The 72,089-nt window shown below is 32.9% G+C and overlaps 1 pseudogene; it reads right to left on the bottom strand.

The window, feature by feature from the left end:
- Positions 1-15,209: 15,209 nt before the first annotated feature.
- Positions 15,210-68,916, bottom strand: LOC120223704 (annotated as a pseudogene).
- Between the last annotated feature and the right edge of the window lie 3,173 nt (positions 68,917-72,089).

The raw sequence follows: 72,089 nt of genomic DNA, 5'->3' as shown, positions 1-72,089 counted from the left end.
CTATCCAAGAAGCAATGATTTTTTTTTAATGGTACTAGTATCCTTCTTATTTTCAAAAGAAGTAACATTAGAGTCATCCTTGATATCACAGCTGTCACCAAATTCAGACCTCCTTCCATGTAACTTATTTTGAAGATATCAACTATCCTTATTCCTTGATATTACTTGTCTAAATTACTATCATCCCTCAGACCACCTCAATTACCTATTAACTGGTTTTACTCCATCTTCTCTGCATTCCCTCTAAATATAGTCACCTATATATCCAATTAGTCTTTTAAAACATATTGCTTATGCCATCCCAGATTAAAATGAGCAAGAAAAGTCAATTGTTCTTAAGATGGAGTCCTAAACAACCTACCCTCCTTCTCCTTCACTTATGTAGCACTGTCTGTCCATACTATCCAGGTACTCTGATTTCCTTCACAGTATAAAAATTACTATATCTCTTCCATGCCCCTCCTAGAGCTTTGTCATTTTACCTTCTGGAAGGTTCTCATGTGAAGTTTATTTATTCAACAAATATATGGTAAAATTCTAATATATGTCTGAGACTATGCTGTAAGCTGAAGATCTTACTGTAAACAAACAAGCCATGAACCTTTCACAGAAAGCCTAATATACTGACAGGGAGTCCTGAAATAATAGTTCAGTATAAATATATTGATATAATATATGATTGATATAATAAATGATATAACTGAAGACAGGTCAGGAAAGCTGTCAATGATAATAATAATAATTGACATTGCATGTGATGGTGGAAAACTTGACATGAGAGATTTCCAGTAGATATTAATGCAAAAAATTTGAATTTTGCAGGGAGAAAAGGGCCAGATGTTTCATCATAAATGCACAGAGCTATGAGATTCTGCTAGCAAGTGTCTTCAGGGCACATGGGACTTCCTCTGATTACATGGGACTCTGGACTCTTGCTATGGCAGTCTTTAGGAAGATATTTTCTTAAAGGCAGGGATCCCTCTGGAGTTCAAAATAACGAGATGTGACTAATGAAAAAAAAAACTTAGGAAAACATAGATAGATAAAATCATTGATAACTGTAGATAGATAGGAAGAAACTGATAAAAATAAGTGATAAAATGAAAACAACTGGGGAATCTGGGTGAAAGGTATATGGGTTTTTTTGTACTAATCTTGCAACATTTTTATAAATTTTATTCTCTTTTTTAAAATTATTTTTTAGAGAGAGGAAAAGAGTGGGGGGGGGGGCGGGAAGAGGGAGAGAATGAGAATCTTAAGCAAGTGGTGCGGAGCCAGATATAAGGCTTGATCCTACGACCCTGGGATCATGACCTGAGCTGAAACCAAGAGTTGAATGCTCAACTGACTGAGGCACCCAGGCACTCTTAGTCTATTTTCTTAAGTAAAAAGCAAATGCTCTAGAGTTAGAATTACCTTTGTTTAATTAAAAAAAATATTTATTTTTTATTATTTTATTTTTATTGTTATTTAGTTCTTTTTTATTTTCCTACATAATATCTTTCCTCTAATGTTAAGCTTTTATCTTAATTTAAAATCTGAGATATAAAGTAAAGAAAAAGCATTCTAACAATTCATTTTGTTTCTGTGTATATGTCAACTATTTAGACTTTTCATATTTAACTGCAAATATGTTCTGACAACTTATAGTTGAACGAACAAATTATGGGTTGTTATCTTTGCAATGTAGAATGACAAAATATTTCTGTAATGATGTTTTTGTGAGAAATAATTTTATGTGATTTCCTTTATTTGATTTTAGTTTTACTTTCATTATAATATAAATAATAATCAAAACTGCTTATCCAAGCAATGAAATATTTATACTATCTCACAAAGGCAACAAAATAGGCTGATTATCCATTATACACAATAAATTATATCATAGCAGCTATAATATCAAAAAACCCTTATAGTTGTAATTTTAGCTACCTTAATTTTATTTAAAAAATTTTTAAATTTTTTAAAATTTATTTCTGAGAGAGAGACAGCATGAACAGGGGAGGGTCAGAGAGAGAGGGAGACACAGAATCTGAAACAGGCTCCAGGCTCTGAGCTGGCTGTCAGTACAGAGCCCAATATGGGACTCAAACCCATAAACTGTGAGATCATGACCTGAACCGAAGTCAGACGCTTTAACCAACTGAGCCACCCAGGTGCACCTTAATTTTATTTTTAGTAAGAAAACAAGTGTTATTCCTTTTTAGAGTGGCATGTCATAAATATTGATATATGTATCCATGAAATAGGAGATTATGAAATATTATTAATAGATAATATTAGAATTTTTACCAGGTATAATACAAAGGCTTTATACCAGCTATGTTTTTAATGTTTGATTCTATATCATTCCTTGCTGTTCTTAATCTATTTTTATGGTGATTTCACTAACTTCAGAATAGCAAGGGTAATATTTTATAAAGATTTACAAGGTTTAAATATTTTAACAATATGTGCATTCACATTTTGAGGATTTTTTGGTTACTTTTTCATAGATATTCTATAAACATTGTGATATAAAATACTACTTTTTTCCAATTTCTCAGCTTAATGTGAACTTCAGTTAAAATCATTTTCCTCAATTCTGGAAGATTTTTAAAGAAACTAGGAAATACTGATATAAGAAAAACTAATATATAATTCACAAAATAATAGTTTAGTGTGGAGGAGGCAAACTTTTACCTTCACTCTCTCAGGGTTTTCCAGCTGGGCTTGAGAATTAAATTGACATAAGACAGATTAACAGGAGAAAAGCATACACATTTATATAACTTTTACATGACAGAGTTCTCACAAGGAATGAAGACCCGAAGGAATGGTTGAACTTATATGCTTTTATAGTAGGTTAAACAAAGAGAAATTATGGAAGAGTAATTATGTAGAGAGGATAAAGGAAGACAAGAATTATTTTGACAAGTTCTGTTTGTATAGAATCATTTATACATAATACTCTATGTTAGCTTCTTGCTCTAGATGATAAGAATGTTACTTCTAGACAGGGAGGACATTTTTCACATAGGCATTTCATTTCAACTCCTGCTTTTAAGAAAAAGTAGGAAGGTCAGACTGTTTTTCTCACATTCACTGTTTTTGAGTGCCTTTTACTCAAAATAATGCTTATGCCAAAGTGACATCTGTTGGGGTGGGATATCCTGTCACCCTTTGTCAGCAAGTAGGGAAAAGTTTCTATATATATGTTCCCTCATTTATAGAAGAATACTAACTTCTTTTTTCTAGAAATGCCATAGATGTTGGCACAAAACATATGTAAGACATAAAAAATGAGGTGTATTCCTATCTCCAAAATATGTTACTTTAAAAGAAATAACATTTATAGTTATAGATTTGTTTTTCCCAGTATTACATTATAAGTACAAATTAGTTAATTTTGGACTATGTAACTTTATTTGACTTAAACAATTACTCTTGCTAGTATAGGAACACTTTATTTTGAAATTATGACAAAATATCTAATTTTTAAGATATTTCTAATATAAGCTATATCTTATATTTATCAAAAAAGAGATGTAGTGAGAAGAAATATTCTATATAAGTGAAATCAAATGATACTATCATAGGGAAAAATGAACAGATAAAGGCCTTGTTTTCTGAAAATGAGATATGGGTCAAAGTCTACAATCACATTAGTAAATAATTCTTGTAACTTCTTAAGTTTAAAGGTCATAAGACAATATAGAAACATTACATAATATTTATCTATAGAATTTAATACAACTAAATGTTAATTATACAACAGTAATATGAAAGCATTCTGCACCATGATTTTTATAATATTTAACCTACTTAGAGCTGTATTTACTAGTATTTTTTGAAAGGTAATGTCATCATTGTTTGATCATATAGCCACTGTGGGTCTTTGGATGACAAAAGAAAGGAATTGAATTTAGAGATGTCTACTATGTTGAACACACACATACATACACAAATATGATAAACTTTTGCTTAGATGGAGGCAATCTTGACCTTATTTTGGGTATCTGACTAATATTAACTTTTTTTTTCTTTACACTAATTTTTTAAGCTTTTAATTAAATTACAATTAGTTTATGTAGAGTGTAACATTAGTGTCAGGTTTACAATAAAGTTATTCAACACTTCCCTACATCCCCTGGTGCTCATCATAACAAATGCACTCCTTAATCCCCATCACCTATTTCATCTGTCCCTTCCACCCATCGCCCCTCCATTAACCATCAGTTTATTCTCTATAGTTAAGTGTTTGTTTTTTGGTTTGCACCCCTCCATATCCCTCCCACCCTCTATCTTTTTTGCCCTTTGCTTGCATATTTTGTTCTTTAAATTCCACATATGAGTGAAATCATATGGTATTTGTCTTTCTCTGACTTACTTATTTCACTTAGAATAATAATGTCTGGCTTCATCCATGGTATTTCAAAAGGCAAGATTCCACTCTTCTTTGTGGCAGAATAATATTCCATTGTATATATAAACAACATCTTTAACCATTCATCAGTCAATTGACATTTGGTCTGTTTCAATATTTTGGCTATTGTAGATAATGTTGTTATAAAGACCGGGGTGCATGTATCCCTTTGAATTAGTATTTTTGTATTCTTTGGATAAATGCCTAATAGTATAGTAGCTGGATTACACGGCAGTTCTTTCTTAACTTTCTGAGGACCTCCATACTGTTTTCCAGAGTGGCTGCACCAGTCTGCATGACTACCAATGGTGCAAGAAGGTTCCCCTTTCTCCACATCCATGTCATCCTTGTTGTTTCCTATGTTGCTGATTTTAGCCATTCTGACAGCCATGAGGTGGTATCTCATTGTAATTTTGATTTGCATTTCCCTGATGATGAGTGATGTTGAGCATCTTGTCATTCTTTATAGTACTGACTGATCTGTTGATATACAAATATTCACCTAATATGTAAAATGAACAATGTGAATGTATGAAGGTGATACTAACATAGAATGAGCAAGATGCAAAGAAGAAAGTGAATGAAGGAGAGAAACATAAGGAGAGAAAGAAATGGAGAGCAAACAAGAAAACACAGCTCCAACCATCAAATAATGGGAGAATAATGTGTATTTCTTTTTTTTTTTTTAATTTCTAGGAGAGAGAGAGAGACAGCGTGAGCAGGGGAGGGTCAGAGAGAGAGAGGGAAACACAGAATCTGAAACAGGCTCCAGGCTCTGAGCTGGCAGTCAGCACAGAGCCCGATGCGGGGCTCAAACCCACGAACCGCGAGATCATGACCTAAGCGAAAGTGGGACGCTTAACCGACTAAGCCACCCAGGCGCCTCGAGTAATGTGTATTTCTCCAGTCTCCCTCTAGAACATTCTTTCATTGTATATCTAAACACATGAGACTTTCAAAAAATTTTGTTCTCACTGCTCCTTCCTTGTGACACCTCCAGAGGGGAATAAAATTACTTAAAATTCTCACATGGTAAAGGGTCTTGTAAGTATTCCCAATCATCAATGTTCTTGGATGGATATTGAGCTATTCCCACTATCCAAATTACCCTCTTCCATAAATAACCATTCTTGAATCAAGTAAATAGAGAGGAGAGAGACATTCTTGGGAAGTTAGTTGTACAGACAGGATTAATTGAATTTAACCCAACTTTCTATCTACTGAGCTATTTTTAGAAAAAAAAATCAGTTTATTCATTAGAGAACTCTAAGTCTAAAGAGTCTATTATTATTTAAAACCTTTTTGCAACAATATAAATGATGTGCCTTTTTTTCTATAAAACAAACCACAACCAAGTTAGCAGTTGTTATTTCTGAAATCCCAAATATTTTTGACTTTGTACTCCATGAAATTCATTTTCCCTATATTTCACATATTTACAGTATCATTTGCCTTTTACCCTACTTGTAAACAAAGTTGTTATTTAATATTTGAAAATAAAATGTATAAATATGATAATTTATAAAATGAAGGTTTACTGAAGGGCTATGATATACACTTAACATTATGCCCTTTAAAAAATATACATAGTTACATAGCCTCCAGGATTACATTTGTTATTCAAAACACATATGTAATTTTTTATGCAAAACCATGTATTCAAAACACAATATTGGGGTGCCTGGGTTGCTCAGTTGATTAAGCTTCTGGACTCTCTCTTTTTTTTTTAATTTTTTAAAAATGTTTTATTTATTTCTAGGAGAGAGAGGGACAGCATGAGCAGGGGAGGGTCAGAGAGAGAGGGAGTGACAGACTCTGAAACAGGCTCCAAGCTCTGAGCTGGCAGTCAGCACAGAGCCCGACGCGGGGCTCGAACCCACGAACCGCGAGATCGTGACCTAAGCGAAAGTCGGACGCTTAACCGACTAAGCCACCCGGGCGCCCCATAAGTTTCTGGACTCTTGATTTTGGGCCAGGTCATGATCTCATGGTTAGTGGGATTGGGCCCAGCATCAGGCTCTGTGCTGACAGCATGGACCCTGCTTGGGATTCTCCCTCTCTCTCTACCCCTCCCCACTCTCTCTCTCTTCCTCTCTCTCTCTCAAAATAAATAAAATTTTAAAAACTCACAACATTAATCAGAACAATCTTTTTTTTTCTTTGAACTTCCCAAATAAATCATTTTATAACTGTGTTCATAGACATTTAGAGTTCAGTCATCATTAAATAACAGAATGGTTAAGACCCCATGAGCTTCAAGTTCAGAGTGGCCTGCTTCAGGTTTCAAATAAACCATCTGCTAGCTGTGAGGTTTCCGTTAAATTACTTACTTCTTCAACACTTCATGAGGCATGCATGTAAAGTGCTTAGCCTTCATTGCATGGCATATTACATATGCAATGATCTTTGAAGGCACCATTATTATCATTTTAAATGTAAATTGTTGACACATGATAAATATAGCTACAAATGTTTTTGCTTTTACTAAAAGTAACAGGGTTCTTGGACAATTAAGTCTCAAGCATTTTAAGAAGACTGAATTTCAGAATCAATTTCAGTAATATATATATGAAGCTTAAAACTACTTCATGCTGTTCAACTATGATATGAAATCCTTTTCAGTATAAGAAACTAACTGCATATTCCCTCTTTGTACTAAGTCAGTTTGGAATAATTCTTTGGTGAAACAATATAAACACAAACTTTGGAGAAATATGTGGAGAATATATATATTCTATAAACACATGTTACTTTTTTTCCTTCTCTCACTTTTTAAAAATTAATGGATATTTGGAGATCCTGGCAACCTAGCATTTGAAGAAAATTAAATCCAGACAATGTTGAAAGCACGAAAGCTTGAAATCCTTATCCTAGTGTGAAAACCTTAAAGACTTTTTCTATCACCTATTTTTTTTTTCTTCAGAATATTTTCTGGAGCTAAGTAGTTATTTTAAGCATTTTTCTTTATTGGTTATATCCTACAGTGAGTTACTGGGAAAACTATTATGTTTGACCAAGTTAGCTGACATTTTCTTCATTGAAATCTATCAGTTTTTTCGAAGATTGGGGAAAATCCACTCCTTATCATTTATTGCTCTCGGAACACTGATAATACCTACCAGTGATTTATGAATTATAATTTCAAATATGTACTAACTTTCTACCGGATATCACATTATCACATCTGTATAAACAAAGCAGTAGAACTAGGAAAATGTTATGACACTTTTCAGGAAAGCACTTACCAAAAAAATTATTTAAGTCTAACTTAAAAGTCAAATTGTTTCCTTTCCCCATAAAGTCTCTCTCTTGTTCTCTCTCTCACTCTCTCTCTCTTCTGCTCTCTCTGCCTATCTATGTTTCTTTTAGTCTCTCACATACACACATATATAAACACACAAGGAAGTACTATAGTACTGTGATAATGCAAAAAGCAAAAAGCAGTTGGACTGTCTTGAATATGATGATGCAAATGATCACATTTTATAAAATATTCAAAGCCTTCAATCTTGTCCACTGTTGTTCTATTTATGTCCCTGAGACTGATAATAAAGTACTGGTATGACACTAAATTTTCAGCATACAAGTGTCAAAAAATTTTTTTCAAAGTCAAATGAACTATAAGGCAAATTCATGTTTAGATAAATAAAGAGAATGGAACAGTCCATCATGCAGAAATGCAATTAATTGTGCTGCATGAGTAAAGAAGGTCAAAGACAAGATGTTTGCTTTAGTCAGCATTTTGAAGACATTGAAAATTCCATACCACTTAAATTAACCAAGGCCTATTTCCTTATGATATTATTAAATTCACACTATGTATTGCACCATAATTTCTATAATATAGTTGCCACTATTAATAACACTTCATCTGTTTATAATAAAATAATATTTTCCAAAACTATTATAATCGAATGAGCTTGAAAATATGTAGAGCTTTTCTAAAAATATAGAGCTATTGTTTTATCATTTAAAAGAATTCTGTTTTTCCCTTAAATAGTAAGCCCGATCACTTATCCATTAAATTCTTTTAAGTATATCATTTTGAAACTAATATATGTCATATTCAATAAGTAAGTGATAAACAGCATTATCTGATTTTCTAGAAGTGATTATCTGCTGTTGCACAACTCTACTTATTGTGTGAATAAATCTATATGTTTCACACCTAAAACAGAAAATTAGAAAATCAGTCCCTAATGAAAACATAGATACAAGTTTGACTTGGAATTGGACACATTTTACATATCTACATATTTGTTGATGAAACATAGTTCATATACATAATACTTATGTAATATAAACCCGTTTATTACTATGTTATCTTATATTTACTGTACTTACTCACTTTCTCTAAGACATTTAGATCTCCCGTGTATCCCTTGCTAACCTCACTGGCCAGCAGTAACTTGAAGATAAGGACTAAAATAGAAGGGATTAATATGACATCCCAAGTTCATTTAAAGATATACATTATAATCTAGGCTAAAATTCCCACTGACCCATCCTGTCCTTATACACATAAAAGAGCAGGAAAGAATATATGGTACTTTAATGCTTATGTTTTTAATGCTCTCATTGTTATGATCAACAAACTTTAATATGTCTTAGAGACATGATTAAAACTTTACTTTTGGATATCCCAAATTGCCTAATTTTTACATTAGGCAGGAATCCTGGCTCCTATTAGAGACGTAAAAGATACCAAAAAAAAAAAAATGTGGAAAGCAAAGGATACTTTAAAAGATAAGTTGGAGTAGCTGGGTGGCTCAGTCGGTTGAACATTTGACTCTTGGTTTCAGCTCCGGTCACATCCCAGGATCGTGGGATCAAGCTCAGCATTGGGCTTTGTGCTGAGCATGGAACCTGATTAAGATTCTCTTTCTCCCTCTGACCCCTTCCCTGCTCGTGCTCTCTCTGTCTCTAAAATAAAAATAAATACATAAAATATAAGCTATATAATGTTAATATACACAAATAGTATCTGCATCCAGACTGAGGAATATTGAATACTAGGCCCCTGTTAAGGCTGTGAATTCATTCTAAGTGTAATGCCTTTAGTTGAATATCATATTTCTAGCAATAAATGGGGAACAGAAGAGACTTCTATAATGCTTTTGTGTTCTTTTATTATTTATTCTTTTTCTTTTTAAATGTTTAATATCATGAAATATATCACATAAAAGAGTGTTTAAATCACAGGTATTGAAATCAATAATTACAAAATATATTTTCTATACTAAGCCTCTATCTTAAGAAACAGAGATTATCATAAATAAAATTTTGCATAATTTATCATTATATAAGCATATTAATAAATAGACTGATGTATACTTATATAAGTGCTATGACTTTCTTGTTTTGTTATTTGAATGCCCTTTTAAATATGAAAATTTTTATGTCCTCAAATAAAACCTGACTAGTCATAAAGCATTTTAACTTCCATGAATTTTAAGGAGAAAAACACATGTAAATTGCTATTGGGTAAGAACATATAATCTGAGAGCTTTTAATCAACAACTTTTATAAATCTTACAGAATAACAGAGTTAGTATTTATTAATCCTAAAGGACAAATTTATGTACTAAATCTTATAAGATTATTTTTCATTTTAAAAATCATTTTAATTCATTAGACAATTATGTAAAATTGTTTTCTTTTTCCTTTTTTATTAATAGTACATTTCTAAATCTAATCTTTTGTCTGAAAGGATAAATCTCTGAGGCTTCTCACAATGTTTATTTGATTTTTTTATAACCTTGGAAGCACATTGTACATTCAAGCTTGCATATTCTATAAACTGCAGATTAAACCAAAATTATAGCCTTAAAGTAGCTGAATCCTTAATAATGGCTGAGTTAAATTGAATTAAATTAATGTGAATTAAATTAAATTAAATTTGCTTTTATAAGATACATGTCATGAGTATGCATGACTTAGAAAAATCACTTTGAATAGTAGTAATCATGGGATATTGTATCAAAATGTATTTGACTATCAATTGATGCTTGCCATTTTGAATACTTAAAAATCCACATTTTGATATATAAACTATAATGTAATTTCAAAACTTATTCATTTGGGAAATTCCATGTACTTAAACATTGTATAGTAAGTATAGTTTCATTTCAAGATTTTGCTTTCTACCTAAAATCTCACTAAATTAGCCTAAGGAATATAAATATGTGGGGGAAAAACCTACCAAAAATTGGATACAATGGTTTTCATAGCACAATTCATAGTTTAACACAAGAATATGGAAATTCATCTTAAAAGATGTTTCCTTGCTATCTGAATTGAGTCGTAAATTTCTGGTGCTCAGGGCAGCAGGAGTTATGATTGACTTCATGAAGGGCATCAGACACTTGGAACTGTGTTTTCTCAAAAATGATCTCATAAAGGAAATCCTTTCAATTATGGAAGGGACACATAACTTACGTGTTTTGTCAAAAAATGGAAAACATATTTGTCACAACATTGTATTATAAAGGAGTGTAGAGTGAATTGTCAAGTATTTCCTTTTCTCTTTGCCACCAATTCAAGATCTGACTTAAAAGAGATAAAGCCAACAAGAAAGTAGTATGAAAGAGATGGGGATTTTCAGAGGGCCAAACTAAAACTTAAAAAGAGATTTAAGAAATTTCCTGACCAGAATTCATATGAGGAGCTTCTGAAATAAAATTGTGTAAAGTTACTGAGCTTCTTTGCAACTGACTAGAATTCTCTTAGAATATACCTTACTTTAATATCCATTTAGAAACAGGACCTAACAAAATGAAGCTACAATAATATTATCATTATTTTACTAAGAAAAATTACATGTAGTATATAAAGTGTTAGTACGCATATGAATTCATATACATGAAAATAATAGAGTAGGAAAGGACTGTAATAAAGAACCTACAAAATCTCTGACAAAAGCCACCAACCTACCTTCAATTCTAATTCAGGGAAGAGAATTACAGTTCTAAAGAGGAAAACAAGATTTAGTTGATATTCTGGTGTGCCACCCAGAGAGATCACTGTAATGACCAAGGAATTTATTTTCCAAACTTCTAGGAAGTTTGACTGCTTATAGCTAGCAGCTACATCTTTTTTTCTGGGTTACTGTCTATCACAAGGAGCTCCTTACCTAAGATCATGGCCAATATTCAGGGACACCCTACATCCAAGATTCATTGATGGGGAGATATAATAGTCTTATCCACTTTTTCCAATTCAGGACATCTCTTAAACACTAACTTGATTTAAAAACAGGTTTTGGAGAAGTATCTACCTAAACATTGAGAATATGACTATTGTTGTATCATACGATGTATCTATATTTATCTTGATGTTTACCTTACCAAATTGTCTTCCAAAGTGCCTGTCCCAATTTGCATTCCTACCCGCAATGAATAAAGAGGTCCTGTTGTTACACACCATCACCAACATTTGATATTTTCAGTGTTTAGGGTTTTAGTCATTCTAACTGGTATGTAGTGGGGATTTCTCAAAACTTTTTTTTAGGATTTCCTTAAACAAAATTATGTTGACTAACTTTTTGTATCCCTTTTCCACACTAACTCTTAAATATTTTCAAAATGAAGGGTCTGTTCAGATGTTTTATTTTGCTTTTTCTTTCACAGATTTTTTTAAAAGATATATTTTTATGTTTTGATATTACTTGTTTTTATTTTTTGTGTTTCAAAGAAAAAAAAATTGGGTTAGATGAGTAAAGATAGAACAAAAGTATCATTCTACTTTTAAAAATAAGTGTATGTATTAATACCTCAAATAAATAAGCACTTCCAAAATGCCCCGATAATTTACAGTAGCATTTCTTAAAATGTCTATCTAAAAAGATATACTTATTATTTGCCCAATATTACCTATCTTTAAAATGCCAAATGATACAAAATTGCCAAAATACAGTAAGCAACAGATGGCAAAAGCAGACTTAAAATTCTTCATTTTTTCTCATATTTTCACATTTGCCTAATTTCAAGTTCTCCTTTCATCTGAAAACAGCCTCTGATATTAATATTCTCATTTTATTTTCTTTCTGCATCTATCATGTATCTAATATAGAACAGCAATTCTTCTTTCTCTCCTTACTGATAAAAATAAATTTGTAAAAAAAAAAATAATCTGTTACCATCCTAAATTAAGCCTTCTTCCTTTTTCCACTATAATCCTATCACACATTAGTACATCCTACTATCCCAACTCTCTTCTTCAATCTAGCCACCACTACATTTCACACAAATATTGTGATAAGCAGCACATAACATGAAATCTACACTTTTAATAAAAACTTAAGTATATAGTACATTACTGTTAATGATGAGCACAATATTATATAGTAGAATTCTAGAACTTTTATGCTTTCATGACTGAAACTTTATACTCATTGAACACCTACTCTCATTTATTCTCTCCTTAGCTACTGGCAACCAACATTCTATTTTCTGCTTTAATGGTTTTAACTATCTTAGATATAAGTGAAATTATGCATATATACCCTTCAGAAACTAGCTTATTCAATTAGCAGAACGTCCTCAAAATTAATCCATGTTGTAGCATAGAACAAGATTTTATTATGGCTAAAAAAATCCATATATATGTACATATATATATATGTTTGGGTACTATGGGTATTTTTATAACAGTGAGTCTTCCAACCCATGAGCACAAGATACCTTTCCATTTATCTGTATATTTTAAAACTTATTTTCAGCCATGTTTTGTAATTTTCAGTGTACATTTATATATTTATATACATCTGTATGTATATGTGTATATAAATATTTCACACTTTCTTTTTCTAATCATCTGTCAATAGAAATATGAGTGGTTTCTATTTCTTGGCTATTGTGAATAATGGTGCAATGAACATGGGAGAGCAAGTATCTCTTCAAGATCATAATTTCAGACCTTTTAGATAAACTCCCAGCTAGATCATACAGTAGTTCTATTTCTAATTTTTTGAGGATCCTTTAGACTATTTTCCATAGTGGTTGCATCAGTTTACATTCCCCATAGCAATGTCCAAGGGTTCTAATTTTTCCACATGGTTGTCAACACTTATTTTCGGGCTTTTTGTTGTTGTTGTTGTTGTTGTTGTTGTTGTTTCTTAATAACAGCAATCTTAACAGGTATAAGTTGAGATTTAATTGTGTTTTTGATTTGCATTTCCCTGATGACTAGTGAAGTTGATCATCTTTTCATATACCTTTTAGCCATTGGTATGGGTTCTTTGGAGAAATGTCATAATTCAAGCCATGTGACCATTTTTAATTGGTTCAATTGTTTACTTTGCTATTGAGTTATATGAGTTCTATATATATACTGAGTATTAACCTCTTATCACATATATATTGAAAATATTTTCTGCCTTTTCATTCTGTTAATTTTCCCATTTTGCCTTTTCATACTGTTGATTTTTCTTTTGCCATGCAGAAGCTTTTTGTGTGATATGTTCTGACTTATCTATGTATGCTTTTGGTCCTCGTGCTTCTGATGTCATACCCAAGAAATCAGTGCCAAAACAAATGTCACAAAGCTTTTCCTTTATGTCTTCCTCTAGGAATTTTACAATTAGACATCTTCCTCAGTCTTTATTTTGACTTGCTAACTGTGTATGGTGTTAAGAGGAGAGTTCAGTTTCATTCTATTTCATGTATATATCCAGTTTTCCCAGATTCATGCTCCATAATGACTGAAAATCAGGAGACCACATACGTGTGAATTTATTTTTGAGCTCTCAATTTTGTTCCACTGGTCTACAGATCTGTTTTTTGTCCCGTATCATACAGTTTTAATTACTGTACCTTTGTCATATGTTTTAAAAACAGGAAAGTGTGTGTCCTGAAGCTTTGTTCTTCTTTGTCAAGAGTGTTTTAACTATTTGGGGTTCTTTTTAGTTCTATATGAATTTTAGGATATTTTTTTCCTTTTTTGTGTGTGTGAAAAATGCCATTGAAATCATGATAGAGATTGTACTGAATCTGTACATTTTTTAGGTAGTATGGACATTTTAACTACAGTGAGTCTTCCAAGCCATGAATACAAGATACCTTTCCATTTTTCTGTGTCTTTTAACAATTATTTTTAGCAGTGTTTTGTAGTTTTCAGTGTACATGCCTTTTGCCTCCTTGACTAAGTTTATTTCTAAGTATTTTATTCAATTTAAAAGACCTTTTTTAAATGTTTATTTATTTTTGAGAGAGAGAGACAGAGACAGAGACAGAGAGAGAGAGAAAGAGAGAGAGAGAGAGAGAGAGAGAGAATGCAAGCAGGGAGGGGCAGAGAGAGACAGAGATACAGAATCTGAAGCAGGCTGCAGGCTCTCAGCTCCTGACACAGGGCTCAAAACTCACAAACTGTGAGATCATGACCTGAGCTGAAGTCAGACACGTAACCGACTAAGCCACCCAGGCGCCCCAGTATTATTTTATTTTATTTTATTTTTTATTTTATTTTATTTATTTTATTTTACTATTTTATTATTTATTTATTTTATTTTATTTTTATTTTATTATTATTTTATTTTATTTTATTATGTTATTGTAAATGGGATTGTTTTCTTTATTCTTTTTTTTTTTTTTTAATCTCATTCAACCATTATGAGTAGGCCTCTTGGTTTTCAAACTCACATGACTCACTGTAAAATGAAGGTAGCAGTTTTACAGCAATAGTCAATTACTAAAATCTTACAAATTATTTCCAAAAAGTTAAACTCCAATATTTGTTGTTGTTGTTAAAAATGAGTCTCTTACCTTCCTCACAAAGTCCATTCTGCCTTGTCCTATGTCCTGACTACTCATGACACGGTGCTCTGAGGACACTGTCTAGGGTATGGTGCATCAGTGCATTCTACAGCTCCTTGCTGTAGCTCCTTGTTGGCTTCAATCACATCCAGCTGTGGCATGGCATCCTCCAATACATCATTCCCAACTTCTTCATATGTTTACATAATGCTCTGTGTGTAATCAAACTGAAGATAGTTGTAGATGCAGCTGCCTATGTTCTGGTCATGCCCCAGTGGGTATAGTAGCTCTGGTACAGTCAGTAATAGTGGTTGTAGCTGTAACTGTAATTATGACTCTATCTCACCGACTTCACTTGGCTCACTATGGGGATTGCCAGGCTCCTGAGCCACTCTAGTTTAGATGCCAGGCTGACAGCTCCCTGGCACTTAGAGAGAAATCACTTCTGTTCCAGTACATATGTGACTATCACAAAACCAGACTCCTTAGACACACCTCTTTGAAACTAAACCACTCTGCAAACTGGAGGGGTAGATTTTGACAAAGAATTCATACAACATGCCATCATCCATATCTGGGTCACGTCCTTCACAAAGAAATACTCAAGCCTGTTACCTGGTTGTTTCCAATAAGTGGCATAGTTCAGTTTATTGTCTGATTGGTATGGCTAGGACTTCTCGTACTATGTTGTAAAAAAGTGGTGAGAGTGGACATCTTGTCATGTTCCTAACCTTAAGGGAAAAGCTCTCCATTTTTCACCATTAAGTATGAGGTTGACTGTGGGTTTTTCATTTATGAACTTTATTATGTTTAGATATGTTCCCTGGAGGCCTACTTTGCAGAATGTTTCTATCATGAATGGATGTTGTATTTTGTCAAATGCTTTTTCTATATCTGCTGAAATTATCATATGGTTTTTATCCTTTATCTTTTTGATGTGATGTATCACAATGATTGTTGTGAAAATACTAAATCACCTTGCATCCTGGGAATAAATCTCACTTTATTGTGGCATATGGTTTTTTAAATATATTGTTGGATTCAGTTTGCTAATATTTTGTTGAGGACTTTTGCATTTATATCCATGAGAGACACTAGTCAATAGTTCTCTTTTTTTGTGGTGCCTTAATCTGATTTTGGTATCAGGGTAATACTAGTCTTATAGAATAAATTTGAAAGCTTTCCTTCCTCTCGTATTTTTTGGGATCATTTAAGAAAACTGAGCATTAATTTTTTTTTAATTGTTTGGTAGAATTTGCCTATGAAGCTATCTGACTTTTGTTCATTGGGAGATTTTTGATTATGGATTCAATTTCATTGCTGGTAATTGGTCTGTTCAAAATGTTCTATTACTTCCTGCTTTAGTGTTGGTAGGTTATATTTTTATATGAATTAATTCATTTTTGCTAGTTGTCCAGTTTGTTGGCATTTAGTTTCACACAATATTCTGTTAAAATTGCTTGTATTTCTGTGGTATTGGTTATTTCTCTTCTTTCATTACTAATTTTGTTTATTTAGTTCTTTCTCTTTCCTTTTCTCTCTCTTTTTAATGAATCTTGATAGAGCTTTATCAATTTTGTTGAGTTTTTCATTAATTTAATTGATTTCATTGGTTTCATTGGTTTGTTCTATTTTTTCTTTCTTTTTTTTTTTTTACTGTCTATATTATTTATTTCTGATCTAATCTTTATTACTTCCTTTATGTGTAGATGGGATTTTCTTTTTATGTCTTGTTTAGGTGCAAGGTTAAGTTGTTTATTTGAGACTTTTCTGCTTCTTCAGGTATACCTGTTGTATAAACTTCCCTCTTAGAACCACTTTTGCTGCATCCCAAAATTTTGTATTTTCTTTTTCTCTTTTTGAATAATTAATTGATTGATTAATTGATTTTTGTTTCAAGTTTTTATTTGAATTCTAGTTAGTTAATATAGTCGGCAATATATATAGAACAATATAGAGGGCAATTTCAGGAGCAGAATTTAGAAAGTCATCACTTATATGTAAGTGCTTATCACAACAAGTGCCCTTCTTAATACCCATCACCCACTTAGCCCATCCCCTGCCCACCTCCCTTCAGTTTGTTCTCTTTAGTTAAGAGTCTTTTATGGTTTGGGACGCCTGGGTGGCTCTGTTGCTTAAGTGTCCAACTTCGGCTCATGTCATGATCTCATGGTTTGTGGGTTCTAGCTCCAAGTCAGGCTCTGTGCTGACCGCTCAGAGCCTAGATCCAGCTTTGGATTCTGTGTCTCCTTTCTCTCCTCCCCTCACCCTCTCATGCTTTGTCTCTCTCTCTCTCTCTCTCTCAAGAATAAATAAATGTTAGGGGCGCCAGGGTGGCTCAGTCGGTTAAGTGTCCGACTTCGGCTCAGGTCATGATCTCATGGTTCGTGGGTTCGAGCCCCACATCAGGCTCTATATTGACAGCTAGCTCAGAGCCTGAAGCCTGTTTCAGATTCTGCGTCTCCCTCTCTCTATGACCCTCCCGTGTTCATTCTGTCTCTCTCAGAAATAAATAAACCATTTAAAATTTTTTTAAAAAAAGAATAAATGCTAAAAAAATTTTTTAAAGACTCTCTTACGGTTTCTCTCTCTCTTTTTTGTCTCCTCCTCCTATGTTGTTTTATTTTTTACATTCCACACATGCATAAAATCATATGGCATTTGTCTTTCTCTGGTTTCACATAGCATAATACAGTCTAGCTCCACCTACATCATTGTATATGGCATGATTTCATTCTTTATGATGGCTGAGAAATATTGTATATATACACCACCTCTTCTTTATGCATTCATCAGTTGATGGAAATTTGGGTTCCTTTCATATTTTGGCTGTTGTTGATAATGCTGCTATAAATATCAGGGTGGTGTGCCACCTCAAACCAACATTTGTGTATCCTTTGGATAAATACCTAGTTGTGTAATTGCTCAGTAATAGGATAGTTCTATTTTCAACTCTTTGAGGAAACTCCACAGTGTTTTCCAAAGTGGCTGCAAGTTTTCTCATTGTTTCTACGTTTTCTCTGATTCTTTCTTCTCTTGTTGTCTTCCATGCTTTGTTGGCTTTCTTTAGAGATACACTTAGATCTATTCCTATTTATTATTTGCTTATCTATTAGTAGTTTTTGATTTGTGGTTAGGTTTGTACATAACATCTTCGGCATATAGCAGTCTAAACAAGTTGATGATCACTTAAGTTTAGACTGAAATTTTACTACTCTCACTCCTAGAATTTATGTATATAGTGTCATATTTTTTCCCACCAAAATTCCTTTTACTTTATTTATTTTTATTTATTTATTTATTTTATTTATGTCTAAATTAGTTTACATGTAGTGCAATAATGGCTTCAGGAAAAGAATTTTAGTGATTCATTAAACACCCAGTGCTCATCCCAACAAGTGTCTGCTTCAATGCCCATTACCTATTTAGCTTATCCCCCCACCAACACCTCTCCAGCAACATTCAGTTTGTTCTCTGTATTTAAGAGTCTCTTATAGTTTGCCTCCCTCTCTGTTTTTATTTTTCCTTCCCTTCCCCTATGTATATCCACTTTGTTTCTTAAATTCCACATATAAGTGAAATCATATGATATTTATCTTTCTCTGACTGACGTATTTTGCTTAGCATAATACACTCTAGTACCATCCATGTTGTTGCAAGATTTGTTTCTTTTTTTTTTGATCATAGAGTAATATTCCACTGTAATATATACCACAACTTCTTTATTCATTTGCCATTTGATGGGCATTTGGGTATTATTGATAGTGCTGCTATAAACATTGGGGTGTATGCACCCCTTCAAATTAACAGCCTTGTATCCTTTGGGTAAATCCTAGTAGTGCTGTTGTTGGGTCATAGGGTAGCTCTATTTTCAATACTTTGAGGAACCTCCATACTGTTTTCTGGAGTGGCTGCACCAGTTTGGATTCCCACAAGCAATGCAAAAGTGTTCCACTTTCTCCATACCCTCACCAACATCTGCTGTTTCCTAAGTTGTTCACTTTAGCCATTCTAACAGGGAGGTGTGAGGTAGTATTTCATTATGGTTTTGATTTGTATGTCTCTAATGATGAGTGAAGATGAGCATCTTTTCATGTGCCTGTTAGCCATATGGATGTCTTCTTTCCAAAAGTGTCTGTGCATGTTTTTGCCCATTTCTTGAATGGATTATTTATTTTTTGGGTGTTGAGTTTGCTAAGATTTTTTTATAGATTTTGGTTATTAATCCTTTATCTGATATGTTATTTGCAAATAACATTCCATTCCATTAGTTGCCTTTTAGTTTGGTTGATTATTTCCTTCACTGTGCAGAAGCCTTTTATCTTGATGAGGTCCCAATAGTTCATTTTGCTTTTCTTTCCCTTGCCTCAGGAGACATGCCTAGTAAGAAGTTGTTGTGGCCAACATCAAAAGAGGATGTTGCCTCTTTTCTCCTCTAGAATTTTGATGGTTTCCTGTCTTATATTTAGGTCTTTCAACTATTTTGAGTTCACTTTTGTGATGGTGTAAGAAAGTGAGCCAGGTTCACTCTTCTGCATGTCACTGTCCAGTTTTCCCAGCACCATTGGAAAGAATTTTCCTGCTTTGTCAAAGATTAGTTGGCCATACAATTAGATCTGAATCTCTGTTTCTTTTCCCAGATTAGGGAAATTTTCAGCTATTATTTTTTCATAAATATTTCTGCCCTATTATCATTCTCTTCTTCTTCTGAGATCCCTATAATGCAAAGATTATAGCCCTTGATGCAGTAAAATGATGGAATTTCATTTATTGGTTCTTTTCATCTCTGTGTTCAGGGTCTCACTAATGTCTTCCATTTTTTTCTCTAGTCCAGTGAATATCTTTATGATCATAACTTTAAATTCTTTATCAGGCATGTTACTTTTACCTGTTTCACTCTGGTCTCTTGCTGCAGTTTGGACTTATTCTTCCATTTGGAAGATGTTTCTCTGTCTCCTCTTTTTATCTGATTTCCTTTATCTGTTTCTGTGTGTTATGAACGTCAGCTACTTCTTTTGGTCTTAAAGATAACAGCCTTATGAAGAGGTCTTGTCGTGCCCTGCACTGCAGTGTTCCCTATTCTCTAAGATCTGGGCCTCTGGGAGTGTCTCCTGTGTGTGATGGGTGCTGTGCTGTTGAGCATTGGTATCTTTTTCCTTCAGTCCAATTGTCTGCCCTAGAATTGCCTTTCCCACCCCAAGGTTAGGTTGGGAGGTAGAAGTTTCCTCCTGATAACATGGCACTGTGCTCTAGGGAGAGACTATGGTGAGAAAGTGCCACAGACTTTCTTACCAGCTCAGTGAATCTGGTTTTGCACTTATCTGGGGCATAAGGAATCCTTTAATTAGATTCTGATTACAAAAAAAAAAAAAAAGAACTGGTCTATGTACTGTATCCATGGGAGGAAGGAAGTTCTGAGGCTTCCTATTTGCCATCTTGCTAATGTCCCAAATTAATATTTTTAAAAAAATTATCATGTGTTCATGTCTTTCTTGATAGACTACATATATCATTTTCTAATTCTTAATTATAAAGGTTAGTAAATTTCATACATTAATTATAAATTTTAAGTATGTGATTTGATGTTTAAAATTTAACATTAATTTATATTATTAGTCATCTGGCCATTAAACTTTTTCTATAGCTTCCATAGCATATAATTATTCAGCTATTAACCTCACACTGTCCCTCAAAAACAATAAATCAAGCACTGTCTAAGCATATTCTACTGAATGTTTCCCTAACCATGTTTATTTTAATCTCCACAGATTTGTACTTTGTTCCTTCTTGTATAAATCTTCTTCCATTTATCATATTATATTAATTATATAATATTTATTATATATTCCATTTATATTATAAATAATATATTTGTAATGTACATTTATAATGAATAATATTAATTATATTTATAACGATATTAGTGATATTATTACTCCATTGTATTTTTTTCTCTCATTTGATATCAATGTTATCTATAGGATATTTTTATCAATGTGAGAAACCATAGTAATTGGTCCTTAGCTAATCATTTTTAGGATACAATATACCTAACAGTGGTTTTCAAGTTGTTTTGCTGGCTAATTTTGAATAATTGTTGAAAATCTATATTTCTGCCTCACACAATTTCATCATAATAGTGAAAAATAAAGACATAAATTTAAATTAAATTAAATATATTATTGCTTTTTTTAAATGTGGTAACTGAATAGTTGAAGGTGTTTGATGCTATTACATTAAATTATTAAATTATTAAAAATGTATGTGGAATAGTGACCACAGAGTCAGCTACAAAAACTTTTTTTAGAATCCTCAATATAATGTGAGAAACACAAGTATTTGTTAAATTGTCTTCTAAATTCAAAGTTTTTTAGTCTAAGTTATAATTGATTATCTGAAAGGCATTTTAAGCCACAGGATACAGTATTCATATGGGTCTCTAACTACACAGACATCTGTTAGGCAATAAATCCAGGCATAAACAGATCATCAAATTGATGCATAAGTTACATAGAGGACAATCTTATGACCCAGAATTCTAAATATCCAGAAAGTACAGAGGGTACCCAGAAACCATATTTTATCAATAAAATTACTGAGTAATTTTACTATAAAAACAGCAGAGTTTCATATGAAGCAATTTAAATGCAATATATTAGGGCACAGTTTAGTTGGAGATATGTTTGGAATATAAGATATGTATAATAAGTAAATGTGAAGGTCTAGATTTTTAAATGAGCAAGATATAAGATATTGGTTACTTTGTCTATTAAAGTGTGTGAAGCCTGTAGTGTTACCTAAATAATTAGGAATATCATTTAGTAATTATTATAGTAAGAGATACAGACTGTATAAAGCGAATTATCCCGCTTTTTTAGAACAACAAATGTCAAAATATGTAATATGCTTTCAAAATTAGAGAAAATTTTGTTGTGACATAAAATATATAAGCCAAAGTGAAGTACAAATATATGTTGAGTAGTGACCATATAGTAGGTGTTCAATCATTTAAACTCTAACACTTTAGATCATAATAACTAAAGAGCCCGTCTGGATAAGTTGGCATAGACATCTATTCCTGCCATCACTCACCCTCCCACAACCAAGTACCTCTATAAATGACGGAAATAATGCAAGGGGCAGCCATAAAAGTATTCTGAAATATAGAAGCAGAAAGACACCTTAGTTAGGAACCCAAGGACTGCTGCCGCCACGGCCGTATGCACAGTGCCTAGAGTAATGCCTTCCATATGGCACAGACTACAGAGGAGCTAATTAAATGAGTTAAGTCTCTATCTCAGTAGCAATCAGAATATATGTTATAACAAGAACATATTTACATTAATTAAGTTGATATACACTGGCAAAAGTTTAAGTGACTATCAAATGTTGGTGAGTATGTTAGGAAAGTGGTACACACATATACATATATTAGAGCAAATCTACTGAGTTCATATCCTTATTTTTTTTTGGAAATGTTCATACAATGTAGTTGTCTCAAGATTCCGATTTCTTGTGTTGACCCTAAATAAAAAGTAGCACACATATACAAAGGGGCAAAGAGAAGGAATTTCTATGTGCTTTTGTTTGCAGAGAAACAGTGAAAAGTGACCACAACAGCCACTGAAAGGGAAAGGTCAAATACAAACATATAATGGAATTCTATACAGCAGTTAAAATCAGCAATTGGGAACTATTATTGCAATATCCATACATTTATGTATTTATTTAACAGTTACTTAAATAGTGCCTAATATTTGTTAGAGACTGTTCTAAGTGTTTTATAAATATTAACTTACATGTTGTGATGTTCTTATGAGATAGCCACAGCTTTATCCTCACTTAAAGATGAGAACACTTCAACAAAAAAAGTTTATAAAATGTGTCCAGGGTCACAGAGCTAGTAAATGTTGGAGGTGAAATCCAAATCAAGGCAGTCTGGGTCTTAATTATAGATGTTCTCACACACAAACACACACACATACACACACACACACAACACAATTGTCAAATAACATTGGTAAGAGGAGGAATGTTATTCATAAATGTCAATTATAGATACTTTTAGAGTATTATACATAAGATATTATATAGAGAGACATATATTGCTGAATATTTAAAATTTTTAATGGTGGATGATAGAAACCAAACTCACATTTGTAGTAGTTATCCACCTATCCAGTAACTGTACCCCCACATTGTTTACCAAACTATCACCCTGGTTGAAGTGCCCATACTTTTTATTTAGATCTAGTCCCATCAAGTATTCATTAAACCATCACCCTTTCATTCGTAAAAGACCATAAGCTAATGATTCTTCTACATTCCTTTATGATCATGTTTAAATATCTAATGGTGGGGGTTACATTACCTTATATATTTTATCTTATTTCTTCTGTTACAAAATTTTACAAATAAAAATTTCCCATTTTTTTTTCACATAGCTGCTACCATACTTTTTTTTCTCTCCCACAGAACTACATCCTTTAAAATAATCATTTTTGTATTTCTGTTCCTTCAAGCCTGGCAGACAAAAATATAAATGAACATAACCTTGATAAAAAATTGATTTGTCTAATAAAGTTGAAAATTCTAATCCAGGAATTTATTCCTCAGTATGTGTCTTACAGCATATCTTCTATATGTTCATCCATAAGCATGCAAAAGCAAACATGTAAAAACATGCATCATTTTGAGAGAGAAAGAGAGAAAAGGCACAACCCAAATTTCTATCAATGTCCATTGATAATTAATCAATCAATGAGTTGTAGTCTAGTCACAATGGAGTACTTTATACCAGTAAAAAATCAATCATTTCTTCATGCAGTTACACAATTTAATCTTTCTAATACCATATATAAATAAGAAAAGGTATTGAAAAATATGTATATTGCATTCCATTTTCAAAATGCAAAACTCTGTTAAAGTACACATATTTAAAGTTACAACTTAGGTTGTAACTTAGGGTTACAAAACTGTCAAGAGCAGCATGGGAATTTCACAAACAAAATTCTGGGTAATGAATACTTCGAGAGTAGAAAGATTGTAATAGTATCTAAAGGAGTACATAGGAATTTCAAAGAATATGGTAATGGTTTTTTGCTTAAGCTGGGTTTTGAGTACTGTGTCTCTTTATTCTCATTCTTTATCATTTACATATATTTTATACTTATCCTTTTCATTTTTATAATGTATGAAAATACATAAATCAAGAACATAGTAAATTAATATTCTCCTAAATAAATAAACATTTGAATTTTCAAGTCACCAATACTGTTATTCCACTCTAAACTGCCCTGTGACCCTAACTACCAGCATATTTGTATGACTGGCATTTCTTATAATCACTTCCAAGCTTGGAATGCTGTCCAGATATACCTTCACAGTGTCTTTTCTTCCTACAATATTCCTTCTCTGACAATATAGAAGATTTAGATATGACATTGTGCCAACAGAAACTATATGCAGAAGATCAGCTTAAAAATGAATGGGCTGGTTCCTGGGAAATGTGACATGACCTAAATCCTTTATCACTATGGCTAGCACCCAACTCAAATTCTGGATAACTCTGGGAAGTGGAATACTTTTATTATGCCTCTTTTATGCCTTTCCAGAATCACTCTACAGACCATCCAAAAGCAAAAAAAGGACCAAGAGCTCGACATGACGGACCTCAAACACAAAACTAGAAGAACCAAGACAAATAAAAAGGGGGAACTGTGGGGAATAAGTTAAGGAATCTTCTGAGCCTGCACTGATGGGTGAATAGGCAAAAAGAATTACAAAGCCATAGGATGCTCACACCCAAGTTTGGTAAACAAGATTAGGCTAATAAGGATAGAGAGTGTGGGGCAAAGGCCTCCAGGATAGAGAGGGTGGGGCTAAGGCCCCAACAAAGGTATATGAGGTAAACAAGATTCAGAAATTCAGGGCGAAAATGTCCCCCAATTTAGTACTATAGCAGAAAGCTGCTTTCACAGGAAGAAAGGACCAAATTAAGTAAACAGATAAATAGGGCTATAGACCAATGCAGGATGAAGCCGCCCAGAGAGGAGTTGATTAGCAAAGGAAAAGTGCTTTTGTTGACCCTGAGATAGCATACTCAATCTGTCTTATCCTCTAGGCTAGATAAACAGTCAAGAGGCTCTAGTCTGCCTTTAACAACCATCTTTCCAGAGCCAGGATTTTGTTTTATATTGACCTAAACCTCTAACACCGTGTATCTTCAAAAAAAACCCCTTTCCTCTCATGCCCATGAGTTAATGTTCACAGATTCACTGTCTCTTTGTGCACAGCCGTCATGTTTTGTAAGCCTTCTGATCTTAATAAATATGGAGCAAGGACCCTGAATCTGGCCTCCTGTCTTCTCTGGGACATTAGCTGTCTTTTGCATTTTAATCTTGCGTCTGCTCTTTTGCTGGACAAGAGAGAACTTTAGACCCAGAGTCTACAACACAATACCTGGCAAAATTAATCATGGGATCAATGCCTGCATATCAGTGTTGAATTTTATAGAATTGTTTCAAGAATACATAAAAGATTTGCTGGGATTAGGAAGTTTTTATAAGCATAAAATTATAGTAAGATTTTGTCTTACTATAGTAAAATTATGTCTCTGCTGCTATTGTAATTAGCAGTGCAGACATACCTATAAAATGTTTAAGCTATTATATTTGTCAAACAAATAAAATAAATACTGGGCAATACTGTCTGGTAGGATATGACAGGGGAATGCTATTTAGAATTTTCTTTAAATCAAAGAGATAAAAAGAAAAAAAATAACACAAAATCAAAGAGCATGAGTAAGCAACAAGTAAATTCCTTCATAATTATTCATCTTAATGGTATCAGATGTAGATAAGTAAAGACCTCAAGGTCATGCAACCACTAAGTACAATAAGAAATCTCAAATGTAGGTCTGCTGGAGTTTAAAGTCCATGCTATAAATATTGACACTACAGAATTTTATCAGACTCAGGCAAAACTCCTGATATTTATTGTAAGGACACAAGTCTAAACGTCTAAACCAAACTGACTCCAGGACAGGCTTTAAGTTTCCCCTCTAAACTAGAAGGCCTAAGTTTCAGCTTCCCCAGAACTATCAGGCAGTTACACATTGCCCAAGGCAAGAGTAACCACCCTTGCAACACCCAATCAGGAAAGGCCAGCGACCACCCTCCACATTACTAAGGGAGAGGCCTGAAGCTAGAAACTATAGATCGACACTGTTACCTAATGTTAAAGTTAACCCATTAGTCGCCGAACAAGACCCTAGTCTCGCTCTGTGATTGGTTGAATTTAAAGGTACTCTAAATGTTGTAATTGGATCCCGCCAAAAGTACCGAATACTCTAGACAATGTGTATGGTTAAACCCGCTGTCAATAATATTGAATAATTGAATATTGAATAATATTGAATAATTATGATTGGATCACTGTTCCCCGGCCACAACTTCTGTAACTCCCCGTCACAAATCCCATAAAAATCCTACTCCGCCTTTCCTCGGGGCTCTCAGCATGGATCCACTGTGTTGAGGTCTGGGAGCCTGAGCTTAAGCCCGAATAAACACCCTTTGCTTTTGCATAAGTGACTCGGACTCCTTGGTGGTCTTGAGATTTTGGGGAGATCGCGATCTGGGCATAACATTTATCTCAAAAATTTCTAAAATATTTTTACTTATTTTTTTATGAAAAATAAATCTTATATTTTAAGAAGACTAAAAATTTTCAGTTATCTAGTAAATGATACCTAAAATTTTCTATGCTATTGATAAGCCTTGCTTAAAAACACTGCAAAAAGTTTAAAGGGCAAACTTGTGCTTGTTGTTTAATTTATCCTTTTTAAGTATCTTGTGTTCGGGAAATCTGGTCTGGATCACTGGTGGAAGAACCAAGCGGCACTTGGAGATCTTGGAAGGAAGGAGGTTTAATTTACACCAGTGGGCTAGAGGAGATCATTCTCTAGAGGTCTGAGTCCGGAGCATCAGCAGAAGGAATAATTTATAGCCTGTTAACTTCTTCATTCCTCATTAACACATGAGACAAGCAGTTTGGGAAGAACACGGAAGAGGGAGCCTTTGATCAGGGACAGGTATTTCCTTATCAGTCCTGCCGGCCATCTTATAACAGATTTTTCCCTATCACTTGTACCTTCAAATATTTCCTTCTTATCATATCCTTTTCATTGATTATTAAACATGTTCATGTTTTCCAGTAAGGAAAAAAAATGCAGTCATTTCTTCCCACATTCCACTGACTTTAGTACCTGGCTCTTTCCTCCTTTTATAGTAACACTTGTTAAAAGAATTTTTCTACATTGTCTCCATCTCCTCTCCTCACTAGTTTTTTCACACACATCTGTCCAATGACTAGCAACAGCATTTGCCCAATGAGCACTCACTAATGTGCCAATAAAGTAAAATTCCTATACACAGTAGACATTTTTCAGCTATCTTACTTTACTCAGTAGAATGAACACAGTATTCTTTCTCTCCTGATTCACAATATCACATCCTCTCAATTCAGGGACAAAATAGTATTCTGTTTTTCTGCCTGCTGTTTAGCATTGCTGCTATTTTCCCTTTATTGAATTCATTTTCTAAGGACATTTAAATATTGGAATCATCCAAGGCTTCTCTTTCCTCACTTTGATCATTTTCTTTGGGCTTTCTGTCTATCAACTATAACTATAATTCTGTGATTACTGAAAAAAAAAATGTACATCTTCATTCCAGGCTTCTCCTTTCTATTCCAGGTTCCCATATCCACTTTTCTAATTATGTCCTCTGTTATATTTTTTCAGGTGATAAGTAAAAGAATAACTCTTGTATCCATTAAGTTGTGATCCAATTAACAAAACTGATGAAGATTCAGGTAAATGGAAATTAAATTTCATAGTTTTTGCTGACCTAACAAGGTTTTAAGAAATAGATTGGATATATAGGCAAATAACCTTGAGTTTTGCGATGAATGTATCTATTTTTTTAGCAAATATATCTGAAATCTAGATCATAAATTATACTCTAAATTGAAAAAAAGTCATACAAGAGAAATAAAAAATATACATTTCCTTTTAGCATTTCTTAGCTGTCCCTTTGTTGTTGTTATTATTGTTTTGTGTTGTTTACCATTTGGACCTAGCTCTTAGGCCTGTATCATCTAATCATATGACTAACCATCACAGGTTCTTTTTGATGTCCTGAGCATCCTTTATTCCTGGGGACAGAGTATTTTTGGCACAGGCATTTTTATTTCCCTCATGCTTTTTGGAATTTATAAAATTAACATATCCAAAACCAAATGCGACTCAATATAGAGAGATGCCTCTAGAGAACTTAATCATTCTAGATCCTATTGGCTTTGCAATTACTGAAACTGAATGGAAAGTTTTCCGTTGTCTACTGCATCTGTCAACAAGAATTGAAATTAAAACCTCACACATGAGGGCTCTATGGTTCACATGGAACTTAGCCCACTTTGCACCACAAAATCTTTCTTGGCTTGCAGACCCTGCTAAAAACAAAGTAAACTATCAAACTATCAAAGTAAATATCAAAAATATTTACCAATTCTTATTCAGAACTGATTCTTGGTGTAGACTTTCCTAAAATGTTAGGCCAAAATACATATAATCGGGTTAATATTTAGGTATAGCAGCTTTGTCCCAACTGTCTCATCATCTTTTGATTTTACTAAAGCCTTCTCCTGGCAAAAATCATTCTGTCCTTTACTTTTTTTTTTTTTATGCTTATTTATTTTTGAGAGAAAGACAGAGCACGGATGGGAGAGGGGCAGGGGAAGACACAGAATCTGAAGCAGCTCCAGGCTCTGAGCTGTGAGCACAAAGCCTGACGTGGGGCTTGAACCCATGAACTGAGAAATTATGACCTGAGCCAAAGTCGGAAGTTTAACCGACTGAGCCACCCAGGTGCCCCACATTCTGTTTTTATATGTTGGGAGGAATAAAAGGAAGAACTGCTTACCAGAAATCTAAGAACAAAAGTTAAGATACCACATATCCCATAATGATTATGCCTAAACCAAAGGAAGATCATATAAGAAATGTCAAATTTTGTTTTGCTGATAATGTGTCAGTTATATTCTTATATTTCCTTTCTTCTTTTGTTTTTACTTGCTTACTGCTATAGTAAGACACACATTTTTTAATTTTTTTAATGTTTTATTTATTTCTGAAAGAGAGAGAGAGACAGTGTGAGCAGGGGAGGGTCAGAGAGAGGGAGATACAGAATCTGAAGCAGGCTCCAGGCTCTGATCTAGCTGTCAGCACAGAGCCTGACGTGGGGCTCGAACCCACAAACCAAAGACACACATTTGAAAGTACATAAAGTGAACAGAGTGATAGAGTCAAACAGGTATATCTATTAAATTTTTAGACCAAATGCAAGGTTAACTAGTGTCCTGTCCCAGTCAATATCAGTCCTCTTTATTGTTATCACACTCTATCACTTTTGGTTTGTTTTACCTGTTCTAACATTTTCATATAAATGGAATCATAATGTCTATATAGTTGTGAAGTTAGCTTCTTTTCTCGAAATTTTGTCCATAAGATTTTTTTCACGTATTGCATCTATCAGTTTGCTTTCATTTTTCTATGTAGTATTTCTTTTAACAAATAAAATCCTTATTCGTTATCTTGTTAATGTACGATTGTGTTGCAATTGTTTTGAGCAATTACAAAATAATATTCTTATTTACACTCTTATGCATATTTTATGTCTATACTCATTTCTCTTGGCTAGGTTTCCACAAGCAAAATTGTTGGGTTATAGAGCAGGCCCATGTTTTACTTTTTTTAAAAACGGTTTTTTAATGTTTATTTATTTTTGAGAGAGACAGAGGATGAGCAGGGAGGAGAACAGAGAGAGGGAGACACAGAATCCAAACAGGCTCCAGGCTCTGAGCAGTCAGCACAGTGCCCAACGCAGGGCTCAAACCCACGAACTGAGAGATCATGACCTGAGCCAAAGTAGGATGTTTAACTGACTGAACCACCCAGGTGCCTCCCCATGTTTTACTTTCAAAGATAGTGCATTTTTTCAAAGTGTCTGCCAGTTTACACTTCCATCAGCACTGACTGAGAGTTCCAGTTGCTTTCCATCTTTACAGCACTTTATATTGACAGACAAAATTTTTAAGTTTAGCCTTTCAATGTGTGTGAAGTGGTATCTCCTTGTTCTACTTTGCACTTCCCCAAGGAATAATAGATTAAGCACCTTTTGTTATGCTTATTAAACATAGGTATATCTTTTGCTATAAAGTGCCTTGTCTGGTTTTTGATCAGTTGTAAAAATTAGATTGTCTTTTTCTTCTTTTTGTGGGAATTATTTTTATATGCTGGATATGACAATATATCCTTTGTCAGTTATACATTTTGTGACTATCTTTTTAGATTTCTGGTTTGGATTTTCACTCTCTTACTGCTGTCCTTTGAAGTACAGACACTTTTAATTTAAAAAAAAAGCTTAAATAATAATTATTATTATTATTTTATGTTTTATTTATTTCTAGGAGAGAGAGAGACAGCGTGAGCAGGGGAGGGTCAGAGAGAGAGGGAGTCACAGACTCTGGAATAGGCTCCAGGCTCTGAGCTGGCAGTCAGCACAGAGCCCGACGCGGGGCTCGAACCCACGAACCGCGAGATCATGACCTAAGCAAAAGTCGGACGCTTAACCGACTAAGCCACCCAGGCGCCCCTTTAAATAATTATTTTAATATCAATACTTTACTGGTCTATTTCAGAAGTCTTTTTTTTTTTACCCAAAGTTATAAAGATACCCTCCTGATCTTTTTCTAGGTGTTTGTTTATATTTGAATTTGATGTTTATAATTCATCTAGAACCCTTTTCTGTCCTAGAGATGTGAAATATAGGTCAAATTATTTTATTTTTCTATTTAGGTATGTAATTGTTCAATCAGCATTTATTGAACAGCCATATTTGAGTGATTTGCAGTGGTATCTTTGTCAAATATTAAGTGACCATATATATGTTTATTTTTGTACTCCTTATTGTTTCATTATTTTTGCATTTCTTTTTGCCAATAAAACAATGTCTACATTCTTTTCTTATAAAAAGTCTTGATTTATAAGTTCTCCAAGCTTATTATTCAAGATAGCATTGGCATTCTAGATCTTTTACGTTTTATATGAATTTTCAAATGTTTGTCTATGTACACAAACACACACAATTTTATTGGGATTACACTAAATATATAAACTAAATTAAATAAACTGATTTCTTAAAAATATTGTCTTCAAAAATTATATAGTATTGCTCTCATTCTTTAAGCTCTCCTCCCGTTTTCCTCAGCAATATTTTGTAGTTTTCAATGTAGTGGTTTTCCACATTCTTCATTAGATTTATTTATAAGTATTTAAATTTTGTTCTAAAGCAAGTTGCATTGTATTTCAATATAAAATTCCAAATGTTGGATGCATGTATATAAAAATAGAATTGATATTTGCTTATTGACTATTCAGCAATCCAGCAACCTTCATCAATTCACTTATTAATTTTAATGATGTTTGGAAACATTTTGTTTTTTCTATATATATATTATAACATCAGGTAATAATGAGTTTTCAATCATACTTTCATATTTTTATAACTGTAGTTTTTTTTCTTGCCAAAGAGGAGTGTAATAGTGAATATGTTAGTTTTGTCCTAAATTTCATGGGGAAATATTCAATTTTCTCCTTTAAGAAGATGTATCTTGAAAGTATTTTGAAAATAATGTTTCAAGATGAGAAACTTTCTTTCTATTCTTAACTTGCTGAGAGATTGCTGAATTTTATCAAATAATTTTTTCTACATCTATTTTAATAATTAATATATATATTTGTCTTCAAAATTTGACTAATAAAGCCAACTAAATTTGGGAGTTTTAAAATATTAAACACCCTTGTATTTGTTGAGTTTCAATAGTAGATATATGAGCGGTCTTACTACATTTCTTTCAACTCTTATGCATGTTTGAAATATTTCAAAATAAAAAATTAGGGGAAAATTGAGTATGAAGTACTTGGGCAAGCAGAGCTACTCATTTTTCATTCATTCAGTGTACAACACACATCCAAACATTAAACACATTTAAATAACTATATAAGGAGAGCTATGTATTACATCACAGAGGGATGGGCCCTGACAGCATATTGAGAAATCAGACCAGAATTCACCTTTTCTGCAGGCAGATATATGCAAAAGAGGATATGTAATGTTTGGAAAAATCCATATATTTTATTTTACTCCCACACATAAATCAGTTAAATCACACCTCCTCTTCTAAAAAGAAGTGAATGAAGGGATGACTGGACTCCTGAAGTGATGTATTTTTGAAACTTTTTTACATAAAAACCTGGTGAAAGAAAATATATGTTCTCTTATAATAAGGTTATCTTATATGCTTCAACAGCATTTTAATACATCTTAAATACATAATCTCTCTAAACTTGGTCTTCGACTCTACTGGTGAGATTACAAGTAAAGCAATCATCCTTGAAACATGTCTCTAATTTGAACCTTTATCTAATTTATCACTAAATGTTGGTACTAATTTTACCTGCCAAATAATGTTTACTAAGTTACTTTATAATAGCTCATATAAGATTTTGTAATGAGTAGTTAAAGCTATTTAAAAATATAAAAATCAATTTCAACAACATATAGATGTCCAAATATAGAATACTGAAGGCTTTCCCATTATGAGTGTTTCAGGGATAGTATTAAATTCCCTTTCATAATAGACTTGAGTCCAAAGAAACCAAATGGCAACTCCTATGTCAGGATGATTTCTTATTATCAGCAAGGACTGGCCATTTTTCATGATAAATATTTTTCTTTCCTTTGCTTTTCTTCACTTACACCACTTATAATAATACCTCTGAACAATCTACCATCAGTCTCTTGGACTATGAAAATAACCTACTATCTAGTCTATACCAATCAGCTCTAACTCTCTCAGGAGCTCATTCTTTTTACTGTGGCTAAAGATCTCTTGAAATGCAAGTCAAAGTACTTCATATCCCAGCTTAAAGCCATCAAGTCATCTCATTGCTCTTAATATAAAGACAGAATATATTAAAATAAAGCTTTTTTAACTCTCAACATATTCTGTTACTGGTCTTATTTCCAGTTACCAGCACTGTACAATACCAATTCTCTATCTCTGTTCAGTCCTTCATCCTTATAGGTTCACTGCTGAGACATAGGGAGTGGGGGGCAACATATGAATGAGAGGAGGAGATTGAGGAAGATGGGAAAAGGCAAGGGAGAGGAGGTAAAGAAGTAACAAATGTAATCATGGGTAGTGACTACAAATTTGAGGTATGAAGAAAGGTGTATGTAAATTCAAATGCAAAAAAAAAAAAAAAAAAGGAAAACACATCTTTTAAACACTTAAAGAAAAGCTAAAATCTCTAATTTGAAACTCAAGAGATATCTGCTCAAATCCACCTGATCTAAAATCAAATTTATGGAAGAAACCTGAAAGATGAGCAAAAAATATGACAGTGATACAATGAATGGTAGATATTCTACTAGCCATGACTCCAAGTAATTCGTACTGGCATTAAGATTAAAAATACCCAGTAGATTTTCTAATAAACTGAGCACTTGGTATCTTGCCCCAGTAATTAAAGGTATGCCTTTTATATTCCAAATTAGCTCTCTAATCTTCCACCCTTTAATCTTTTGTTATGGTAAAATGCATTAAACACACATAATCCCTCCTCTATTTCGGAGTTCATAGTAGGTTCTTTATTGAAAGCTCAAAAGTAAGATATTTAATCATGTATCTTCCAAAGAATATGCTCAGGATCTTTTTGATATGTGCTAGGGATGTAAGCCTTTCTATCCCGTAGAGAGCATTGCTACTTTTTCTGAATCCATCCTTTTTATTTTCTTCTTTTTTTAATTCCCCCCGAAGGCTAGAGGCTAATGACTCTTATTCCAAGGCTATTTTCTCATAGAAGTTTTATATAAAGCTATAATCCTTTCATTTTTATGGTCATCTTTAAAATTATGAAGAAAAAATAAAGACAAAAGTAAAGAAAGAGAGAAAAAGAAATAAAAGTTTAAAAATAGAAAAGAAAAACATGATGGATGTTCCAAATTTTTCTTCATTTATTTTCACAAGATGCTAAACAGAGCACAGAGACACATTTATAATTTTAGTTTTCTAAATGACAATAGAAATTCCTGGTTGCCTATAAAAGATACACAATGCTCAAATAGTGACCTTGGGTCACATAGGTTTAATTTCCTAAGCTTAATAATAAAGAATTTAACTTATTCACCTTTTGATTGACCATAAAATTGGAAAATAGTTACCATATAATTTTTCTCACTATGTAAGAGAGACACTGTAGTCAGCTATTTTTCTGTGTGATCTTTAATTGAAATCTGGAGCTTTTTAACTTCTATATTTATATTCTTGACTACTACTCATGAGTGTTTGGCAAATAGGCTTATAAAAGATGCTAATCTAAATGTCAAAATGTGTCCTGGAAATTAATTTTAATTTTCATTGAAACAAATATTTTTCCAATCTTTTTATGGCCCAAATCACTCATATCCAGAGCTAAAATTTTACCACCAAAGCTAAAATTTTAACACTCTTAAAGAATATCCAAGGAAGAAATTGAGAAGTCATCTGGAAATTACAAAGAAACAAAATTGCATCAAAGAAAAAATAAATTTGAGGAGGATGAGTATTTATTCACATTGCTCAAATTTCTCATAAATTTGGTCAACTGTCCATTTAACAGAGTGAGTTATATCTGCATTTTTAAGAAAATTATTTAGCAAACATTATATTTGTATAAAACATATATGAGAAGAATAATGTCTCAAACAGACACTTGGATATTTTCACAGAGTCACTTAAAGTAAATAAAAATTCCTTACAAGAGATGAAAGGACCCTGTACTTTTGGAAATGCTGTATAATTTTCATAGTACATAGATGCCTTCATTTTAAGGTGTTCATGAAATGATTCCTTGCTACTTTCGGGATTAAACATGTACATTTGAAAAAAAAGAAAAAAATAGTATCCATTTGCTTAGATAATCTCTTGCCTTTAAAGTAAAACCAGCAATTACTTTATTGTGTTAAATCTAATAAGATCTTGTAAACAAAGAATCAGCAAATCTGAATTAGAGGCTTCTTTAGAAGTCAGACCTTGTAATAATCCCAGGAATAATTTTGTAAATACATATATTTTAAATCCGTATCATACATAGTCCCTAAATAGTTTGCACAGGAATTTACAAAAACAGTTGGCTGAGTCCCTGCTACTAGAATGTTCAACAAAACTATGGGTAAACATCAAAGTGGAAAAGATACTATTTTCTCCCTTTTGGGGGGAGGTTAAAATCGACTTGATCAGTACTTTTAATTCTGACCTAATGATTTGAATTTCAGGACCATTGTGCAGTACGCTTGTATTGTGAGATCTTTAAAATGTTTTTAAAAAGTTGAAAGAATGAACATACCATCAAAAAAACCTATAGAATATTATCATCAGAGTATCAAATTATATCAAATCGTCCCCCACACTCCCTCAGGTCAAAGTCATACTGTATCCTTCACTGTTATTAACTTTCATTTAAACCTTCCAACCAACAGAAAAAAAAATACGATTTAAGTTAAAGCATAAACATAAAAGATCATTTACAAGATGATAAGAAAGAAACTACTACAACTATATTTTAAAAAGCCTTTCTACTTGAATGATTCCCTCTGAAACATGATTCTACATAATAAATCAGTCACTTATAAATTATGTACTATATTTCTTATAAAAATAATCAAATAGAATTAAAGTGGTTAGGAATCATGTTTCTATAGATTGGGAAGACAACCTTACACTCCTTCCTTCCTTTCCTGTATAGGAAGTTGTGCATCCATTGAAAAAGAGATTTTCCTGACCCCATTTTCACTGGGCTACTTTCTCTACAAATAGTAAAGGTCTAGTTATTATTAGCAGTGCCCAATAGACCTACAGGTGAAAGGATTATTGAATACAGCATACATTTTGTTAGGAAAAGGCACCAGAGAGAAAAATACAGCTCCAAGGTTATTATAAAAATATGCTTTTGCTTAAAGGTAAATTGCCAAAAAATTTTTCTCCTCTATTTTAATTAGGTAATCCTGGGCATATTTTACGTGCAGAATACTTCAAATGGTGAGGAAAACGAGTGTAATTTAACAACTAATAGTTTTTAGAATAGCCTTTTAAGGTATATTTTTGTTGGTCTCTTGAAGTTCTACCAGCTGGTTTGCAATTACAGAAATGCTGTAGAACGTATTACTCTGGGACAGCAGAATTACTGGAAGCTTTAGTAGAGTAGGATCAAAGGCTGACAAGGGGCTCTACTTAGAAGAAAGAAAGTACAATAGGGTTGTGAAAAGTTTTATTTGAGATCATTTTCTTATTTCTCAAAGACTGAATAAAACTTGTGAAACATCAGCAAACCACTTCCCTCTGACCTGAGCTTGTGTAAGCCAACTGCTATAGTTTAATAGTTTGATTTGTTGGTAATAAAAAAAAAGAAAAAAAAAAGGAAGAAGAAGAAAAGAGAAATAAGCTGGTTTTGTCACGACAGGTATGTAGTCATGTCCAGAGATATAGTGCATTGTTTATTCAAATGTTATTTGAATCATAGAATTCTTTTATCACATATGCCATATTCTTACAATAATTATAATAATAATGCAAATGGAATTCATATTAATAAAAGTATTAACAAAAATCAAATTTACATTAAGATAATATAAATTATTTCTATAGATAGAAATTGACTAAAATAAGATGCATATTATATGACCTTTAGTCTATGCAGTCATAACATCTTTTATTCAAAAAACATTTGTTGGGCCTCCTTTTCCTTTCCTTTATGATTTATTTTCCAACAATCTACTGAAAAGTATCATCTCCTTTGTAAAATGGATCTATCTATCTATTATTTAGACTAAATCTCCTGTTCCCATTTTAATTGTCCCCGCTTTCTTCAGCATATATAAGAATTTCTCTCTAAAACACTTTTATAGATATTTACTTAAGATTCTCCAGTACTGGAAAACAAAAACAAGACAAAACAAAGCATCTCTTCACTTCTAAAGTGTCCTAATTCTTGGTTTCACTCCTGTGCTTTCATATTAGCAAACTACAGTTTAGAGAACAAATCCTATACCTCCTGTCATTCTGTGTTCAACACCATCTCTTTAGTCACTGATTTATTACTTCAGTCCCATTAATCTACTGAACTTCAGTTTTTAAGGCCATTAACGACACTTTTATTACCAAATCTGAGAAACACATTTTTTTTTTTACTGCAACTCAGAAGTATTTTCCATTGTTTAGTATTGCCTCCCCACCTCACAGTTTTCTCTGCTATTGGCTTCCTTGACACTTTTCTCTTATTTCCCTGACTCTTTCTTATCAGTATATTTTATGAGTGCCACATGCCACACTAAAATGTTAAATGTTGATTTTCCCAGGGTCTTTTCCCTTATCTCACTTCTCTTCATTCTGCATCTACTCTTCTTGTCATGGCAATCCATTCCATGAATCTACTTTCTACATGCTAATAGCCACAAATCTACATTTCAAACTCATCTCCATTTCTCATGAAATCAACAATTATATATCCTAGTTTGTGGCATCTGAGTGTCATATGGCATCTCCAATCACAACATAAAAAAAATTCATTGTCTTTTTTCTCAGAAATTATTTTCCAGTGTTCCTTGTTAGAACTGGGTACTACAATTCACCACTGTTGATTGCATAGACATTCATACTGCTTTTATCTCACTTTTCACCTATGTTATTGTCTCTTCCATCAAAGTCTTGTGTTGAATCACTGCCTTCATCACCTAATTCCTCAAATATTTGGCTTTCTAGCTGTCTTAGTCCACTCCAGCTGCTGTAACAAAAATACCTGGTACTGGTTGGCTTAACAATAAACACAGTTCTTGAGACTGGGAAGTCCAATATTAAACCACTGTCAGATTCAGTGTCTGTTGGTGGTGGGGGTGTGGGGTGGAGGGGGTGAAGGGACTCGCTTCCTCATTCATAAACACCTGTCTTTTTACTGTTTGCTCACACAATGAAAAGAACGGCTCACTAAGGTTTCTTTTTTTTAAGTCACTAATCCTTTTCATGAAGCATCCACCTTCATGACCTAATCATCCTTCAAAGGCTTCACCACAAATATTATCACACTGGGGATTATTATTTCAACATATGAATTTTTGAGGCATACATTCAGTCTATAGTACTAGCACAAAGTGTCTCTGATACTTTGATCTAGAAATCATCATAGAGGGTATTGGATGGCCATACAACACTATGGAGCTGCACTGTTTCTATTTTGACTCTGAGGCAATTATCAGAAAACAGACTTCAAAAATTTGTGTTAAGAAATGTGTGCCCTACAGTCTGATTCTTTTTTTAAACCTCAAATCATGTACAAAAACCTGTGATAACCTACTTTATTTTATGGCTTGAGGCGGAAGGAGGACTGGTGGAGCAGAAGACAGCCCAGTGTGCTGTTTCTTTCTCAAATAATTTGAAGTAAAACTTTCTGGAGCACGTGTCATCCACATACCTAGAGCTTCTCTCAAACTTACCATTCAGAGAAAATAAATGTAGAAAATAATAGCCCAGTAACCGGCTCACTGAAGAAGTTTGGCACCCCTATCAATAATTTCTTTACAAAAAACCCCTTCTATTAATGAGGTATTTACAGGAGAAAAAGGGAGCTGTAGAGGTTAAATATCCAAGAAGAAGGATAATAATAAAAATTAAATAACTTAATTTAGAAGGAAAAAACAATAATTTAAGAAATGAGATATATAACACTTTTTTGAATTGGTATTCTCAACTAGAATTGAAAATATATTCCAGTCTGCAATGAAAATATATCAAAAAACACATTTAGTTCTTATATATTCAATATATTTTACCGTACCCCAAATAATTCTGAAAGAATAACTAAAAAATAAAGTTAAGTAAATACCCAAAACATAATGTAACTGGTAAAGTTTAAAGAAGTATTTGAGAAAAGTTGTTTCCTAATTTTCTAAAACTATAACTCCTTAATAAAACTTTTTTTTTTCCATCTGTGTGCTTTAGTGCCTACCTATCTCTCCTAACTCACCTCCCACCAGTTGGTTCTTGACATCTGTGCTCCAGCCAAACCAACCTTCTTTTATCCAGATCATGCTCTTTCCACAAGGACTTACACATGCTCCAGCTGGAAATTTGTTTAAGAACTTTTCTTCTAGGTTACCTCCTACTTATATTTCTGACTGCAGATCATGTTCCACATCCTTGAAAAATAAAACCCTGCTTTTATGAATTTGGCTATTTTAGATATCTCATATAAGTCGAATAATACTCTATGACTATCTAATTTCACTTAGCATGCCCTCAGGGTTCATCTATGTTATAGAAAATGACAAGCTTTCCTTCTCTTTATGGCTGCATAATATCCGTTGTATGTATAAAACTCAGAAAATTAAAATATAATAGCGTTTTTCAGGAATTAGGGGAATGGAAGAATTGGGAGGTAGCTAATTCAAAAGGTAAAGAGTTTTACTCATGCAAAATGAAAAAAATTCCGGAGATCTGCTGCTCAATTTTATACATATAGTTAACAATACCAGACTATACACTTAAAATTTTGTTAAGAGGGTAGATTTCATGTTATGTGTTCTTACAATAATGTAAAAAATATTTAAGAAAATGTATCCTGAATTTGGTCAGCAACTTAAATATTTTTATAATTAAAAACTAATAGTATCCAAATCTAGAGAGGGAGAAAAGCAGAAAGAAAACAGCAATCTTCTTGTGACATATGACCTTAATACAAACTTTCATGGAATCATGCAGCTATTCTCAGCTCTTGCTATGGGTACTATCTTATGCTCCTTTGAGGATAACCATAGCTTAGAGTTTAAGGGAAAAGTCTCTAAAATTAAATTGCTTTAGTTCAAATTCTAGTTCTGCTATTACCTCTGTATACTTGAGCAAGTCACCTCGCTTCTCATTCTGTTTCCACATTTGTAACATGAGTATATTATTAACATCTATGCCATACAGTTGTCATCAATTACAAAAATAATAGTCAGGTCCAACAAACAGTAAGTGCTCAATAAATGCTAACTTCTACTATAAAATAATTAACTTATTTTATAGAATATACATAAGCTACATATAAAATATGAGTATACGGATAACATCTTAGTCATACAATTGTCAAAATTACAAAAAAACATATGTATATAAACTTTCATAGTTAAGCCTAGCATACAGTAAATGCTCAATAAGTGGTAACTACTACTTCTTAAATAATTGACTTATTTTACCTTATAATATATATAACATATATAATAGATATTAATATAACATATACATATATTTTATGTTTCTTGGAATATGTATATTCCAATGATTTGATTCTAAGGAATATGAGAACAAAGATAAAGTTTGCCTTGGCACACAATTCATATGTTTGGATCTTTTCATTGCCATTAACAAAAAAAATCCATCACTGTTGTCCTGAAAGTTTTTTAAGTTCATTTTGAGTTTAGAAAGTCAAGAGGAATAATGCAAGATGGTGACCCAGAAGGCTAATGAACATCTCTCCTCCCATAGATGAGCCCCCTAATGTACAGCTACACATGGAGCAATTCCCTCTGAAGGAAATCTACTCTCTAAGTGACTCCTACACATCGGGCAATTGGGAAAATACCAACTTTCATATGGGTAAGAATGGTTGAAACACACTCTTGCCATAAATACCTCAGTGTCATATAATCAGAAACCACCAACTCCCAGTTTTTCTCTGAGGAGCAAAACATCTGGAACATACATCTATCACCCCAAAATTTGAGACTTTCATCTGAGGAACAGGTCCCCAAAACACTTTGCTCTGAAAGCCAATGGGGCTTGCATACATGAGACACATGAGACAATAGCAAATAAGAAGCAGTTCTTAGAGAGCAAGGAAGGCCTTGTTGTGACTGCCCCTTCCCTGGGGTTTAGTGTAGCAGGGATAGGCACAAACACACTCTTTGAGTCTTTTCCTGAATGAGGTCTAACTGCATACTTTACAAGCTACTGTGTGAAGCCAGCTACTAATTTAACATACACCTGGGGAATAGCTGTGACCTTCCCTGGAACCCAGGGAAGCCAATGGACACTGTCAACAATAGATAGATCATCCAGAACAGAAACTTTCATCAGTGAAGTCTACCAAACAGTTAAAGAAGAATTAATGCAGGCTTCCTGGGTGGCTCAGTCGGTTGAGTGTCTGACATTGGTTCAGGTCAGGATCTCCTGGTTTGTGAATTTGAGCCCCATGTCAGGCTCTGTCTCTCTCAAAAATGAATAATAAACATTGAAAAAAATTAAGAAAAACAAAAGAATTAATGTCAATCCTTTAAAAACTTCTCCAAAAAACGAAAGAGGTGGGAGTTCTTCCAACACATTTAGTGAGGTTAGCATTCCACTTTAAGAAAATTCAGACCATGATACCACAAACAAATAAAATAAAATAAAATAAAATAAAATAAAATAAAATAATAAAATAAAATAAAAAGAGAGAAAAAGAAAATTACAGGCCAATATCCCTGATGAACATAGATGCAAAAATTTCCCAACAAAACAAAATACTAGCAAACCTAACCCAACAGTACATTAAAAGCATCATGCACCATGATTAGGTGGGATTTATTCTACAGATACAAGGATGTTTCAACATAATCAAGCAAATACATGTGATACACCACATTAAAAAATGAGTAATAGAAACCATATGACAACCTCAATAGATGTAGAAAAAGCATTTGATAAAATTTAACATCTTTTCGATAAAAATGCTCAAAAAATAGGGAACAGAAGGTACATACCTTAAGATAATAAAAGCCATATATGATAAGCCACAACTAAATTCACACTCAACGATGAAAACATTTCAAGATCAGGAACAAAACAATTATTCTCACTCTCATCACTTTTATTAACATAAGCTAGAAGTCCTAGCTTGAGTGATTAGGCCAGAAAAAGAAATATAAGGCATTCAAACTGGAAAGTAAAATCGCCTCTCTTTGCAGATGACATATTATATATAGAAATATTATATAGCGAAAAACTAAAGACTCTACCAGAAAATTATTAGAACATATATATAAATTTAGTAACATCGCAGGATACAATACCAATATACAAGAAATATTTGTGTTTCTTTATACTAACAATGAACTATAAGAAAGAGAAATAAGAAAACAATTCCACTTACAATAACATTAAAACGAATACAATACTTAGGAATAACAGTAACCAAAGAGGTGAAAGATTTATACAGTGAAAATTACACGATATTCATGACAGAAAAAGAAATGAAATGAATGAAAGAAAGAAGTTCTAAAATTGTCTGCAGTCACAAAAGACTCAGAATAACCAAAGCAGTATTGAGAAAGAGCAACACTGGAAGCATCACACTTAATGATTTCAAATTATAATTAGGGCTATAGCAAGTAAAACAGTAGGTATTGGCATAAAATGAGACACACAGATCAAGTGAGCAGAATAGAAAACCTAGAGGGGTGCCTAGGTTGCTCAGTTGGTTGGGCGGCTGACTTCAGCTCAGGTCATGATTTCATGGTTCGTGGGTTCAAGCCCGATGTCAAGCTCTGTGCTCACAGCTAGCTTAGAGCCTGGAGCCTGTTTCAGATTCTGTGTCTCCCTCTCTCTCTGACCCTCCCTTGCTCATGCTGTCTCTCTCTCTCTCTCTCTCTCTCTCAGAAATAAATAAAACATTAAAAAAAAAAAGAATAGAAAACCTAGAAAGAAACCAATGTGTACATGGTCAACTAATTTTCAACAAAATATCCGCATGCAAACACATGAGAATACCATTGGCTTTTCCATTCTTTGGACTTTAAGGTGCAGCTATCCTATCACACACAACATCCTTCCTCTTCTTGGACAGGATTATCTTCTATCTCTGTCTCTCTGAGTGAGCATGTTGGCTTATGCATCCTAACTTTATTCTGTATTGGTCATGGTCTTCACACACAGCATCATTCCTCTTTTTCGACAGCATTATCTTCTATGTCTCTCTGAGTGAGTATGGATTGGCTTATGCATTCTAACTTTATTCTGTATTGGTATGGTCCTCATATCTAGTTAGTCATGGTTCCATTAGCACTTAAATTAACCCAGACTTAGCCTACACTATATAATTGCAAAATGCAATTGAATCTTCTGTTTTGTGAATGGATTCTTACCATGATTTATATTGTTGATATTAAATTTTGATCATTTTTAAGAATTTGGTAGAGAGAATAAAGTGCTTAGATCAGAGTTCCTTTGCCACAATATAGGCAGTTTATTTAAAATGATATATACATAACACTTACTAATTCATAGGACATGGATTGTTCTATGAATATGAAACTATTTAAGCAGATAGACCTATCTTTTCCCTGGAACTTACTTAATTTTGCAACAAGTTTTATGTGATTCTTTGCTTTTTAGTTGATAATTATAAAAGGGAATAAATTTCATTTGAATTTAATTTTTAAAATTTATATTCTGAATAAATATCATTTTGGAATGACAAAACATTTGTTTCTACTTATGCCTTTAATAACTATTTGTATTATGTCTAAGTAAGAGCCAAACCCTTTGTAAATTTTTACTAGAAAGCTATCATAAATATTATTTATTTATATTATTATAATATAAATAAAATTATTATTCTAAACAAAATTTGCTTATTCAGTTCTTTCTTGGTAGTTCTATAAACATTTATTTAGTTTTTCAAAAATTCTTAAAATAATTGTTGAATTAGGCTTAATTCTGCATATTCACTCACTGAACTCATTAGTTAAAAGAGCTTTCTTTTTGTTTTTCCAGGGATGACTACATACATTTTTCTGTGCTATGTGTCTTTCTAGTTTTATCCAAAATTACAAAGTTCAATTTCTGTGTTATAGTAGTAAACTATTTTAATATGATTTTGATTAGTGTTTACTCTAGTTTTACCTATCATTCCAAACACTCTTGCTTAGCAAAGGAAAAACGATTAATGTATTATGATTCACATATTTGACAGACTATATACATTAAATAAATGTATGTACATGTATACAATATACATATTATTATAAATTTATTTTGCAAGCTTTTCTATGTTTATAATGTCTAGGCAGAATTCTAAGTTCTGAAAATATTAATTCATTTAATCTTTATAACAAGCCCATGAGGTAGATAATGATTTCAAAGATGAAAAAATAGGCATCAAAGGACATTAAATAACTCCCATAGCAGGTCTGCAGGCACAGTGAAAGAGCCAGAAATCAAACCTGTATTCTAGTTCCAGAATTCATGCTTTTAGCCCATTACCAAGGTGCATCTCAGCTAGACTGACATATTTAAGACAAATCATTTTAGATCTTTAGTTCCTAGTCTATTTTTTAATCTCCCAGTCTCTTTGTGTGCTAAATATAGAAAATGAGTTGATATTTTACTTAAGATTTCACCTATGTGTATTGATCTATAATTTAACTTTTTTTGGTTTTATTTTTAGTGGTGCATAGTGGTTTCAGTGTCATGAAAAGGATCTATTTTTTAAGACTCTTGTTAACTCCTTTGCCTTCTTTTAAATCCCCCTTTCTCTAGCTGCAACTGAGATGAGGTCACACCTTAGGAAGGATGGAGGCACTGAAGCCTGATTCCCTTAAAAGCAAAATTACACTTGGGCATCTATTTTGTTTTCTGTTCTCACTTTAGCGGTGTAAACACTAATTAAATAAAATTATGATGAGACCAAGTGAAAATAGGCCTAGGAGTGCCAAAGGGATCCTCAGTTTATCTTCTCAGCTCTGCTTAAGACACCAAGATGTTGAACATGGGGCTTAGCACCAAAGCCTCCTTAATGATAAACTATGAATTTGTCTCCTGTTAATAATGTACATCAATGGCAAACAACTGGTTGAAACTCCAGGTGTTTATGATCCTGAGTAATTCTCTTTTCATAACCTGCATATAGTTACATATATCTACTTGTTTAATGAATCATTAGACTTGGGATTTACACATATTCAACACAGCAAAAAAATCTTAATCACTTATGTGAGTAAATCGCTGAGTGAAATGAAACAAAACTTAGTTCCTTTACAGTACATGATTTTACAAGCCAAATTTCTCTATCATAAAAAAAGAATTCAGTTCTGGATCTACATCCCATTTACTTAGAGTATTTAGTGTAACAGATTTTAGTGAAATAAAGAAAATCTAGGATTTTCACTAAACTATAATGCATTTAAGAAATGGTGCAAAACATGACAATAATTATTTGTTGAATAAACAGAAAATTTTAATGCAATATAATTTTGGTTGTTAGATTTATTCAAAGACTTCAAAAATTTCAAATCTATATTTACTTTTTAGGTAAAATTTAATGATGGGAAAAATTAAAGTTTCAAAAACTTAAGATACAACAAAAAATGAGGAGAGTGATATCATCTTCTGTAGACAGAATGAGATGATTTTAATTAGAAAATGTAGGCAGTGTTTTATTTCATTTAATTAAGGCCAAATTTAATATTGCAAATGATAAAATAATAAAGTTTTGGAAAAAAAGAACATTTGAAAGGAAAATATAATAAGATTTTGTTTTAAGTAATATTATACTTTGAGTATGTGTAACAACCTAGCACTCTTAATATTTTTCAGTCTAGGATCTCATTCACAGGGATCCCGTTCACAAAGTGCGTTGAGTTGGCACTTTGAGCAATTCCCCTCTGCCTCCCTTTTGTTTTCTGAGCACACTGACTACTTCCTAAATATTCCAGTGATAGTACTAAGCTTTAGTCCTTTATTCAAAAAGAATACATAAATATTATATTTTACTTTATTTGCCACTTTGTGATCTTCACATCTGGAGAGTAACTTATCTGGACACAGCAATTTTGACTTATTCTGTCTCTAGAACATGTTCGTTTTTAGGTAACATGTCACTGCCTTCTCGTACTGATTGTTAAAGCTATACCAATTTTAACACTGTGAAAAAATATTTTTTCTTATAAGCATAAAGAATGGTTTCTAGTCTTTTTGTGTTTGATAAAAAATAAGGTTTTATGAGTCATCATTTTGTTAATAAACTTAAAATAGTTAGCCATGTTAATTTATGATCTTAGTTATTTTTAAATTATGAAATGTACTTTAATTTAAACTTTTGTTTATGGATTATGTTCCATTAACTTTTTTCCTTCTAAAGCTTCCATGATCACAACTTTGATCTGTGCTTAATAACTTATGGTTAATAAATTTATATTATTTTATCTCTATTAAGTTTTTAACATTTTATTTCTTTTGTATTAGACTTTTTTCAAAATTAAATTTGTCATGTAAAATTTTTAATGTTTCTAATAATTATATTATGGATCAAATATATTTATTTTAATAAACATAATGCTACTCAACTATTTGTTAAATAAATGTATGAATGCTTATTTCATAAAAGGCCATTCTTTTTCATTTTTATTTCTTTCTTTTATTCTCTCTCCAGTCTTTAGCACTTCTACTGAATTAATAATTAGAGAGGGAAAAAAATCACTATTCGTATTTCCAACATGATATAATGCAATGAATGTCACATGTAGATTTGAGCTTCTATTTCAAACAAGGTAGAAAAGAGTGTAAGCCATGTATTTTACTTGATTTTTTACTCTTATGGTAACAGGAAGTAGAGACTGAGCTCAGTGTTGCCCGGGCAAAATGATAAAAAGAGGGTTTTATATCTACCAGCAGAGAGAGGTATGGAAAGAGTACAATCCCTAAATTGATCTTCAGTTTGCTCAGCTCAAAAACTCTATAAGATTCACTCCTATGAATCTAATGTCCAAGTGATAATATTTAATTAGAACTCTATTAAGGAGTTAGAACATTAAATTCTTGCCTACCTGTGATGGCACCATTTGGAGTTAAGACACAGAGATTGCCATATAGGATATTCTGCTTGGAGAAACGAGGCATCTAGAAAGAATCACATACAGACAATTTCAAGATGTCTGTCTGGTAATTTCAAGTTAAGGTTTTACTTTTTGTGTTCCCAACAATCATCCACTTCTCAATATGGATAAAGCAGATGTTGAATTTACCCAAAGCTATAAACTCATTTTGACATATTTCTTATATATCACTTGTGAGCGGTTACATCAGGCAGTCTGGAGGGAGCAGCAACAATGGCAATGAGTCAGGGCCTCTTGGCTTTGTAAAGTCTGCTAATAGTATCAGAACAAAAAGATATAAAGACATAAATGGACCAATAAATGAAATTGGTTACTATATCAATCTCATCCTCAGAATCCTGGAACAAATGAGACATGCTCAATGTTACTTGCACTACGTTCTGTAGGCAAGGAATTGCTGAGGTCTTAACATCAGAGGCCATTGTCTCTGTAGTAGGGTAATAGGCATTAATAGGCATATACATTTTCCGTATGTTTACTCCTATACATCTCTTTATTCCTCCTACCCCGTTAGCTCACTTTTATCTTCTTTGTTTATTACTCAGTTTGCTCATATTTTCAGTCTTCTCCTAAATTTGGTTTGCCATTATCACCTTATTGACCATATTATTCACAAGGTGATTCACTGTGCATCTTTTCTTCTCTAACTTTGGCATATAGGTGCTTTATTCTCTAGTTATTTCACAGTTCATAATCCTATTAAAGACAAGCTACTTGTTCAATACATACTTCTGAACAAGGCCTAGCAGCAGTAACCAAAATGAAGGCAAATGTGCTATAAAACATGGCCATCAAGGACTTCCCATGAGGAACTCCATGTTAAGCAGCTTCCTTTGGAGAGTTTGGGGATATAGTAGATCACACAATTAATATATCTAGTTATATATACACACACACACATGCCTTGTGTACACACATGTTAAATATGTATGCATTTGTGTGTATACACATTTATATAAATTTAAATTCTTAATGTAATTATTATATAAATTCTTCCATAAATTCCTACACAAGTTCTTTCATGTTAATAAAATGACTCATCTAAGTTTAGACAACTTGTGAATAGCAGAACAAGTAACTGAATGAGTATTTTCTTTGTTTTATACAGATATTTTCCCCAAACATTTTTCGAACCCAGGGTTCCAAACGTGCTCCATTAGATTTCATGGATTTTATTACCAATATACTTAATCATCACATAGTTCTATAGGTAATTAAGTGAAATATTATTTTTCTTATTTATGTGTTGTATTTGTATAGTTGCAGAAACATTGAAAAACGCAGTTGTATATAGAAAATGAAAACAAATCACCCATAATAGTTAACTCAGTGTTAATTACAATACAAAATTTGTTGGTTTTATTTGTCATATAGGTAAACATAGACATATAAGTAAGAAAGAAGAATGTTTATAGGCTACTCTTACTTACAGAGTAACATGTACTAACAAGTACAGTCTCATGTGGTTACATTGTTGTAACAATGTGTTAATGGATACACAAACAATTTTCATTTTTAAAAAAGGACTTTATATAATAAACAAAAACTTCCCATATCATTTCCAATTTGCTTGGCAGGTTTCTCATTATGTCCTCATAAATTAAAAGTATGTGAACATCTAAAAGTACAGTTTTATTTTATTTAAAAAGTCATAAAAGTAGAACTATTGATCCAATTTCATAACATTTTAAAGATTTTAATGTGTATTATTAAACTGTCTTTCCTTAATTTGTACCTTATTTACAATCACATTGTTATGATAAAAATATCTAAGCAAAATAGTCTGTCAGCGCTAAGAGTACCATTGGTTTTAAAAAAGAAATAAAAAGCCATATCCAGAATTTTGGCAGGGATTATTTATAACATACTCTAATTTAGAAATATTTGACACACTTATTATATCTTGGATTTATATCCCTGGGAAAAATCTGTGCATTTAAGTTTAATTCTATCTTTCAGTTACTGGTGTTTTCATATAGGTTGATTATGTGTGAAGTTTATTATTCATTTTCTTTAATTCTATGTACTATAAGATGATAAAACATCACTGACTTAGAACAGAAGAAATAAATATAAAGAAACAAAACAATTAAAATAAATATGAATAAAATTAAAAATAAAATGATGGTTGACATTCAAGGTGAAAATTTTTCTCATTTCATGCCTCGACCAATAACATGGATGGCTAATAACATGAATCAGAAACTCTCTCAACTTTCCTCAGATTGGAATTTTCCAGGCAATTGTTTTATTACTTACACTAGGTAAAAAAGAAATAAGATGAGCTCTAATTTCTCTTTCTGGAAAATTCTCTAATCTTAGGATCAGTGGTATACTGAAAGTCAGCTCATGTAATTTTGTGAGTTACTGTGATATTTTCATGAATTTACTAAAAAATTGTTAAATATAGCTGCTACTAAAAATTCAGCTACATGCATTTAGAACTAAACAATGTTAAACCAAAGCTGATAAATATTCAAATCTCATCAATAAATGTTTTATACATTATTAATAATTCTGTTTTTGAAATATTTATATTCATATTATATATTTATAAGTTTATATTATATAAATTACATATATAAATATACTTATATATGTGTGATAAAATGCTACATAAACCTTGTTATTGCACAGTACTAACCAACCCTTCATTCAGAGACATCTGCGGGTAGCCTGAACCAACTACGGGTGTTGTATCTACACCACAGAAACCAGTAAACACTGAAAACGGATTCTTTCTTTTTTTCCCTTGAGAGCATTAAACATTTATCAGCAAACTACTGTACATACACACACACACACACACACACACATGCACATATTTCCTAATAAAATTATGTAGTTTAAACATTTGCAGAAACAAATAAAAATAACATGTTGGTAGTGCTATTGCTTGGTCGTAGCACTACCAACATATGTATTTTTATTTGTTTCTGTAAATATTTAAACTACATAAATGTTATGAAGAAATGTGTGTGTGTGCATGAGTGTGTATGTAGGTGGTTTGCTTATGAATGGATAAAGAAGGTGTGGTTTATATATACAATGGAATACTACTTGGCAATGAGAAAGAATTAAACCATGCCATTTGCACCAATGTGGATGGAACTGGAAGGTATTACACTGAGTAAAACAATTCAGTCAGAGAAGGACAGATATCAAATGTTTTCACTTATATGTGTATCTTGATAAACTTAACAGAAGACCACAGGGGAAGGGAGGGAGAAAAAATAGATACAGAGAGGGAAGGAGGCAAACCACAAGAGACTCTTAAATACAGAGAACAAACTGAAGGTGGACAGGGAGGTGGGAGATAGGGAAAAATGGGTAATGGGCATTGAGGGGGCACTTGTTGGGATGAGCACTGGGTGCTGTATGTAACCCAATTTGACAATAAATTATACTTAAAAAATATTCATGTACTGGATAAAAGGATAGATCCAAAATCTATAAGGAACTCACCGAACTCCACACCAGAAAAATAAATAATTCAGTGAAGAATTCTACCCAGAAGCCATGAAGAGACACTTTTCCAAAGAGGACATCCAGATGGCCAACAGACACATGAAATGATGCTCAGCATCCCTCCTCATCAGGGAAATACAAATCAAAACCACACTGAGATATCACCTCATGCCAGTTAGAGTGGTTAAAATGAACATATCAGGAGACTACAGATGCTAGTGAGGATGTGAAGAAACAGGCATCCTCTTACACTGTTGGTGGGAATGTAAACTGGTGCAGCCACTCTGGAAAACAGTGTGGTGGTTCCTCAAAAATTAAAAATAAAACTACTGTATGACCCAGCAATAGCACTGCTAGGAATTTACCCAAGGGATACAGGAGTGCTGATGCATAGGGGCATCTGTACCGCAATGTTCATTGCAGCACTCTCAACAATAGCCAAAACATGGAAAGAGCCTAAATGTCCATCAACTGATGAATGGATCAAAAAGATGTGGTTTATACATACAATAGAATACTATTTGGCAATGAGAAAGAATGAAATCTGGCCATTTGTAGCAATGTGGACGGAACTGGAGGGTATTATGCTAAGTGAAATAAGTCAGGGAGAGAAATAGAGATGGCATACGTTTTCACTTATATGTGGATCTTAAAAAAATCTTAACAGAAGACCATGGGGGAGGGGAAGGGAAAAGAGAAAGTTACAGAGACGGAAGGAGGCAAACCATAAGAGACTCAAATAAGAACAAACTGAGGGTTGATGGGGGCTGGGGGAGAGGGTAAAGTGGGTATTGGGCATTGAGGAGGGTACTTGTTGGGATGCGCACTGGGTGTTGTATGGAAACCAATTTGAAAATAAATTATATAAAAAATAAAGTTAAAAAATTTAAAAAAAGATAAAAAATACACATGTCAGAAAAATACATTTAACCAAAGTTTGCTACTGAGGTACAGAATATGAATGAGATATGGATGAAATAGTATGTGTAAATAAATAATTAAATGAAAGCAGAAACTTGCAAGGACCAATAATGGTATTGTGCAATGTACTATGAGCTAACAAAGATGAGCAAGTTGATTTTTTCCACTTGCAATTGACAGACAGAAAGAGTGAGAGAGAGAATTTTTGTAACTGTTAACCTATCTTATACACATAATTATAAAACTAGTAGTTTAAATGTCACCTTAAGGATTTAAAGTCAACTGGAAGAAAGCATATATCCATCATGATTCTGGTTTTAAATACTTATTGCATGACTTAAGCTGTTTAAAACCTACATACAGCTAACTTTCAAAAGGCTGAAAATTTGTTTCCAAATAATAAATATTATATTGACATGTCTTGAAATTATAAACCAGGAATTTTGCATGTTTTGTGCTATTTTCCTCTTTATTTTAATTCTCCGTGGTTCATGCAGTGAAGAAGTTGCAGTGTATACTAGAGAGATGTCTGATGTCAGAGACTAGAGTGAAAAACCTCAGGAGATAAGCTGCACTATCTTTCAAAAAGGCAATTGCATTCACTTACTTATTTTGCAAAAGTGTCTGTACTTTACTAAAGAAAAAAAAAGAGAAAAAATCTATAATAGCTAATGTCACTGGGGAGATATATTCTGAGGATGCACCTAGTTAGTGGTATTGTTGCCTAGGAAAACAAGGAGAAAACAATGACTGGGAGATAAACTCAGATACTGCTAGAAGACTGAAATTACTTTCAAATATAATAGAAACTTTTACTCCACTGTGTCCAAAATCACTAAAGGAAATATTTTAAAAATAGTGTTAAATTTTGGAGAAAGTAAGAAATAAGTTGGCATCAGATTTCTTGCCATGAGATTTGTAGTTGTTATAGAATCAACAGTGCTAATGATGATCAAATTATAAATTATTGAAACACTAAAATACTGCAGAGACAGTTCAGCCATACTGAAGAATATCAATTGTATATTTCACGAGTGTTCTCTAATATTTCCCTTATACATATATTGATTGTCTTAAAAGCATTTTCTTTTGGGGTGCCTGGGTGGCTCAGTCGGTTGAGTGTCCGACTTTGGCTCAGGTCATGATCTCACGGTTTATAAGTTTGAGTCCCACATAGGGCTCTGTGCTGACAGCTCAGAGCTCGGGAAGCCTACTTCAGATTCTATGTCTCCCTTTCTTTCTGTCTCTCCTCTGCTTGCACTATGTGTCTCTCTGTTCTCAAAAATGAAAAAATGTTAAAAAACAATTTAAAAAAAGCATTTTCTCTTTTAAAGTCTCAGTAACCTAATTAAAATGTAATTGCTCTTTCATCTATCAAACATAATCTATCTTTATTTCATTGGAATTTACTTATTTAGTTTTAAAAATATAAATTTTAACATATAACAACTGGGCAGAATATATGTCACAACTTTAAGGTAACTTTAGCAGGAAGAAATTGAAGAAAAGTATACTAAAATAGCTGCTGTTCCATTGAGAATTTAACCCAAAGCACATGCCTTGGGGACATGACTTACAAAGAAATAAAATTATTTATGTCATATAAGTTTATAAGTATAAGAAGTGATACCTCATAGTTGCTACTCAGTGGAAAGAGCAGTGAATGTAAATTAAGACCCAGTTTCCAAGTCCTAAGTATGGCATTTATCTATGATATGGTGGTGGACAATTAATTTAAACTCTTCTTTATATTCTATAATTTTAAAAAATTCTCTTAAAGCTTTGTTTAAAGAATTTTATATGTGGCAGCACTAAGTAAAATTCTATAATTATTTTACTGATAATCATATACCACTTCTAACACCTCATTAAAGAAGCTACATACATTCAAGAAAAAAAAATAAAAAAGAAACTAAATATATACCACACCTGGCAATAAGAATTCCATTATTTCTCACAACCTACAAATATACTTTCCAAGAAGAGAAAAATTTATTCCTTTTAGTTAATTATCAGTTGTCCATAAGTCAAATATAAAGGCTTTGAAAATTCTTGCTGAATAAAAAAATAATGGAATTTATAGTGTAAAACTCTAATAAAACACTTTGAATATTGAATGCATTATTATGAAAATTATAGAGAACTACAACCATGCTGCCTTAAATTTTCCTAAAATTCAGTGCAGAAGATTCTTGATAGTTAAGGATTGACAATTCAATTGTGCTGATAATGGGGATTCTTTTTATTTTTTACAAAAGGCATAATTCTAAGGATATACTGACAATATTTATTTGCTCATTTTTCATTCAAATATTAATCTAGGTACCATGGTAAAGGGATTTTGCAGATGTAATTGAGGTGTCAAATTAACTGAAATTAAGATAAGAAGATTATCTCAGTGGGCCTGAGGCAATAAGGTACACCCATTAAGAGAAGAGAGTTTTCCCCGGTTAGTGGAAAAGGGAAGTGAGAGAATTAAAACATGAGAATTTGACATACTGTGGCTGGCTTGAAGATGGGAGATATGGGGGCTGTAAGCACATATGATGAAGAATTTAGATATCTTCTAGATGATGAGAGTAGCCCGTAGATAACAGCAAACATGAAAACTGAAAACTGTCACATACATTAAGATAGTGAATTCTGCTAACTATCTGAATGATTTTTGAAACATACTCTTTCCAGACACTCCATGTAAAATTCCCACCCAGCCAACACATTGACCTCAACCTTGTGAAACCTAAACAGAGACTCAGTGGAGCTTGCCTGGTTTTCTGATCCATAGAATTAGTAAATAATAAAGGGTATAATTTTAAGCTGCCAACTTTGTTGATTTCAATAAATACATTAAACAAATTGTTTTGTGTTTTGTGTGCCAATTGTTTTTGTTTTTAAGGCACTATGTTGGCTGATGCGAGCAAATAAACATTAATCAAATTTGGAAGTTGCTCCCTGAAGAATATATACATTGGCTGAAGATATAAAATACATAAACAACTATATATAGTAAGACAGAAAGGCATTCTAGAAAATATCTGAAGAAAAATGCTGTAGATGCAATATACTGGTTTGAAAGAAAACATGAGAATTGGTGGTTTAGTTTTAAGGTTCAGAAGGAGTAATCAGGGTTGGATATGAAGATATTTTTACAAAGATAGTTCAATAAAATGCTAAATTGAGTTGCATACATCAATTCAAAGTGTTTATTTGTTCTACATTTGTAAACAGTAAATATCTACGATTGTGAGAAATACAATGCAAAACTGAAATTATGTATGCATTGAATGATTATATAAATAGAGTGAACATTATTTACAAAACAAAAACAAATACAAAACAGAGCTTTTGACAATTTTTATCATTGGAGTACCTGACTAAAGGAGTATTCCTGGAAGAATAAAATACAAGAATTACAAATAGGTTGGAAAGGAATAGGTTGGAAAGTATGTCCCCAGGAAACAAGGTGAAGGATCTTATAGGTAAGTGAAATGTGGCCTTAAATATATGTAATACAGTTAGAATAAATAGAAACAGAAGACTTTGAGAGATCTCACAAGGTTTTTATAAAAAAAAAAAAACAAGGAAACAAGAAATGGTAGAAATTACATATGTATGTGTGGAAAAGGAGAAATATATACTGTTTTTGAAATGCTGAGTATGTAAGCAGGAAAAAAAGAGCATCATATTAATTCAAATGTTAGCAGTGGAAGAAGTTTGTTTGCAATATAAAGCATGGGTAGTTTAAAAGTAACTAATGCAATTTTCAATGGGTTATTCAAATCAATGGGTGTCACACCCATAAAAGTCTATTATTGAGCCAATAACGTAAATAAAATATAAAGACATAATGAATACAAATAAGAAGGCAAATATTCATTATTAGTAGTAAAATAAATACACCCTAAATTACCATCCTAAAAAAATCATAAATACCCACATCTTTAACACATTTCCTAATTCAACTAAAATATTACTAAAGGCCCATGTTGTGACTGTTTTTTTTTTTTTTTCCTGATTAAAGTCAGAGAGGAGGCTGGCTTCTAACTAGCCGTTAGGAACACCATGCTTCTACTTGGTTTCTCTTTTACTGTCATTCAACGTTTTCTATGATGTTTAGGGCAATCATGCCCTACTTTCTGGAAGTCTCCTTTACTAATCAGGCCAATAAAATAACCCCACATAATCAAGCTCAAAAGTGATCAATTATGTTGAGACATCAAGGTGTCAATTGTAATGTAATATTTCAAAAGTGCAGTCATGACCCAAATTTGAAGTTATGGTTAAAAACTTTTAATTCTCCTTCCCAAACAGTTTGCTAAATCCCCACTCCAAACACTTCCCTTATTAGGCTTCTACTCTTTTGATCACTATGCACATTTGCCAGCTGTCTCACTGATTAGTATCTTATATTTTTTGAGACGTGGTACTAAAGAACTAAGACAGCTCTTCTACATTGGAGATCATGAAATGGTTCAAATTAGCCAGTCTTCAGAAAGCTTGGTGAAATGTAGCTACCCTACCCCTCCTGCCATGTATGTATATACTGCCCTCTACAGCACAAGCTTGCTAGTGACACATATTTATAAACTGCTGTGTCCTCTCTTAACACTGTTCCCTATGACACAGCAATAGCACTGCTAGGAATTTACCCAAGGGATACAGGAGTGTTGATGCATAAGGACACATGTACCCCAACGTTCATAGCAGCACTTTCAACAATAGCCAAATCCTGGGAAAAACCTAAATGTCCATCAACTGATGAATGGGTCAAGAAGATATGGTTTATATATAGAATAGAATACTACATGGCAATGAGAAAGAATGAAATCTGGCCATTTGTAGCAATGTGGATGGAACTGGAGGGTATTATGATAAGTGAAATAAGTCAGTAAGAGAAAGACAGATACCATATGTTGTCACTCATATGGGGAAAAGGAGAAAATTAACAGAAGACCGTAGGGGAGGGGAAGGAGAAAAAATAGTTAAGGGGAGGGAGGGAGGCAAACAGTAAGAGATTCTTAAAACTGAGAACAAACTGAGGGTTGATGGGGGGTTGGGTTGAGGGGAAAATAGGTGACGGGCATGGAGGAGGGCACTTGTTGGAATGAGCACTGGGTGTTATATGGAAACCAACTTGACAATAAACTATAATAAAAAAAGTAATAAAAAAATAAACTGCTGTATAAACCTGAGTGGTAGCCTTCTATGGTTGGAAGCCATATTCAACAAAGAATTCAGTCTTTCATCTATCCAAGTGTGATTGTGTTGTATTTTGTCATAAAATTAATCTTAAAAAACACACAATAGACATAAGAGTGGTACCTCTCATAAAGTAACCAAACTACAAATGAAGCAGTACAGTGTTATGTAGAAGTGGCTTTATGTCCAAATTTATATAGTAAGTCCTAAAACACACACTACTTTTTTTTAAGAATTATAAATGTGAAGGAAGAGACGAAGTTGAATGAAATAAAATGCTTAATTAAAATCAGAGTACACAGAAAAAGAGGTGAAGAAAATAAGACGTACAATGAATTGAAAACAGTTACAGAAATGACAGTTTTTATCCAACTGCATCTATAATTCTGGTGTAAATATGAGTTAAAAGACAGATATTATCATAGTGGATTTTAAAAGTAAAGACTCGGGGCACCTGGGTGGCTCAGTCAGTTAAGCAACCAACTTCAGTTCAGGTATGATTTCATGGTTCATGAATTTGAGTCCCACATCAGCTTTGTGCTGACAGCTCAGATCCTGGAGTCTGCCTTGGTTTCTGTGTCTCCCTCTCCTTCTCTCTCTGCCCCTCACCCAGATATGCTCTGTCTCTCAAAAATAGATAAACATTAAAAAAAAGTACACTCACTTATATACTGTTTACAAGAAACATCTTTAAATATATATAGAGACTCAGTTAAGAAATAGACAGTGAAATATATACCATGCTATCCCCATTCAAAAGAAAATTGGAAAAGCTATATTAATTTCAGATAAAGTGACTTTAGAACAAGAAAGATTATCAGAGTAAAGAAGTACATTGCTAATGATAAAGAAGTCAATTCTCCGAGAAGACATAACAATCTTAAACATAGATGCATCTAACAATGAAGCATAAACATGTAAGGCAAAACCTGATAGAACTGAAAGGAGAAATAGACAACCTTATTATTGTTAAGAAAATTCAACATAACTCTCCCAATAATTGATACCTCAAGCAGGCAAAAAAAAAAATCTACAAGGGTATAGATTACATGAACAGTATTATCAATAAACATGGTCTGGTTGACAGCTATAAAATATTCTATTGAATAACAATAGAATACAGATTCTTCTCATGCACATTTGGAACATTTACCAAGACAGACCACATTATGGACCTTAAAACTTATGAACATTTAAAATAATGGAAATTCACAAAGTGAAAAATACTATATAATTCCACTTATGTGAGATAGCAAATGTCAAATTCATAGGAGCAGAAAGTAGCATGGTGGTTACAAAGGATGGAGGGGAGAGGAAAATGGGAAGTTGTTTAATAGGTATAGGGTTTCACTTTTGCAAAATGAAGAGCGCTGAATGGTGGTGATGCTTTCACAACAAAGTGAATTTACTTAATGCCACTGAAATGTATGCTTAAACATGGTTAATGTTTATTTATTTTTTGAGAGAGTAAGAGAGTGAGAGTGAGAGAGAGAGAGAGAGAAAGTGAGCATGCAGGCACATATGAGAGCAGGAAGGGGCACAGAGAAAGTGACATAGAATCCCAAGCAGGTTCTATGCTCAATACTGATGTGGGGCTTGATATGATGACCATGACATCATGACCTGAGCCGATACCCAGAGTTGGATTCAACTGACTGAGCCATGCTGGTGTTCCATGTATAGCTGAACCATGGTTAAGATGGACATTTTTATACATGCATTTCAATACATTTTTTTTAAAAAATGAGTAATTGCTAATGATCTCACTGACATTAATAAATAAGCAGGCAATACCACAAACAACTCTATGCCCATAAATGTGGTATAGTAGATGAAATGAACAATTTTCATGAACATAAACTACATATACTTTATTAAGAAGAAACACCTAACTTGAATAGCTCTATATCTTAAAAAGAATTATTAGCTAAACTCATTCTAATAAAGAAAAAAATATGCCCGTGTTTTAACTAGTAAATTTCACCCAACATATAAGATGAAATAGTACCAATAATACTAATTCTATAAAATCTTTTTATAGAAAGTATAAAATAAGGTAATATTTCCCAAATCTTTTTATAAAGCCAGTATTACTCTAAAACCAAAATAAAGACATTATAGGAAAAGAAAACTATAGAAATATCTCTTGTGAATACAAGATAAAAACCTTAACAACATATTAGCAAATTAAATCCAGTAATATGTTTAAAAAATGTCTCCAGAAATGAGGGTGGCTTACCACTCATAAAGCAATTTATGCAGCCCTTAATATTGTCAGAGAAAATTACAAGAGGATATGATCATCTTGATAGACAAAAACAGTCAATAGTTTAACACTCACTTATGTGAAAGCTGGGAGTAGGGAAATTTTTCTCGGTCTAGTAACTGGTATGTACAATGAACCTATAGCTAATGCAATAAGCAATGGTGAGCGAGTAAGTGCCCTGGGTTCAAGAGCCAGGCACGCATGTCCACTCTTACTACCCCTGTTCCACATAATAGTGAATGTCTATTTTGTTCAATAATACAAGAAACAGAAAAAATACAAGAAATAGAAAAAAATATTGGAAAATAAATATAAAAAATAGAAAAAAAGTTCAACAAATGGTTCAAAAATAGAAGAAAAATAAATACAAGATATAGAAAAAAAAGTTTAATTAATACAAAGGAAGGAAAAGATGAAAAGAAGTACCCCAAACCATATTATAATCAAAAACTTTTAAATAAATGATAAAAAAAATCTTAAAAGTAGGCTTTAGAGATAAAGAAACATAGGTTGACAGCAAATTTGACAACTTAAAACCTTATACCTAGGAGAGAAATACTGTAATTCAAGAATGAAAGCAAAATAAAAACTTTTTTTTCAGTTGCAAAAAACCATTGTGAGCAAACTAGGACTACCATATACATTAAAGGAAATATTTCATGCAGGTGAAGAATGATACTGGATGGGCCTACATGAAGGAATGCAGACACCTGGGAATATTAAGTATATGGGCAAATGTAAAATATTTGTTCATTATTTTAATCTCTTCAAGTGGTTATTAAGTAGACTAAGAACAACAACAGTCTATTGTAATGTTTATAATACATGCAAAGTAAAATCAATAATAATAGCACAAATGGTGGGAGGGGAGAAATGGCTTTATACTACTTGTGAAATTTTTTTTCTTAGGTTGTTAATTTTAATTCCAGCATAGTTAAGATACAGTGTTTTATTAGGAAGCCAGACCATGATTCTTTAATAATGCACATCATAAACTATAGAAAATAACAAAAAAATATAATAAGGAAATAAAGGAGAAAAATGAAATCAGATATAATATTTATTATGAGAAAATTAAGGTATTTTGGATATATTGGTGGATAGACGGATAATTTATACAACTTTACAGATAACTCTTATTTATATAAAAAACATCAGCAAAATTAAAATTCATGTATTTTTGAAAGATCAGAATATCACATTGTTGAAAGTCTGAAAGTAAAATAATATTTAACTTGTTTTACTCATTATAACTGTGTGTTGCTTGAAACATTTAAAACAATAATATTTATTGATAATTGTATGGATAAAATAGAGAAAAAATAATTGTTAATATACTTTTTATCAGTATATCTGCAGTTAATAAAATATCCCTTATATTTATTGTAGTCCTAGAAATCTATTATAATACATATACTATCATTACAAAAATTATTACTATGGAGAAAAATGTGTACCTGAATTTCTTTTTAACTACAAATCCTTTGGAAATATGTAAGCATTAAGCATATAAAGTCATCCATTCAAAAGTCAGATGAAGGGACAGTGGGGTGTGGTAAAGAGAAGTTATGAAGTACTAAAAGAAGAAAGGTGTTTGCAAAGTTATTTTAATTATGAAAGCACATTAGAACAGTATCAAATCTGTGATGCTGTCAGGAAGATAATGGCAGGAGAAAGCAGAGGTGTTTAGAAATGGAGTTTATAGATTAAGCATTGTGTTAATCACCCCGGGTCATAGGGCTCAGTCACATATCCGACAAATCTTCACCTATTTTTTAGTATATGAAGGCAAAAAGAAATATGAAGAAAGACAGCTATTTGTTCCTGTTAATTTTTTCAGCTTTTTTCTTTCTTTCTAGCAGATACAAAATATTTTTCATTTAATTCCCTTTAAGAAGGGACTCTCAGATAGGTTGAATTGTATTTTCTTATTTTTGCATGTAATTCAGTTCACAAATATGCATGAAAGTTGAACCCAAATATGACATTGGTAAAGCATGGTTTCTGTTCACAGAAAATTTCAATATATTACTTCACTTTTCAAACATGATCTTCAACAAAATGTTTTCTAAACATATTGTTCTTTAATGTTATTTTTCTTCAAAATTGAACATGCTGTTGATTTATTTTAGCTCATCTAAGCATCTGATTGATCTCCAAATTTAGAATCCAGTGCATCTGAAGATTTTGTTTCTATATTTATGAAATCTATACTTCCTATTACTAGAAGCAACAATTTTATTATTTAATTTTAGCTTTAGAAGCCATGACATACAAAATTTAAGGAGATAGACATACAATTAAATTAAAAACAAGTTAATAACACTGCTATACAGAAAAACATGTAAAAGCTAAGGAAAGTAAGATAACGGCCAGCTTGCAGTATTCCCTCAAGAAATAGCAAAGCATTTATGGATCAAATTACGGGTAAAGGGAATTTAACAGGTAAACACTAATTTTAATAAGATTTGTGAAATCCCAGAATTTAAAATTATATGAATGTCAAACTTATAAAATTTGAGATCAGTTATAATATTCTTTTTGTTCTTATATGTATCATTGATTATTCTTGAAAAATCATGAAAATAGCTTATTAATCAGAAAAGAGACACCTAATCCATTATATAAATTCACACTGGTAAATGCTGATAACCATGGAATCTTGAAAAATTTATTTTTAAATCAATGCTACTGCATTCATATGGCAAATATTTTGAATTTTCCCACGTTTCTTAAAATTCTTTTAATTCAAAGAGAGTCATCATTATGAAAAAAATATTTGTTTACTTTTTCAATTTTATTTTAGAAATGAAAGTCATTAAAGGTATGTCACCTAGTAGATATTTAGCATTTTAACTAATCGAATTAATAAAAGTGATGAAGAAAATTCTCTTCATCTTAGACTACAATTTAGATATTGAGGTTGCTTTTGTTGTTTTCAATAAAATCTTGGTAACTTTTGGTTACAGTGCTTTTGTTAACTTATACAAGAAACCTACTGCTTCAAAAACTGGGCATTTAAGAGTTCCAGTCTATTGATTTCAGGATACTCAATATTTTGCTTTATTTTCAAAATGACAAGGACATTTATCACTTCAAGTGTCCATAAGAATACAATGGGTATAATTTTTCAGTCTTAATTAGGTATAAGTCACTGCTTACACTCAGTAACTCCCTAAAACTTCACAATCATTCTATAGCTAGACATTATCATTATATTATTAATATATATTTTAATAATAGAAACAGCATATTCAAGTTTAGGAACTTGCCAGAGTAGACAGCTACTAAAATGGCAGAAGTAGGATTTAAACCCAGGTAGTCTCACTGCAAAACCTATACTGCTAATCACTGTTATAAATTACAAATTATAATTATGTTTACCTTAAAATGATATATAATTATAATAAATAATATATAGTTATTATAATATATGATAATATGTAATTGTGGATATGTATAACATATGCTATATTTTATACTGATGCTATAAATACATTAGAAAGAACTAATGAAGATGAATACTACCTAGGATCATTCCCATCAGTATGTGAAAATGGGACTCTATAATTAAAGACAATTACAATATATAGGTTTCATAAGAAGTTAGTTATAAAGTCCATACAGAAATAGGAAATAGTATTATATAGACGATATGTGGTAAAGAAAAAAAAACTAAAGTAAAAGTAATTCTCATATTTTTTGTAAAGGAGAAATGTACATTTTAAAATATAGGAATAAAAATAAGAGAACCCTTCCATTATTAGCATGTATTTAGTAAAATAGTAAGTTCTCTCTTGGCTCAAGGATTTTATATACTGTTTTACTTTCTAGAATGCTTTTACCTGTAACACATCTCCCCCATCCATACCCCACATACATTCTGAACCCGCTTTATACAAATTCAGCCTTTAAGTCTCAGGTTAAATGTTATTCTTGCACTAAACTACTTCATTACCAAATGTATTTTCCTTATTGTTTCCTTCCAATTTTTTACAATTCAACACTTAAATGTACTTCTGTGATTTGAATATGCATATATTCAACTAGTTTCTCCTATAAACTCCATGTTTAAAAAAACTCCATGTATTTTTTCTTCCTTAAAAATGTGTATGTATATGTATGTATTAGAGTACTGGAAAATATAATGTATTAAGTAAATATGTCTTTAAAAACTAATACCACATTTATTAAATGATTACTAGGTATAAATATTTTAATATGTTAGTTGTTTAATTTGACAACTCCGTGGTATGATTATTGTCCCATTTTTATGGATAAAGATATTGTCCCATTTTTATGGATAAAGATAATAATCTTCCAAGAGGTAAAGAGATTCATCAAAGTGTACAGAGTTCATAAGTAAAAAGGCAGCATTTGATCCCAAATTTATGTTTGTATTAAGTTCTTAAAATTCACATTTGTATTAAATTGCTTCCCTTTCCATAACTAAAGAGTTAGAAGACCTTAATTTCTGGAAATATTGCAATTGTGTTTTCCTCTAGGTGTGAGTTTGCAAATTAATAAAATTAATCTAAAATCCAGATGGAGAATGGATGATCAAGAATGGTCAAGGGGCACCTGGGTGGCTCACTTGATTAAACATCCAACTTTGATTCAGGTCATGATCTCACAGTTGGTGGGTTTCAGCCCTGCATCAGACTCTGTGCTGACAGCTCAGATCCTGGAGCCTGCTTTGGATACCATGCCTCCCTCTCTCTCTGCCCCTCTCCTACTCATATGCTGTCTCTTTCTCTCTCTCTCTCTCAAAAATAAGTAAACAAAAAAAATAATAAGAATGGCCAAGAAAATTCTAAAGAAGACATGGTTATATAGAAGTTAAGTGAGAGCTGGAAAATAGATCAATACTGCAGAATGAAGAGACTAGAAACAGATCTATCTACACAGAGAGGTGCCATATCAGTGAAAAGGTGGTCTTTTTAAAACTAAAGGTTGCTGTATAATGATCGTCACTATGAATATAATACAGTAAAACAAAACTGCATCCCTAAATTCACCATACTCAAACACTCATTTCATGTACATTAAAGAATTAAATATAAAATATTGAAATATAAAGAGTTTAAATGGATGAAAATAAGAAATTCTGAGTAATACATAAAGTCATAGACCACTTTTACAACATTAAATAATAAATTGTATAAGAAGCACCATAAAATGTGCAAAGACAGTCCTCATTCCTCAGACATTAGATGTATGCAATGCATATAACCCTTTTCCAGGGAGCTTTTCTTTTCCCTTACAATAAGCAGAATTACCGAACTTCTTTGAAGATAGTAAAACAACAAAAACAACAAAATACACACTCAGGAACAATTTTACATTACTTGTATTCTGAACATTGGATTTTAAAACAATATAGAATAAGAAAATTAAGGTTGTGAGAAAATCAATACTAAATGGTCTAAAAGAAAACAGTAAATACTTACGAGTGGAAACATCCTTGAAGGCTGAATCCCTCAATTTGAGTTCTCATTCTGTTTTCTTTGGCTTAGAAAGAAAAGAACTTACCAACTGAGAGTTCTCTAGGGTATATGGGCCTTGTGGATGTACATCATGAAGAATGGTGCCAATGATGTTTAGTCAGGGTTATTTTTTATTTTAATTAAAAAAAAATTAATGTTTTATTTATTTCTGAGAGAGACAGAGAGCGTGAGCAGGGGAGGGTCAGAGAGAGAGGGAGACACAGAATCTGAAGCAGGCTCCAGTATCTGAGCTAGCTGCCAGCACAGAGCCAGACATGGGGCTCGAGCCTGACACGGGGTTCGAACCTGCAAACCAGGAGATCATGACTTGAGATCAAGTTGACGTTTAACCGACTGAGCCACACAGCCTCCCCCAGGGTTATTTTTTAAACTGCAAGTGTTGAATACTATAATAAATAAGCAAACAAACCTGAGTTTGGGAATCAGGTCTCATTCTCTTCCCCTCTTTGCTCTCAGGGTCTGGATTCCTGTTCTCAAATTCAAATTCAATACTGGAGTTTCTTGTGTCTCATGTTCATCCTAATGGCTTCATATAGCTTATTGGTATGGTCTACTTGGCTTATGATTTTAACTTCCACATCTGAACAGCTCCTGGAACACATAGCCACTCACTGAATACTTTTACTCAATGAAAGTACTGCTGATAAAAAATGCCCCTTTATTATTTTCTCCTATATTTTCCAAGTACTCTGTACTGCTTCTTTTTTTTTTTTTCTAAATTTATTTCTGAGAAAGAGAGAAGGGTGCAGTGTGAGCAGGGGAGGGACAGAGAGAGAGAGGGAGACACAGAACCCGAAGCAGCCTCTAGGCTCTGAGCTAGCCGTCAGAACAGAGCCCAATGTGGGACTCAAACCCATGAACCATGAGATCATGACCTGAGCCGAAGTCGTACACTTAACCGAACCACCCAGGCGCCCCTCTGTACTGCTTCTTGAACATCACTTTGTTGCAAAAGCTGCAAGGGTCACTATCTCCTAGTTTTTGTCTTCCTTACTAAGAGTATCTGGACAGCACAACAAACAACTCCACAGAGACATAGCATAGAAGCAACTGTTTGTAAAACACCTAGGTTATGCAAGAAGAACATTTATTTACTAGTCTCAGAGAATGTGTAGAAGGGGCAGGAATCTTTAGGAGACTTCTCAGAAACAAAGGCACTGGCAAACACTATTTTCCTCTCGTGATCCCCAACACAGACATAAAGACACTTGAGGAAACCAGCACAGTACCAGCACTTTCCATCTAACTTGCTTATATCATGCTCCACTCCTACAGTCTCCTGTAGACATGCCAATTCCATCCAGGACTCAGCTCCAAGTTTCCTTCAACTGCAGACCCACATAAACCTAACTAATACTGTACATCCCACTCCTCCCCCTTTTCTGCAAACCCACTCCCTCCAATTCAGGCAGCCTGCGTATCAGGAACCTGCAGCTTCCCTCTCACAGTGGGACAGCCAAGACCTTACTGGCATGATACACTCTACCCCTGTTCTCCTGTGGATTCACTCCCTCCAGCCCTATGGCAGGAGTATAGGGGATTCCAGTTTTCCTCTCATAACAGACATGCACAGACCTTGCTAAACACCACATACCTCTCCCTTGCCTTCTATTGTGGACCTGCCCTCTCCAAGACACCTTTGGCAGGATACCATCCAAAGTGATCCCATAAGCCCAGCAGCATGCAAGCAGCCCCCACAGGGGCCACCACCACTTCATAGAGACCCTGCCTATGGAGCAAAAGATAAACACACACACCAGTTCCATTGCAGCCCAAGCAGTGGGCTTGGGTAGACATCTGGTTCGACTGCAGGCCCCACTCACCCACTAAAGACCCCTAGGGGAAAACACAGGGAAAGCATGCTGTAGTTCACTGCTACTGCATTTCTAACAAATGCCAGGTATTGGCCCAAGGTGGCCCCAGACTGGTCCACTAACAACACAGGACCAAACATTGCCCACAGTAGGCAAAACAGCCATTGCATATGACTGGACTGAATGCAAAAGTGGCTCAGCCACAACATAGGCACACATAACACACTTAGGAAACATCCTTGAAGAGCCAAGTATGGGTGAACAGGGGATACTGCACTGCAGGGGACTATAGGACCTCTCTACATAAAGCCACTACTTTCAAGAGCAGGAGAGGTAGCTGACTTTCCTAAGATATACAAACAAACACAGAAAGTTAGACAAAATGAGGAGGCAGAGGAATATATCCCAAATGAAAGAACAGGATAAAGTTAGAGCAAGAGAGCTAAATGAATCGGAGGTAGATAAAATGCCTGATAGAGAATGTAAAGAAACTCACAGGACTTTGAGAAAAGACCTCAGTGAGACCCTAAACAAAGAGATAGAAAATATAAAAAAAAGAACCATTCAGAGATGAAAAACTCAGTAACTGAAATTAAAAATACACTAGAGGGAATAAATAATAGACTAAAGGAAGCAGAACAATGGGTCAACGACCTGAAGGAAGCAATCAAACTGAACAGAGATACACAATAATAATAATAAAGGAAAATAGGACACTCAATGACATCATCAAGCATAATAGCATTATTATAGGGATCTCAGAAGGAGAAGAGAGAAAATAGGGACATAAAACTTATTTGAAGAAATAATAGCGGAAAACTTCCTGAATCTGGAGAAGGAAAGAGATATCCAGATCAAGGAGACACAGAGACTAATTCATATGTCCATATGGTATTTTTCTTTCTCTGACTGACTTGTATCACTTAGTATTACACTCTCTAGATCAATCCATGTTGTTGAAAATGGCAAGATTTCATTATTTTTATGGCTGAATAATATTCCATTGTATAAATATATCACTTTATTTTTTATCCATTTATCTATTGATTGACACTTGGGCTGCTTCCATAGTTTGGCTTTTGTAAATAATGCTGCAATGGACACAGGGATGTAGGTATCCCTTTGAATTAGTGTTTTCAGATTCTTGGGGCAAATTCCCAGTAGTGGAATTACTGGATCAGATGGTAATTCTATTTTTCATTTTAAGAGGAACCTCCATACTGTTTTCCACAGTGGCTGTGCCAATTTGCCTTCTCACCAACAATGCAAGAGGCTTCCTTTTTCTCCGCATCCTTGACAACGCTTATTTTTCTTGTGTTTTTTATTTTAGCCATTCTAACAGATGTGAGATGATAACTCATTGTGGTTTTCATTTGCATTTCACTGATTAGTGATGTTTAGCATCTCTTCATGTGTCTGTTGGCCATTTGGATGTCTTTAGATAAATATCTATTGATGACTTCTGCCCATTTTTAATTGGATTATTTGTGTTCCTTTGGTTTGAGTTGTGTAAGTTCTTTATATATTTTGTATACTAAACCTTTATCAGATAGGTCATTTGGAAACATCTTGTCCCATTCAGTAGGTTGTTTTCTAGTTTCCTTGATCATTTTCTTTGCTGTGCAGAAGCTTTTTATTTGGTGTAGTATCAATAGTTTGTTTTGTTTTGTGGATGTTTATTTATCTTGAGAGAGAAAGACAGAGCACAAGTCGAGGAAGGGCAGAGAGAGAGGGAGGGAGAATCCCAGGTAAGCTCTGCACTGTTAGCCCAGAAGCTCGATCCCAAGAACCATGAGATTATAACCTGAGCAGAAATCAAGAGACAGACACTTAACTGACTGAGCCACCAGCTGCCCTCCAATAGTTCATTTTTTGGTGTTGTTTCCCTTGCTCTAGGAGACATAAGTAGTTCAATTTTCTTCTTCCATTACTAAAGCCCATATCAGTGTCTTCAAAGTTATGCTCACATGTAAGTGCTGCAAAGGAAAGGATTTTTGTTTTGAATGTAGATGAGTTCTGCATGGTACAAAGTACTAGTTAAAAAGTATGTGTGGAACAATGGAATCCAATTCATTTTTCTGCAGAGGGAAAAAGTAAACTTGTAAAATTATGTCAATCTGGAGAAGTCTCATAAGTCCCTTCCACACATGCTCTGAGACTAGTAAATAAATATTCTTACTGCATAACCCAGGTGTTTTAAAAACAGTTGCTTCTATGTTGTGTCTCTGTGGGGTTTTTTGTTGTGCTGTCTCTTTAAGGGCTATTACCCTCCAGGCTCTCCCAGAGCTGACTTCATTGATTTTTTAAAGTTCCAGGTGTTAAACTCCATTCATTGTAATTACAATGAAATTACACCCCTCTGGTTTCAAAGCCAAATGTTTTGGGGACTTTTGTCCCTGTGAAAGTTCTCTTAAGTCTGGGGTGCTGGTGTGAGGGTCAGTTTCTCTTACCTGTTTGCACTGGTCGAATCCCTCCATCCTGCAGACAGGCCCATGGGTCCCTAAACGGGACCACCAGACCATATCTCCACCCTTCTTACCCTCTTCAACATTGCCTCTTCTCCACATTTAGCTGTAGAGAGTGTTCTGCCTTTCTTTGAGTCATTTTTGGGGTTATTTACATTGATGTGGGTGTTATCTAGTTGAATCTTTGGGAAGAGTCGAGCTCAGAATCTTCCTATTCTGCCATCTTCCCCAGTGATATTAGTTTGAAGATGCTAAGTTTTAGAGTGGTTTTTAAACATCATATTATATATTAATTCACTTCATTTCTATTCCTTTCCACTTACTAAATGCAAAGCTTATTATCTTTATGCATAAGTTTCAACAACTGTAAAATGTGAAGAGTTGCATAAGAATGTTATAGGAATAAACTCAATAAATATGTATAAAATCCCTTAAAATATTAATGTGAACATAGTAATAATAAAATAAATGTCAACTAAAGTTTATTCTTTCAACAAAAATTACTACTTTCTTACTCTGTGTCAAGTACTGTACACAGATACGACATGTTCATGGATCTCATAATCCATATTGGCTCAATACGCTTATATAATATTATCATATGAGAATTTCTTGAACTTTTATTGGTCTCCTTTGACAAAGAATGTGCCGCTGAAGACAGGGAGTTGTCTTTTCCAAACTTTCTATATTTTGAAGATTTCACTGAGTTTTGCATATAATAAATGTATAATTAATATTTTTGAATTAATTTGTGAAAGACTGAAGCAATGGCAATCTTGAGGCTAAAAATAATGTCCAAAATCTGTCAGGATCTATTAGTAGATTTTAAAATAACAATTGTTCCCATCCTGTATCTAAAAGACCAAAAGCCTCATTTTGGAAATAGGAAAATAATGGCACAGAAATACTAAAACATAATATTTACAGTTTCAAGTGAGATAAGAGTAGTTCAAACAAAGGTATTCTTTGATCTAGGTTATTCATTCAATAAAATTTATTGAATACTGCCTCTATATCAAACTTTTTTTCTTTTACTTTATTGTTTATCATCACTCCAAATATAGTTATATTTTTAAAATATAATAAGTGATCTTAGAATTACATAGAGATGTCTTATATCTTTCAAATAAATTTAATCTGGCCTTTTGATAATTGGATGATCTTAGGAGTATATAGTTTTTAAAAGTTCCTAAATGTTGAGAACATATATACAATATAATAGTACCTAATATATTTTATTTATATCTTCTCTTTTACATTAAGATAAACAATACAGAACTAAATCAGTTTCTGAAAAATTAGGTCAATTCAGTGCCATTAATATCTCAAGTTACATACTGATTCCATGCAAGAGAGGTTTCCTCTTAAAGACAAAATAATTGTGATATAGTTCCTACAAATAAATTTTAATTTTATAATGTATATTTTACCACAGTATCTTGTATCAATGAGAATATTCTGTCAATATAGATCTCTAGTCAAAAGAGTTAAATCATAGCTACAAGTTAATTTCTGTAATTTTCTATGACCACAAAAAAACAGCATTTTCAAAATATTTATGGATTTTTCACATTTTGTTTTGATCTTAGAACTTGAAAAATGTTGACCAATGGCATTGAGTTATATTGGCATTGATTAATTTTTATCATTTAATTTTTTTCTAGATTGCATTTTTCCTTTTAGATACACATCCCAGTTGCCATTTGAATACAACATGACATATATTCTAAAAGTTGTACAAATTCATTTCATTTAAAAGGACACAGAAATTGAAGTAATTTAAACTCTGTGTTATGCTGCACGATTTCGAATTCACTTCCTTGGGGTTCAGTGTCCCTTATAAAAGAACAGAAGTTCTTGCCCATACCACTTACAGAGTGCCTATGCACAGATCCCCACAGTCTGAATACTAAGATTCCAAAAGAGTGATATTAGTGAGCTCTTCACCATGATGCTGTGTTTCTCAGGATTCCTTGACAGACATTCTTTTCCCAGAAAAACAAACAAACAAACAAACACAATGTTCTAATAAGCCCCACTGAAAAGACAAGTTGAAATATGCATATGTTCTCATTCAGTTACTTCTCCAGCGGTGTAGCCCCAATAGAACATGGTATGTTTATACCAGGAGATAGGAAAAAAATAACATTATCTGCTAAAGCCTAAAATGGCACACAATTCAAACATCCATCATACATAAAAGAAAAATTTCTGATGCAATTATGCAATAAAAATGAGAAAACTACAAATGCATGCAATCATATGCATAGATATCACAAACACTCGGTAAGCTGAAAATAATTTAGATACCAGAGTATACACTAGTATTCTTCTACATATAATATCCAAAAATTGCAAAGCTATACCATACTATGTCAAAAGACAGAAAAAGTTGGTAAACTATAATATTAAGAGTTGTGCTTATTTGTGTATGTGTTATATTTCACACACAAAAAAAAAAAGTTAAAAGAATTTTAAGAAGAGGGAGGTACTAAAAGCAGCTGACAAGCTGTGAGTTTTGTTCACTTGTGGCTATATTTTATTAAAGATTATAATATTACCAGAATATCTGGAATCAGGTAATAATATATACCTCACGGTAAAAGAAGGGAACAAATATATAATCAAGTCAATAGGACACGGAGGCTTCATGGTTTATTAACTTGATGGCATAATATTTTTACTGGCCAACCAAATTCTTTTGTTTACTCTATCCTCTCATTTATGGTGTCAGATGAACACCACTGCTCTCGGACCAGCCCGGTGTCAGATGAAAAATCCCTAGCAAGTAGAACCTACTTTGGCCTCTCTGTGCATGCATTCTCGGAACTGATCACTTGTATTCAAAATGTATTTGTCTACAAAAAGGGAATAAACTAAAACTTCATCCAGTTATTTCTGTTGCATGGATCCTGGATTTGGATTTAGGATATATAGTACAGTAATCTAAATGCAACAGAAAATTTATCTACATACAACAGACAACCTGGCAATTACAATAAAATGTCTTATTTGGAAAAGGGAAGGATTAAAATTAAAAAAGAGGAATTATCCACTCAAGTGTTCAAGTGTTGTTTTTTTGTTTTTTAGTGTAGCTGTGTGTAATAAACATATGCTCACAAGCTTTTATGAAGGAAGGAAGGGCTTTTTTTTTTTTTTTTTACATTAACACAGCTGATTTGGGATTGAGAGAATTGTCTTCTTGGAGGCTTTATTTCTTTGCATACTTA

The sequence above is a fragment of the Hyaena hyaena genome, unplaced genomic scaffold, assembly GCF_003009895.1.
Source record: "Hyaena hyaena isolate Hyena2069 unplaced genomic scaffold, ASM300989v1 scaffold_1028, whole genome shotgun sequence".
Taxonomy (NCBI): Eukaryota; Metazoa; Chordata; class Mammalia; order Carnivora; family Hyaenidae; genus Hyaena; species Hyaena hyaena.
This window is presented reverse-complemented; position numbering and strand designations above follow the sequence as displayed.